A 72,089-nucleotide genomic window follows, 5' to 3' on the forward strand; every position below is an offset into this window, starting at 1 on the left:
ACTAAATCCTCGTTATTTTCATTTTCTATTTTTTTTCTCACCAATTTCACCGGAAAATTTTGTGCTACAAGCAATTTTTCCCTTTCCCAATTCAATTCTTTGTAAATTTCATCACCATTCATATAACTATCCTCCAATCCCATTTTTCTTGGAATCAACTTTTTGTCTACCTCAAAACTAAAATTTTCATCACTTGTTTTCAAAATATTATCCATTTCTACATCCACAAAAATATCATCAACATTCAAATCAATATTTTCCTCAGAATCATATATTACAACTTGTTTATTATTCATACACTCAGGCTCCTCCTGAATCATTTTTTTATTTATAATTATTTCATTTCTCTGAATTTCCTCAAAATCATTTCTCAAATTCTTAATTTCCTCAATTTTTAATATTCCAATTTCCGAAATTCCATTAATTTCATTATCACAAATTTCCTGATTATCATTTTCCATATTTTCCACTTTAACATTTTCTAAAATTTCAATTCCCACTATTTCATTTTCTACAAATTCATTTTCCCGATTTTTCATATTCACCTCCTTTACAGATGTTTCCAATACTTCAATATTTTTATCATCCTTTTTCCCTTGAAATATATTCAAAAATTTACTTTCTAATCCAAATTTCGATATCCAATTCCATCCCAAAATCGCACCCACCTCTTCTTTTATTATCCACAAATCCAAGAACTGCACTTCCCCATTCATTAGCACCGGCAAATTCACTTTTCCCAAAACCGAAATAACAGTTCCATTTAACTGCTTAATTATCATTTTATCATTTATTAATCGCTCATTCGGCCATAAATTCGAAAATTCCCTATACCCCATTACCGATATAGTTGCTCCCGTATCTAACAACATTATAATTTCCTTATTTCCCACATTAATTTTCACGCGCGGACATTCATCATAATTAATATCTTTTTTCATCGAAACTGGCATAACACAAATTTGTATATTCGCCCTGGGCCACTCATTCCCCTTATTTTTCATCACTAATTCATTACTATTTTTCTTTTCTTCAATTCCCAAATTATTTTCAATATTTAGTACATTCCCTAATAATGAAATTTTTCCCTTGTCTGCTGGGTTTTCCGATGTAATAACCCCACATATTGATTCCTGTCCACCATATAGTCATGTGACCGGACAATCTCTCGCATAATGTCCAATGTTACGACACTTGAAACATGTTACATCTTCGACTTTCCTTTTTTCATAGATATTTTTTTCCCCTTTTTTTATATATTCTACCGCCGGAAATGCTTTAGAATCTTCTTGTTGATTCTTAAAACACTTATCATGACCATGACCAAAATTTCCACAATTTCCACAAGCTTTTTGAATTTCATTCACCAATTTATACGTAGGAACATAACATTCCTCAGTTTTATGCCCTTTATTTCAACACCTTTTACAAATTATAGTTAACACATTTGGATTTCTCCTTTCATTACATCCTCTACTTATATGTCCAAACTTCCCACAATTATAACACTTTTTATTTTCCCTTTCATCATTCCCATACACTCCTTTTCCTTCACTTTTCTTTTCCAATTCTTCTATTTTAATTTTCATTTCTGTCATTTCTGTTCTCAACATCTCTTTTTCCCTTTCAATCAACTCCATTTTTTCCCTTTTCCTCCTTTCTTCCATTTCTTTTTTCTCTATCTCTTTCCTTTCATTTTCCCATTCTTCCCTCATTTCTCTTCTTATTTCTTCAATATTAATCTCCTTTTTTTTATGTTCCATTTTTCCAATTTCATTTTCCTTTTTTTTTTCATTTTCTCCAATTTTTCCATTTTCTCTTTTTTCAGACTCTCTAACGAAATCTGTTTTATTAATATCAATTTCACATACCTTTTTTTCAGAATCTCTGACGATATCTGTTTTTAATATTTCCTTTTTTTCATTTTCATTTTTCACCATATATATTTCATTAAATAAATTTTCAATATTCCTCTTAAATTCTTCAATTTTTTTATTTTTCTCCCTTTCCACTTGCTCTAACATTCTTACTCGATTTATATCTTTATTTCCATTTCTTTTCTTATACCAAAAATATATTATAACCCATAATATAAAAACCACTAATATTCCAAAATACATTTTTAACGGCTCAACATTTTTGACCTCAAAATAATTGTTGGTCTTAATATTTTTGCGATTTAGCATTTCCTTAAAATTATTTTTAATTTAAACTCTTAATTTTCAAATTTCAAATTCTTTAATTCTATAATAAACTTATCAATAACTTTATCAAAAAAATTTTAACTGACTTAAATGATAAAATATACAATATCGAAATTATTACGAAAATCCCTAATACACAATAATACATAAAATTTCAACAAAAATATAAACTTTTACCTTATTTTTACGAATTTCCTTTTTCCTTTTTATAAATCTTTGGCCTGTTTCGTAATAGTAGTCATTGTTGTTCCGAATTAATTTTTTTTTATACAGGTATCTTTTTAAATTAGAGGCACCACTTTTGTGATACTCTTTTATTTTCCAAAATTCAAACTTTTATTTTCTTTTTAAAACCAATAAAAAAAAACCATAATATATTTTATACATTAAAAAAATCAATAATATTTTATTAATAATAAATAAAAAAACATATGCCTAGAACATAAACATGTTAAATTTAAATTTCAGTGAAGATGTACCATAGGAAAGTGACAATTGTCATAATAGTCATTTTTAAACTTTTTTCAATTTTTTTAAGGCAAATGGGTAAAAATATATTTTGTAAACATGTTAAATTTAAATTTCAGTGAAGATGTACCATAGGAAAGTGACAATTGTCAAAATCGTCATTTTTGAACTTTTTTTAGACAAATGGGTAAAAATATATTTTGTTAACATGTTAAATTTAAATTTCAGTAAAGATGTACCATAGGAAAATGACAATTGTCATAATCGTCATTTTTGAACTTTTTTCAATTTTTTTAAGGCAAATGGGTAAAAATATATTTTGTAAACATGTTAAATTAAAATTTCAGTGAAGATGTTTACAGTATATATTTTTATATATCTGCTTCAATTAAATTGAAAAAAGTTCAAAAATGACGATTATGACAATTGTCACTTTCTTATGGTACATCTTCACTGAAATTTAAACCTAACATGTTTACAAAATATATTTTTACCCATTTGTCTAAAAAAATTCAAAAAAGTTCAAAAATGACGATTATGACAATTGTCACTTTCCCAAGGTACATCTTCAATGAAATTTTAATTTAACATGTTTACAAAATATATTTTTACCCATTTGTCTAAAAAAAATTCAAAAAGTTCAAAAATGACGATTATGACAATTGTCACTTTCCTAAGGTACATCTTCAATGAAATTTTAATTTAACATGTTTATAAAATATATTTTTACCCATTTGCCTTTAAAAAATTGGAAAAAGTTCAAAAATGACGATTATGACAATTGTCACTTTCCTATGGTACATCTTCACTGAAATTTAAATTTAACATGTTTACAAAATATATTTTTACCCATTTGCCTTAAAAAATTGAAAAAAGTTCAAAAATGACGATTATGACAATTGTCACTTTCCTAAGGTACATATTCAATGAAATTTTAATTTAACATGTTTACAACAAAATAAATTTTTACCCATTTGCCTTAAAAAAATTGAAAAAGTTCAAAAATGATGATTATGACAATTGTCACTTTCCTATGGTACATCTTCAATGAAATTTTAATTTAACATGTTTATCAAAATATATTTTTACCCATTTGTCTTAAAAAAATTGAAAAATGTTCAAAAATGACGATTAAGACAATTGTCACTTTCCTATGGTACATCTTCACTGAAATTTTAATTTAACATGTTTGCAAAATATATTTTTACACATTGGCTTTAAAAAAATAAACTTCAAGTCTGAGTCGAAAAAAACAACCAAGCTTCAAGTCTGAGTCGAAAAAACGACCCAAACTTTAAGTCTGAGTCGAAAAATACGACCCATATTTTGGGTCGAGGTCGTTTTTTCGGCTTGAACTAGGGTTGAGGTTGAAAAAAACGACCCAAAATTTGGGTTAGCTCTGTTCGAGCCGACTCGGCTAAGCCGATTAACAACACTACATATGACTTCAGTGGGAAATTGAGAAGCAAATAAATATTTAAATGAATTGTCATGCGATTTTTCAACTGGCTAATCAATGTCAAAAAGTAGGCCCCGAGTTTGTATTTTTCTTTATTTTTTAGGTCCGGCCCGGATTTGTTTAAATCAGACCATTTTAAGGCCGGCTTCGCGTTTAGGATCAATATGCTTTATGGGCGTTTTGATTTCTTGATTTTACCAAAAAAGTAAACTAAGGTGAATTAGTAGATAGGCAGCCCTTCGAGTTCCATCATCTTAAACTAAATTTTGAGCTTTATAAACAATAATTTCGTTTTAAAGAGAATTAGATTTATTAAAATATACATCATAATTCTCCAGCCAATTAAATTTTTTTTATATTATATTTCGATTTTTTTAAAAAGTGGGAAATTGATCCCCAAAAGGTATATAAAGGAGAAGTAAGGATATGGAGGGAAATAGTAAAAATAATACATTATAATTAAGTAATTTGTAACACTAAATTTCTATACGGTTAAAAAATAATTAAAACCCAACAAAATAAAATATAAAATAATATCATTATTGATTATATTATATACTTTATTTTATTATAGTATTTGAAACATAAAAAAATAAAAATTACAAACATTTAAATACCTTATAAAATACTATTTTTTTAAAAAAATTTGGGCGTGGTAATAAAAATTGCAAGAGGTGGAGGTAAATCGGTGAAAACTAAATAAAATAAAAAATGTTAATTATATGGAATCGAATATAAACCGAATATAAAGTAAGATCGCTATTTTTTTAAAAAAAATGTTGTGCGCAGTAGGTATTATGAATTCTACAATTACAAAAAAATGGTTATGTAATTTGAAAACATTTTTGCGGTAAAAGAGCATCGGGGAAGGGGAAAAATGGGTTTGAACAAAATCATTATATTAAGTGAAAATCATAAAATAAAACCTTCATTTTTTTAGAACCGTTTTAAAATCGTAATTTTTATAAAAAATGAACGGTTCTTTTTTTCTAATAAATTGGTTTTCATAGAAAAAAGAAGAAAAACTAACTGTTAATTTGGTGAAAAAATTTTGTCAAATAAAAGCTCGAGGGAGTGGGGTATGCTGATTAAGATTTAAGTTTGGATTCAAGTATTTAAATATTTGACAATATAAAATAGGATAAATATCTTATTTAAAGAATATAATTGTTATAAATTTTTGGGTGTTGGAAAATTAAATATCAGAAATAAATAAATAATATTTTCTTGATTAATATACACAATTAATTTCAAGATTAATCAAAAATTAATTTTATGTAAAATAAAAGTAATAGGAACACATATTACAAAATTCATTTTTTTAAACTTTTCCAATTTTAATTACATTATAAATAAAAAATTTGAAATTTTTAATAAATGATCAATTTTTAAAATCATATAATGGATCTATTTTCTCCACCGTTGTTATTAGCGCTATCTATTTGTGTAGTGATTACACTTTCGAGATTGGAAGTGGCTATGATAACGGGTCTGCGCCTGCGCCGCTCGTCTTCGGACGAAGATGCAGAGGAAGTCATAGCAGTGCCGTCGTCTTCTTCATCCTCTTCGTCATCATCAAATCTGCGTGACAAAGACGTCAAAAACAAAATATTTAAAATTTGTGAATAGTATTTTGGTGTTTAAATAGTATGATAATATAATTTTCTAAGTCTAATTTCAAAACCTTATTGTTTCCTTTAGCTTTACATTTTCTTTCCTCATTATTAGAAGGGGGAGGTATTAAGGATTTGATAAGTTATAAAACTAGCCAAAAAAAGGAAGAGGATAGAGAATGGAGTTATTTATAAACAATAGAAAGAAACAAATAAACGGAAAAAAGGAAGAAGAGGATAGAGAATGGAGTTATTTATAAACAATAGAAAGAATCAAATAAACGGTATTATGGATTTGATAAGTTATAAAACTAGCCAAACAAAAAGTAAGAAGAGGATAGAGACTGGAGTTATCTTAAACAATAGAAACAAATAAATTATTTTATATATCGTCAATGGAAAAGATCGGAATTAAGAAAGGTATTAAAAGAAGACATAAAAATTAGTTAAAAGAAAATAAAATTAGTGTTTTTAATCGAATAAGTCTAGCAGCCGAAAACTGAAGCCAATTTTTGGGTCGAAAAAATCGACCTAAAACTGACTCGAGTTGTGAACTCAGTTCCTAAACAATAGTTATGAACTCGAGTGGTGAAAGGACGAGTAGTTCACAATTACCTTAAATTATTATTAATTTCTATTTTCGTTTTTTTGAAATAGATACTAAGAATCCGAAAGACTTGTCTAGCTAATTTTTTTTTTGTATAAATGCCATTTGGTTCTTAATGTGAACTCGAGTCGTTTAAAAAATCGAATAACAATAATATTTAGATTTACACCTTTATTTAACCAATCATTTTGATTTGCCTAAATGTACACAGGGAAATATCGCAGAAGTCTCAAGATTTCATTAATAGATGCCCAAAACCTGCATCATCTAATTTCAATAACGATATTACGTCATACCCCCCCCCCCCAAATCCCAATGTCGTAGTCGGTTATTAATAAAAATTACTGATATGAGAGCTTATTTTAAAAAGTGAATATTTTGATTTGCAAATATAGTTATAGCTAAATAAAAATAGGAAAAATTAAATATTCAGGATATTAAATAACGATATTACGTCATACCCCCCCCCCCCAATCCCAATGTCGTAGTCGGTTCTTAATAAAAATTACTGATATGAGAGCTTATTTTAAAAAGTGAATATTTTGATTTGCAAATATAGTTATAGCTAAATAAAAATAGGAAAAATTAAATATTCAGGATATTATATTTATAACATCTCCTAAAATCAATTTTGAAATATACGAAAATTGAACGTAAAAAATTAAAGTATTTAAAAAACAAAAAAAATAAATTTCCCTTTTTTCATAATTTTATTAATTATTATTTTCTAGATATGTGGCGCCATTTATATAAAGAATAAATAAATTCAACAAGCAATTTGTTTATTTTTAATTTTTTGTCCAAATTATTATTTTGAAAAGCAATTTAATTTATTTCTTCAAATTTTTAGAATAAGATTAAAGGCTTTCTTTAACTAATGTCAAAAGGTTCGATTGGGTTAATTTTTAAACCTTCATTGCACAGGTGTAACTATGGAGACCAATCATTTTAAAAAAGTTATTACTTCAAATTCTTTCGATATTTTAGCCTAAATCTTTTAGTAGCTTAACATTTTTAGATAAAGTTATGTATGTGTGTAAAATTAATTTTAATTTTTTTCATTGGTTCAAGAGTTATGAGTTTATTGGAGCTTGGTGTCACATAGACCCCACCTGTTCACATGTAACATCTTTTCACCTGTTTTGACATTGATAAATTTATTATAAATAAAAACTTTTATCAATTTTATTTATATATTTTTTATATACCATTGAGGCATTTAAAAATAATTTGTCACTTTTTTGACTCCCTTGACAAAAGCTGTCATAATGATAAAATAACAGTTAAAATAACTAATATATAGTTTATTTAATATATTTTTAAAACATGAAAGCTACAAATTAATTAGATTTTAATACATAGTGTTTCTAAAATTGGGTCTGAGGGCAAACCATCTATTCTCTCGCGTGATTGTTTTTCACATGGGCAATGAAATTAAGATTATAACCAAAATAATATTATTTAAACTGGTGAATATATAATAAAAAATAATAATAATACATGTTGCAAAATATTGAAAATTATATTTTTTTAAATTGTTTTTAAAAATGTATTATTTTTATTTTGTCTGGAGGGTTCGTTATTTCAATTGTTTTTGGGGAATTTTTTTAAATTTTATTTATAAAAAAACGATTAAGGATATAATTCGTAAGTTTTATTCAAAAATGAAAATCAAAATTATTTAAAAATAATGGCGGGCCTAAAATATTTCGATAAAATTTATTAGTTTATAGTAGTGTTGTTAATTGGTTGGTTGTATAAAACCCAGACGCGGAGTTTACGTCTTAAAATCGATTAAACCAGCTCTGCACAAAACCCGAGCACAGACCTGAGGTTCGGATGAGTAATGTTATTACAAATACAAATTATTTACCAAAAGTAAAGAAGCAGCAAAAGGCAATAACGTTTTTTGGGTTAGATAACAAAGCCCTGCAAGCAACTCAGCTCCGGGTTAAAAAAATTTTAATCGGGTCGACCTAAGACTTAAAAATACCCCCAAAAAATAGTATGCTAGTTAGCCGAGCGATTATTTACTGCTTAACGACTAATGCAACGATTCGAAAAATCATCTTTTTTTCCAAGTAAAGGAAAAATTAGAATTTTTCTAGGATTAGGACAATTAGTATTAATACAAAAATTAAAATGCTTTTTATATTTTTAAATTACAATATTTTCGAACTCAGGACTAAAAGGAAGATGTTGGTCTCTAGATAGATCTTGCTTAAAAATCTTCTTTGAAGATATTTTGTACAATTATTACAAAAAGATTTCAAATTTTTAGCGATTTAGAACCTATCCCTTGACATTTATTATATTTATGTTTTTTATTTTATATGCATGGCGCTACATATATATAAAACAACAATTAACCCTTCACTACAAAGGTGGGGTAAATACGACCCCACAACTTTTATAATCTTTGTAATACAAAACCTAGAAGATATTCCGACTTGGTTTTTTCAGTAGTTTAATATTTTGTAACAAGGAATACAATTTCCAAATTTCATGATTATTGATTTTATAGTTTTTGAGATATATGCAATTTGTTGAGCTTAGGATAAAATATACCCCACCTATGTAATCACGTAATATTTTTTTAAAATCCAATCTATTTTTTGTTACTAATTATGTTTATGTATGTCAGGTTAATAAATATAATTGGGAAAAATATAATTATTTCTATTTTTTGATTGATATATATTATGACCTTAAATTTGAAAATTTTATATTATTTATTTTTTCGGTGGAGTAAAAAATCATAAATTTAACATATGATTTTTAATTTAAGTGAAAGTAATTCATTTTTATATATCTTATATAACAATTACATAGGTGAAATAGATTGTGAATCAAGTGATGATGATTATTTATTAGATATAGCAATCACAATTCAGAAACTGAGGAAGATGATACAAAGAGTGATAAAGAGGGAAAAGAAAATAATAATTATTTTTATAGTTTAATATTCTAGTATTATATAATTTATATTATAAAATTAGGTAAAGATGGCTTGACTAAATGGAGTAAGGCATGTTTTCACCAAAAAAGAACCAGATCTCATAACATTATTTCTAGCTTGCCAGGTGTAAAATCAAATGCAAAACAAGCAACTTCACCATTAGAATGCTATAAATTATTTATTACACCAAATATTACAAATCTAATAATAAAATGTACAAATCAAAAAATAGAAGATCATAATTCAAAAATCCCCTTTTCTTCTAATGTCAAAATTGATGGAATTGAATTAAATGCATTGATAGGTTTTTTATTGAAAATCTAATCATCAGAATTTAAGAGATCTATGGAGTAATGATGGATTTGGAATGAATGTATTCAGGTATACTATGAATATTAACCAATTCCAATTCTTATTGAAAATGCTAAGATTTGATGATATGTATACAAGGGAGATAAGGAAAGCACAAGATAAAGGTACACATATCAGAGATATCTTTAATAATTTTAATGAAAACTTTAATAAATGCTATATTGTTGGGCAATACGTTTCAATTGATGAAATGCTTCCAGCTTTTAGAGGGAAATTTACCTTCAAGCAATACATGCCAAATAAGCCATCAAAATATGGCTTAAAAATTTATGCTCTCATGGATTCAAGAACATTCTATACTTTGGAAATAGAATTATATGCTGGCAATCAGCCTGAAGGACCATATAAATTGAGCAATAAGCCTTTTGATGTGGTTGAAAGATTAATTCAGCCCAATTCTAAGAGTAATAGGAATGCCACCACAGATAACTGATTTACCAGTTATGAACTTGCTAAACATTTATTAAATTCCCATTCATTAACAATAGTAGAAACTTTAAGAAAAAATAAAAAGCAGATTCCAACATTTAATTTTAAAAAGAAAGATATTTATTCAAGCTTATTTGCCTTCCAAGATGATATTATTATGCTTTCTACACTTCACTATGATAACAATATTGATACATCAACTGGGGATTTGAAAAAACCCAGAAATTATTACATTTTACAATCTCACCAAGGTTGGTGTTGTTGATCAGCTATGTTCAAATTATTCAATATCCAGAATAACAAATACATAGCCTATGGCAATTTTTTATAATTTGTTGAATATATCTTGCATAAATTCTTTAATAATTTATAAATCCAATAATTTAAAGGAGATTAATAGATCTAAGTTTATAAAATTATTAGCAACGGAGCTAATAACTCCATTAATAAGTAATAGATACGAAAACCCACATGTTAATAAACTGCTAAGGGATAATATTGGGAATATGCTTAATATAGAGGAATTAAAACCTATAGTGTACATAGGACCCCAAATTTTAAATAGCTATATCTCAGAAAATAATAAAATTTAAGACCTAAAATTTTACACACTTATTGTAAAAATATTAGAGATAATAAATACAAAATTTCTAGATTTCTATTTATTTATAAATAAAGTTATGGTATATAACTAAAGCTGCTCAAAAAAAAACTTTTTTTGGAAGTTTCTTTAATCATAATATATGAACAAAAATAAATGAAAGGAAGCAAATTTGATTATATATTTTATTAATTCAATATTTTATAGTAATAATTAAATAAATTTTATAATAAAACATCAGATATTAAAAAAAATATTTGATATTTAAAGTTCATGCATTTTTTGTAAAAAACATTCACGACATGTTATATACATATGATCTTTGTATATAAATTTTGAACAATTTGAACAAATAAATGAGGAATTCTTGTCCCCAACCCCTGGACAAGATGAGCACCTTCCTTTTTGTTTGGTTGATATAGGTTTTAATTCCTCTATATTAAGCATATTCCCAATATTATCTCTTAGCAGTTTATTAACATGTGGGTTTTCGTATCTATTATTCATTAATGGAGTTATTAGCTCCATTGCTAATAATTTTATAAACTTTGATCTATTAATCTCCTTTAGATTATTGGATTTATAAATTATTAGAGAATTTATGCAAGATATATTCAACAAATTATAGAAAATTGCCATAGGCCATCTATTTGTTATTCTGGATATTGAATAATTTGAACATAACTGATCCACAACATCAACACCAGCCTTGGTGAGATTGTAAAATGTGATAATTTCTGGTTTTTACAAATCCCCAGTTGATGTATCAATATTGTTATCATAGTGAAGGGTAGAAAGCATAATAGCATGCTTATACTTTTTTTGGTACGTACAATACTAATGTCATATTATATTGGAAGGCAAATAAACTTGAATAAATATCTTTCAAAATTAAATGTTGGAATCTGCTTTATATTTTTTCTTAAAGTTCATACTATTGTTAATGAATGGGAATTTAAAAAATGTTTAGCAAGTTCATAACTGGTAAACCAGTTATCTGTGGTGACATCCTATTACTCTTAGAAATGGGCTGAATTAATCTTTCAACCACATCAAAAGGCTTATTGCTCAATTTATATGGTCCTTAAGGTTGATTGCCAGCATATAATTCTATTTTCAAAGTATAGAATGTTCTTGAATCCATGAGAGCATAAATTTTTAAGCCATATTTTGATGGCTTATTTGGCATGTATTGCTTGAAGGGACATTTCCCTCAATGGAATCATTTCTACAATTGTAACGTATTGCCCAACACTATAGCATTTATTAAAGTTTTCATTAAAATTATTAAAGATATCTCTGATATGTGCAGCTTTATCTTGTGCCTTATTTCCCTTGTATACATATCAAATCTTAGCATTTTCAATAAGAATTGGAATCGGTTAATATTCATAGTATACCTGAATACATTCACTCCAAATCCATCATTACTCCATAGATCTCTTAAATTCCGATGATTAGATTTATATATACCTGCAATCAATAATAAAACTATCAATGCATTTAATTCAATTACATCAATTTTGACATTAGAAGAAGAGAGAATTTTTGAATTATGATATTGTATTTTTTGATTTGTGTATTTTATTATCAGATTTGTAATATTTGGTGTAATAAATAATTTATAGCATTCTAATAGTGAAGTTGCTTTTTTTACATTTGATTTTACACCTGGCAAGCTAGAAATAATGTTAAGAGATCTGGTTCTTTTTTGGGGAAAACATGCCTTACTCCATTTAGTCAGGCCATCTTTACCTAAATTTATAATATAAATTATATAATACTAGAATATTAAACTATAAAAATAATTATTATTTTCTTTTCCCTCTTTATCACTCTCTGTATCATCTTACTCAGTTTCTGAATTGTGATTGCTATCTAATAAATAATCATCATCACTTGATTCACAATCTATTTCACATATGTAATTGTTATATAAAATATATATAAATGAATTACTTTCACTAGAATAATTCAAATTAAAAATCATATGTTAAATTTATGATTTTTTAATCCACCGAAAAAATAAATAATACAATATTTTTAAATTTAGAGTCATATATATCAATCAAACAAAAATAATTATATTTTTTCCAATTATATTTATTAACCTGACATACATAAACATAATTAGTAACAAAAAAAATTGGATTTTAAAAAAAAATTACGTGATTACATAGGTGGAGTATATTTTACCCCAAGCTCAACAAATTGCATATATCTCAAAAACTATCAAATCAATAATCATGAAATTTGGAAGTTGTATTCCTTGTTACAAAATATTAAACTACTGAAAAAACCAAGTCGAAATATCTTCTAGGTCATTAAAGATTATAAAAGTTGTGGGGTCGTATTTACCCTACCTTTGTAGTGAAGGGTTAAGAGATGCACTTCGATGGAGGTAATAGGATCAAGACCAACGAAGACGTGGATGAAAGAGATAACGGATGACATGAAAACAATTCTTACAATTAACGACGCCCAAAACTGCAAAAAGTGCAGAAAAGGGATCAGAGGGGATACTAGGTCACCCGGGTAATCCTGGAAAACCGCCAATAAACGATAAAGAAGAAGAGTGAAGCAAAAATTTTACAGGTTTTGTTGTAAAAGCTTGTATTTTAAGTATTTTTTTATAATTTGTACATTTGGGAAAAGCAAAATGATTGGTTAATTAAAGGATTTTAAATCTAAATTATTTAGATATTTTTATCTGATTTTAATGTTTAATTAAACTGCTAGTAGTGTTGTTAAAAGGCTCGATTTTTAAAAACGACTATCCCAATATTTTAGCCAAAAAAAAATATGCAAGCCTTGAGATTTCGTTTTAGATGGTCAAACCTTTCTTACCTTCTGTGAGTAAAATCTCGAGGCTTGCATAATATTTTTTGGATAAAATATTGAGTTAGCCGTGTTTAAAAATCGAGCTATTTAACAATACTGCTAGAGTTCACATTAAAAATCAAGATTTTTATCGAAAAACGGATTATACGGAAAATGGGGGTAAAACTAACAAATTAGCTAGGAGAGTCTTCCCACATTAATTTTATCTAAAAAAAACGAAAATAAAAATTTTAGTAATCTGTTAATTAAAGGTAATTATGAACTACTTATCCCCGAGTTCATGACTCGAGTTCTGAACTAAGTTAGTCGACTAACGACTACCAAGTCAGAGTCGAATGAACTCGATTATTTAATAACACTACTGAATATCAAAAAATAAAAAACATAAAAAGAAACACATATATTAGGAAAAAGATACCAATGATTAGAGAAAAAAATAAAATAATATTTTACCCATCATCATCAATGTAAAAATCCGCATGGTCCAGGCTGGACATATAGAGTGGGGGTGGCGGTAAAGGGCTGGAATTAGGATTCCCATCAGCTGACACGGAGATGATAGATGTGTGCGAAAAATGAGATGAAGAAAATTCACCATGGTGACGAATTTTTGGTTTAATTTTCATACACCATTCTTCTTGTGTCAAGGGAACAACTACGTTATCCTTTTCGGCTTCCGATTTTGTGGCGTTTACTTGGTGTCTTTATACGGCATATATATGTAAATTATATCAAATTAACATAGATTCTATTTTAATTTAATTCTTAATCTAATGTATCTTTATTAGTAGTCTTGAAGCAGATGTGCCTGAATCAGATGATGCTGCCTAACATTGATTTCATAATCGTCATAAGGACCGAACCAGACTCGAACAAAAGCTTTCTAGGTCTGGACCATAGGGCAAAGCTATATTTCTTATTTTCTCGAGAGCTTATAATCTTCCAGCCTTTCTTGAGAACTAAATAAATTGTTAAAATTTCCATAACTTATTTTTTTCGTAGACATAAAAATTGAGTTCGGGCTTGATCAAATCTTGATAAAAATGTGGCGAGATCGGTTGAACAATTAAAAAACTTTATAGACCTGAAAAATATGTTTCAGGGTGGGCAAGAAGGATGCCATTTATTAACTGTAAAATTAATAACTCACAATAAGGAATAGGTACAAAGTAGGATACCAATTAAAAATTTACAAATTGTAAAACTCAGATATTAAACTGGTTGATATATCCATATTCATTTTGAGATAATATTTTTCATATTACGATTAAATCAGAGTTGTTAAACGCTTTTTAAAAGTATCGCGCTACCGCTATCGCTATTTGTCAAAAAAAGTAGCTCGCTATTAGCTACTATTTTTTAAAAGTAGCTTTAGCTACTTTTTAAGCTACTTTTTATAAAAAAAATTTACAAACAAATTTTTTATTTTTTGCTTATAATGTTATTAGTATAGTAAATATATAAAAATCAACATTTATAAATATTAAAATATAGTTAGTTTTAATTATAAAAAAATTTATGTAATAAAAATAAATATTTATGATGTAATTTGATACATTTTAATAATAAAATCATTTCAATATTATCATCCCCAAGTCTAGAGCGACGATCAGAAAGTATAAGTTTTGTCTTACTAAATAATCTCTCGACACTAGAGGGTAAGGGCGTATTTAATCTTATATACATATTTTTAATATAAGATCGATTATCAATAATTTTATTTGCAAGTACATCGTATGTCTGGCATCCTATTATCATTTTGAGGGCTAATGCCACAGATCTTCTTTTTAAAGTCCTAGGGTCGCCAATGGCCTGTGATTGTGATTCCCAAATAAGCTCAAAAATATTTAATCAGATCAATTTATAAATATAAATAAGTTTTTACCTTCTGTTATGTGTCCAACTATCTCCCGTGGTACATATATATGATATCTCTGATAACTCTACTATTAGAGCATCTTTCATCATTTTAAATTTATCTGCTATTTTATTCATTAGTGTCTGGCGGCATAAAATCGTTGAGGGGATAGTTTTAATCATCATGGTAAATGATGGATTATCAACCAAGGACATTGGCTGAACTGTATAAATTATAAAATCAAGAATAACTTTATCAGCCAATTTCTGAGAAATTTTGTCATCATTATTAATTTTTGGTTTGAATTGAATTAGTATTTTTGGATGTAGTCGCCTATACCAAAATTATTTAGATGTTTCTCCATTTCCTTAAAACTCATGAACAGTCTTAAAAATAGATTATGAGAATGTAAAAATGACAATTTACCTTTAGGTTTTCTTGAGGTTATAAACAAATAAATTTGAAGCCAGTTTTGAATTATATGTTTATTTTAAAAAAAATTCAAATCTAGGGAATGGGAAATTTCAAATTTGTATTATAGCTATTTAGAGCATTTCTTCCCTGGTATCTTCCATTTCATTAATATCATTGTCTGAATCACTTTCAACGATTTGGATATCCATAGGCGATGCGATGACATTTTAAATATTAACACATGATTTAGGTTTATAATACAAATGAAAATATAAATTACAAATTGAAAATATATTTCAATTTCAAAATTAAATAATAAATCATAAAAATTATAATTAATTATGATATTATATTTAAATTTTCATGTTTATACTTACCTATTTTTTATAAGTAGCGACTACTTAGCTACTTTCAAAAAAAGTAGCGCGCTAAAAAATTAAATAATTACAAAAAAAGTAGCCGCTATTAGCTATAGCTACCAAAAAAGTAAGCGCGCTACTTTAACAACTCAGGATTAAATTTAGCAAAATATTTTTAATTAAGAATCACTAAAAATTACCCCCAAAAAGCTCCTCCAAAATTTAGTAGTTAATTTATATCAATCATAAACTCATGAAATAATATGATAAAATTAAAAATTTTGTAGTTGCGGCGACTAGTATTCTTATGATGGTCCAGCAACGATGTGCGAGCTAGATCATGAATTCGAATTATTTAAAGAACTTAGTGTATATTCTAATACGATGTATATGTAATGTATATAAATTTAATATGCTTTTCTTTTAAGTATTATCAAATATATTTATATCCTTGATCTCAACAGTTTTATTTTTTAAAAGAAACCCTCCTTTTTTTTACCTAATAATATTTTCGTATTCTTTATCGACACCTTTGGATTCCTTCCACCTTCTGTACATAACAGAAGCGTCAACGTTGGCCGGAGAGAATGTGTTAGGTTCGTTGAGGAGAGAAATTACGCTCAATAAAATCGTTCTAACGAATAATAATTAAGAGTATAAAAATATATGCTTGCTTAAATAAATTTCTTTATTTTTTTTACCTAACGTTTTGCGTAGGATTCCATCTCTCAGAAGGATCTTCCCCACTTTGCGGATCTGAAACGGGTGGATGTAAAATTGATATGCATAAGTCACCATTCTGTATATATCACGTAGATTAAAATTTATTTATAAATATTCTATAAATTTTGCAGTAAAGTGTTTAAAAGAAGCTATTTGGTTATCACTATATAAACAACATTAACTATATTTGAATAAAAAAAATATAATTACAATTAATTTTTTTAATGTAAAGGGTTGAAGAGAACCCCCGAAGATTAGGTCTAAATCCTAACTCAATTTCGAAAGTGGGGTTAAAGATCTATAATAAATAAAGGCTAAGACAGGACCTTCTAACACATAAGTGTAGGAATCAAAAGTGTCATTGAAATCTCGGGGGTACCTTCTTAGTCAACATACATAGTATATATTTTATAATTTAATTATTCTTATTTTATCATAAGGGGCTTCAGCGCCATTGGTTTAGAGTGTTGGAGACTAGGTAACTCTAATAATGCGATAAAGTATAAAAAACATTTATTTACATTGTATATGAAAGATAAAGCTCTTACATTGGTAGTTTTTGAGTGTCATAATAAAATAGTTGCAAAAAAAGGATGAAATATGATAATTTAGAAATATTAAAATTTATTTTAATATATAATCCACAAACTAGAGGTCTGCATTGGGCGGAGTTTCGGCCCACCCACCCACACCCGCCCATCTAAGTGGGCGGGCAAAAAAAATTTTTGAGAATGGGCAGGCGAACGGGCGAGTTAAAAAAAATTTGAAACTTAGGGCGGGCGGGCGGGTGGGTTGCGAAATTTAAACAATGGGCGGGTGGATTAAGGAAATTAAAAATTTTTGTTACAAACTAAAGAAAAATCATAATTAATTAAAAGATCAATAACAATATTTCTTTTTTTATTGTACCAATCGTTTTGTTAAGTGAAGAACACTTTACTAGTTTTTCGACATCTTTATCTAATTTTTCTCACCATATATAATGTCTCGTAATGGATTTCATTGTTATAATACCCGGATGTCCCGTATGCAATATATGCAAAACTCTTTTTTGAAGTGAGTACGGAATGATTAATCTGCCATTCCAAAGTAAAATACCGTCATTGATGTGTATTAAATTGTTGTTTTTTGTTATTTTTTGTAAAATGTTTATTTTTATTATTATTATATATTTCGAAATTAATTTGAAAAATAAAGGCTGATTTGGATTTTTTAATTACAAAATAAAAGGATAAGAAAAACTCGTTTACTATTAAAATACATTACAAAAATGGCGCAGTCTATAAAAAGTCTAACGGATTCAAACCTGTGTTACAAAGATTGGTACAACTTATTTCAAGAATTTAAAAACACACAACCAAGTTTAACATCATCACAAGAAAAATCTCTGTTATTAACAACAATAGGGTGTGATACGTACAAAATACTGGTAAATTTATGTGCGGGAAACAAAGAGGTATTATAAATACATAATATTTTAATCAAGCATTTTCATCCTAAACCTAAAATAATAGTAGAAATATAATTTTTATCAATATAATCAACAAAATGATGAAAAACTAATAGACTATATACAAAATCTAAGAAAATTAGCAACGACTTGTGATTTTGGGGAATATTTAAATACTGCATTAAGAGATAAATTTATATTCTGAATAAAAAATCCAAAAATTTTAGAAAGATTACTATCCAAAGACGATATAGACATAAATAAAGCTATTCAGATAGCTACTGCAGTAGAAACAGCAATAAAAAATACAAAATTAATACAAAATGATGAAACTAAAATCGATCATTTAGAAGAGGAACATAATGATAATATAAATAAAATTAAAAAAGTTAATAATGATAATGATAAACAAACAAAATCATATAATACTAATGATAATGATAAACAATTAAAATCATATAATAATTATAATGCGAGCTACAAAAAACCAAATCCATGCTACTCCTGCGGCGGAAACCACAGAAGGGAAAATTGTTTTTTCAAGAATGCCACTTGTTATAAATGCAACAAAATTGGGCACATTGCTCGAGTCTGTAGAAAAGAAATAGTGAATTTTATTAATAATAAAACAAACGAATATAATCCAGAATTTAGGGTGGATGTCAAAATAAACAACAGCGATATAAGAATGGAATTGGATACTGGAGCTGGAGTCAGTATAATTAACGAAATAGATTGGAAAAATACACTTAATCATCCTGAATTAACAAATTGCATGTTAAAACTTAAGTTATACAGGAACCAATATACCACTATTAGGTCAAACTGTAGCAAAAGTACAATATAAAGGGCGAACATTAGAACTACCTCTCATAATTACAAAAGGATATACCAAAAATCTAATTGGAAGAAATTAAATAATTAAATTTCCCAAAATGACTGAATTACCTGAAAGGACAAATAAATAATATTAATATACAAAATGAATTTCCTCAATTATTTACCAAAGAATTAGGCTGCTTGAAAGATTATAAGGTACAAATATATATGAAAAACGAGAAACCAATTTTCTGTAAATCACGTCCCGTACCATACACATTAAAAGATAAAGTTGAAGAAGATTTAGATAAATTGCAAAAAATAGGAGTACTAGAGAAAATTAATCATTCACTTTATGCATCACCCATAGTAATTGTTCAAAAGAAAGATAAAACATTAAGAATTTGCGGGGATTTTAAAAGAACTATAAATCAAAATATTAATATTGATTCATATCCAATACCAAGAATCCAAGATTTATTAGCCAATTTGGGAAAAGGAGAGGAATTTTCAATATTGGATCTCTCAGATGCCTATTTTCAGGAAGAGTCTCAAAAATATCTTGTAATCAATACGCATAGATGATTATTTAAATATACAAGACTACCTTTTAATATATCGTCTTCTCCAGCAATATTTCAACGAGCCATCGAGAATTTATTAAAAGGTTTTGAAGGAGTAGCTTGTTATTTAGATGATATTATAATAACCGGGAAAAATAGAGAGAAACACGAAACAAATTTAAAAAAAGTACTAAAATGTCTAGATGAAAATGGAATCAAGCTAAAAATAGAAAAATGTAATTTTTTCAAACAAAATGTCGAATACTTAGGACACAATATTTCAAAAAACGGAATTACAACTACCGAAAAAAATACTGAGGCAGTAAAAAATGTACCAGAACCAACAAATTTGAAACAATTACAGTCATTTCTAGAGTCAGCAACATACTATTCAAAATTTATTTCGAATTTTGCAGCCAAAGCCAAACCATTATACAAATTATTAGAAAAAGTAGTTGTTTGGAAATGGACTAATGAATGCAAAGATGCGTATAAAAAAATAAAGCAAGAAATAAGTAGTACTCCAATATTACAATATTATGATCCAAAATTACCCATTATATTAGCAACAGATGCATCATCTATAGGAATTGGGGCAGTAATATCACATATAGAAGGGGGTAAGGAGAGACCAATTGCATTCGCCTCAAGAACACTAAATGCAGCTGAAAAAAATTATAGCCAAATTGAAAGAGAAGCACTTGCCATCATATTCGGGGTTACCAAATTCAAAGAATTTATATATGGAAAAAAATTCACATTACAAACAGATCACAAGCCATTAATGGTTTTATTTCATCCAAGAAAAGATATACCCACAACATCAACTGCCCGATTACAAAGGTGGGCTTTATTATTAGCCGGTTATCAATATGAAATAGAGTCAAAAGTAGTAGACAAAAGCAAATGCTGACATGCTATCTAGATTACCCCTAAAGGGTACTCCAATATCAAAAGAAGAAGCGCTAGATCAAATACAGGTGGGAGAAACACCTTTAAATGCAAGCGAAATTGAAAGAGAAACAATGAGAGATGATATACTTTCTAAAGTAGTGTTGTTAAAAAGTCGAGTTCACCCGACACTGACTCAGAGTCTGAGTCGTTAGTCTAATTAGTAGACTCACTGAAGTCGTGAACTCAAGTCGACTCGAATCGTGAACTCCAGTCAACTCGAGTCATGAACTCAAGTCGACTAGAGGACGAATATTTCGAATAGGTATTGTATAATATTATTTTTGTTACAATTAATTTGTGGTTTTCATGCAAAAAATTTAAGCAAAATGTGAATTGATAAGAATTTAAAATCTTCTTTTTTAATTAATTATTTTGTGAATTATTAATCTTTTAGTTGAAATCTTTTATGTGTTTATTTTTATCATTTTTTGTAAAATTATCTATTTTTTTTAGTATATTAAAAGAACTAGTTTAAATAATTTATAAATTTTTATATTAAATTTTTATGTTATTTTACATGATCGTCTTATAATATTTTAATGTGACAATTGTCATGATATTTTTTAACATTTTTGAAATTTTTGGTACAAAAGGGTAAAAATATAATTATATTAAATGTTAAATTATAAATTCAATGATGATGTTTCTTTGTAAAAATGACAAATATGATAATCTGTATTTTAAAACATATTAGTTTATTTTTGACGCTAATGGGTAAAAATATAGATTGTAAATATGTTAAATTAAAATTTCAGTGAAGATTTCCCCTAAATAAGTGACAATTGTCATAATCGATATTTCCAAAGTTTTCAAATTTTTCGACGCAAATAAGTAAAAATATTGGCTGTAAATACGTTTAATTAAAAATTCAGTGAAGATGTACCATTGTGCCAATTGTCATAATCGTTATTTTTAAAGTTTTTTGAATTTTTTTAAAGCAAATTGGTAAAAATATATATTGTAAACATGTTAAATTAAAATTTCAGTGAAGATGTACCATAGAAAGTGACAATTGTCATAATCGTTATTTTTGAACTTTTTGGAATTTTTTTAAAGTAAATCGGTAAAAATATATATTGTAAAAATGTTAAATTAAAATTTCAGTGAAGATGTACCATAGAGAAGTGAAATTGTCAAATTATTTTTGTTAAATAAATCGTAAATATACTAAAATGAAATTGAAATCGTTTTTTTGAATTTTTTTTAAAGTAAATCGGTAAAAATATATATTGTAAAAATGTTAAATTAAAATTTCAGTGAAGATGTACCGTAGAAAAGTGACAATTGTCATAATCGTTATTTTTGAACTTTTTGGAATTTTTTTAAAGTAAATCGGTAAAAATATATATTGTAAAAATGTTAAATTAAAATTTCAGTGAAGATGTACCATAGAGAAGTGAAAATTGTTATAATCGTTATTTGGAACTTTTTTGAATTTTTTTTAAGTAAATCGGTAAAAATATATATTGTAAAAATGTTAAATTAAAATTTCAGTGAAGATGTACCGTAGAAAAGTGACAATTGTCATAATCGTTATTTTTGAATTTTTTTAAAGTAAATCGGTAAAAATATATATTCTAAACATGTTAAATTAAAATTTCAGTGAAGATATACCATAGAAAAGTGACAATTGTCATAATCGTTTTTTTGAACTTTTTTTAAAGTAAATCGGTAAAAATATATATTGTAATATGTTAAATTAAAATTTCAGTGAAGATGTACCATAGAAAAGTGACAATTGTCATAATCGTTATTTTTGAATTTTTTTAAAGTAAATCGGTAAAAATATATATTGTAAAAATGTTAAATTAAAATTTCAGTGAAGATATACCATAGAAAAGTGACAATTGTCATAATCGTTATTTTTGAATTTTTTTAAAGTAAATCGGTAAAAATATATATTCTAAACATGTTAAATTAAAATTTCAGTGAATATATACCATAGAAAAGTGACAATTGTCATAATCGTTTTTTTGAACTTTTTTTAAAGTAAATCGGTAAAAATATATATTGTAATATGTTAAATTAAAATTTCAGTGAAGATGTACCATAGAAAAGTGACAATTGTCATAATCGTTATTTTTGAATTTTTTTAAAGTAAATCGGTAAAAATATATATTGTAAAAATGTTAAATTAAAATTTCAGTGAAGATATACCATAGAAAAGTGACAATCATAATCGTTATTTTTGAACTTTTTTGAATTTTTTTAAAATAAATAGGTAAAAATATATATTGTAAATATGTTAAATTAAAATTTCAGTGAAGATATACCATAGAAAGTCCTAATTGTCATAATCGTTATTTTTGAACTTTTTTGGAATTTTTTTAAAGTAAATCGGTAAAATATATATTGTAAAAATGTTAAATTAAAATTTCAGTGAAGATATACCATAGAAAAGTGACAATTGTCATAATCGTTATTTTTGAACTTTTTTGAATTTTTTAAAAGAAAACTGGTAAATATATATATTGTAAACATGTTAAATTAAAATTTTAGTGAAGATACCACAGAAAAGTGACAGTTGTCATAATCGTTATTTTTGAACTTTTTTGTTAAAACGAGGTGACTTTTAGCCTACGCCCGTTTATCTTATTAGGCGAGGAGGAGAGCACACTTTTTAATTACATAACCATTTAAATTTGAAAGTAAGGAGATTGATTTGTAAATCTACACGTATAAATAAATTTCTTGATTTGAAAACTATTTAAATAAAAAAAAAAGATTAAGTTTTGTTAATTGGTTAGTTGTGTAACCCCCAGACCCGTGATTTGGGTCTAAAAATTGACTAAACCAGCTCTGATCACGAGCCTCTGGAAAAGACACGGGGTTCACACACTTAATCGCCACGCCTAAAAAATGCGAACATGTATTTTCATTAAAAAATATTACAAAACGATACTGAATTTGTTATTATTTATATAAAGTATATAAGAATAAATTTGGTGGGGGGGGGGGGGGGTAATTAAACCTTTTTTCGCAAAATCGATTTTCATAATTCTTCCTCAAAAAAAATTTTTCTCGCAATTGATCAGACGTACCATGTTTTCTTTAAAAGTCAAAACAAATCTTTTCCTCTTTTAATAATTTTTTTCAAAAAGGCAAAAACATAGCCATTCATGGCACATTTCCCCTATAATGTCAATATTATTTTTAATTTCATATAATAAAATATCGAATCCCGGAAAAAAACCCCCGAAAAAACCTCGGAATAAAAACCTCCTGTTAGGGCCTAATAATATCGGTATATTTTTATTTGGATTTAATAAAGTATAGGCAAATTAGTATTTTAGAAAAAATTATTATAGAAATATAATTTAATAATAAATTTTTTTAGGCCCCAATTCATTACTTAAAGATTACTCATATACCCTCCATAAAAAATGCTGATGTTCAAATTGGTATACTGAGATAAAAAAATACCAAAGTAAAATAACCCATGTATTACTAATTTTCGTAAAAATTATTTGCTATAGTAATAAATACAATATCCATCCTTAATTACTATATTAAGTAGACTAAATTTGACAAAATTTGCAATAAGATCTGTTTATTTTATTGAAAAATCATTATGTATATTCAAATTTAATAATTTAGAATAATAATTATAGCGGCCGACATCAAATAAAGGCGAAAATCGCCCTCATAAAATCTAATCTGGAAGGCCTTGCACCCTAACACGGTATTCCTCGCAAAGTTTCTTTAACCGAATCTGGGTATTATAACTCTACGATTTTGTTTTGGTGTCCAACTACCTACACGCCATCGTTCAAGTTTGGTTTCATCGGCAGCAACCTCGCATTTCATTTTATTAATCAATACCCAAATTGATGGGCGTTTATTCCCAATCAGATATGAAAAATGATGATCCCAACCTTCGCATTGATTATTTGTGGGTTCTTCATCAGATGGGGTGCTCTCATTCACGTTCCAAGTTTCTGGAGGAAATCGAGGCCCAATTCGACGTGTCTGGGATTGAGAATTGCTTCTTGTGACCTCCCTCTCCATTGATGTAATTTTTATCATTGGTCGGAGTAACTGATCTCAGGAATGCCATTGCATTGCCCATATCACATAAAGGAACAAATGCTGAGCCGTCCCTCGTGCCACAAAAGAAGCTTAGGGCTTTATCGGTTCTGTATTGGCTTTCCAGACCTAGCTTTTGTAGTTTTCTATGATTATAATATGATCCCCTAATTGAAAAAACAAATACAAATATTTAACATGATAATATTATTTCGAATATTTTTTCGTAAGATTTTGTGTTTTTGGGGGGGGGGGGGGGGGGGATGGGTGCTGATATTAAATTGCAGAAAATTTTTTGAGGACATAAAATTTCCACCCATATTAATATAATATGCCATGAGCACTCACTTATAAATTTATTTATCAAAATTAATTATTGATAGGTTATACTAAAAAAAATTAAATGAAAATTGAGAAGAAAAAAATTGAGAAAAGATCCGAAAAATAATGATTAAAATAGAAAATAAATGACCAATCCCTCCCCCTGTCTCTCTCTCCCATTGTTATTTAAAATTTGTAACAATAGCAAGATTTTTTGGTTCTTTAAATTATTTCAATTTAAAATGGGGTATGACTAAATACTGAATTGCTAAAATGAATTGCTAAAAAGCAATTAATCATAATCAATCAAAATTTTATTATGTATATTTTATTTAATGAAAATTTTTAAAACTTTTTTTAAAATATACTTAAATTATTTTTTTATTAAATGAAGGATACTAATTAAATATCATATAATATATAATTTTATTTTGAGTTAATATTATTATAAAAAAAATATTTTCATAGCTTATTAAAACATAAATAAATTTTTTTCAATTTTAAAAATTAACAAATATATATCCGTAAGTGGGCGTTATATGCGTAAATATGTAAGTATCATTTTAGGAAACCGGAATGATGATTGGATATCGCTTTTTTTATATTTGGGTATATATACATATGAAAAACCTAAAAATTTAAAAAAAAATTTAGGTTTCTTTGATGTTTAATCTATGAGTAGGTTTAGAATAGTAAAATAATGGAAATTTTCTAAGGTAAATATTGCTGGCGTTATTTATCAAAATCTCTTAATTTTTGTTTTATATGTGTATATTTACGTGCTAAGCATTATCCTAAAAAATTTTTTGAAAATATTTTGATTTGACCGATTGCCGAGCTTAAAACCGACCATTTACTAAATATTCGATTGACCAAATTTACTAGTAATACAATTTGAAAAATGTTGATTTTCGTTTTATATATCTATAAATACGTGTAAAACATAATCCCAAAAAATATTTTTAAAATATCGCTATTTGGCGGATAACCGACTCGTAGCCCACCCAATGACTAAATAATGAATTGCTGGCGTTTTAAATCAAAATATCTTAATTTTTGTTTTATATGTGTATATTTACGTGCTAAGCATTATCCTAAAAAATTTTTTGAAAATAATTTGATTTGACCGATTGCCGAGCTTAAAACCGACCATTTACTAAATATTCGATTGACCAAATTTACTAGTAATACAATTTGAAAAATGTTGATTTTCGTTTTATGTATCTATAAATACGTATAAAACATAATCCCAAAAAATATTTTTAAAATATCGCTATTTGGCGGATAACCGACTCGTAGCCCACCCAATGACTAAATAATGAATTGCTGGCGTTATTAAATCAAAATATCTTAATTTTTGTTTTATATGTGTATATTTACGTGCTAAGCATTATCCTAAAAAAATTTTTGGAAAATAATTTGATTTGACCGATTGCCGAGCTTAAAACCGACCATTTACTAAATATTCGATTGACCAAATTTACTAGTAATACAATTTGAAAAATGTTGATTTTCGTTTTATATATCTATAAATACGTGTAAAACATAATCCCAAAAAATATTTTTAAAATATCGCTATTTGGCGGATAACCGACTCGTAGCCCACCCAATGACTAAATAATGAATTGCTGGCGTTTTAAATCAAAATATCTTAATTTTTGTTTTATACGTGTATATTTACGTGCTAAGCATTATCCTAAAAAATTTTTTGAAAATAATTTGATTTGACCGATTGCCGAGCTTAAAACCGACCATTTACTAAATATTCGATTGACCAAATTTACTAGTAATACAATTTGAAAAATGTTGATTTTCGTTTTATATATCTATAAATACGTGTAAAACATAATCCCAAAAAATATTTTTAAAATATCGCTATTTGGCGGATAACCGACTCGTAGCCCACCCAATGACTAAATAATGAATTGCTGGCGTTTTAAATCAAAATATCTTAATTTTTGTTTTATACGTGTATATTTACGTGCTAAGCATTATCCTAAAAAATTTTTTGAAAATAATTTGATTTGACCGATTGCCGAGCTTAAAACCGACCATTTACTAAATATTCGATTGACCAAATTTACTATAAATTCTTAGTTATAACATTTATATAATTTTTGTATTAACACTTAAAATTTATGCAATACTATATGCTAAAGTATTTTTATTTTTATATAATAAATAAAATCTATAATACTCTCTAAAAATGTGTTATGTGCAAATATTTCAGATAATTTTAATTGTCTAAGAGATAAGCAATTGAGATACAAAAAAGGGGCGTTTAAACCCCCTCCCCATGATTATATTCTTTCTATTATTTTTTTATTTTCCTTTATTATTTATATTCGAAATTATTATATTTTCCTGAATATTTTAAAAATATTTGGCATTATTTTAAAAATAAAAAAATTTGAGTTAGAAGTATATAAAAAATAATAAACAAATAAATAAATAAATACTTTTAAATAATAGCCGTTAAAATTTAAAATTGTTTTATAATTATAAATCATATTTTTGCAATTAAAATGTCTGATCTGTTCTCAAAGTTTTTATTTTGGTAAAATATATATTTAATAATATATTTTAAAATTTTATTATAGGTTAAAGGAAACGGTTATCCGCCAAATAGCGATATTTTAAAAATATTTTTTGGTATTATGTTTTACACGTATTTATAGATATATAAAACGAAAATCAACATTTTTCAAATTATATTACTAATAAATTTGGTCAATCGAATATTTAGTAAGTGGTCGGTTTTGAGCTCGGCAATCGGTCAAATCAAATTATTTTCAAAAAATTTTTTAGGATAATGCTTAGCACGTAAATATACACGTATAAAACAAAAATTAAGATATTTTGATTTAAAACGCCAGCAATTCATTATTTAGTCATTGGGTGGGCTACGAGTCGGTTATCCGCCAAATAGCGATATTTTAAAAATATTTTTTGGGATTATGTTTTACACGTATTTATAGATATATAAAACGAAAATCAACATTTTTCAAATTGTATTACTAGTAAATTTGGTCAATCGAATATTTAGTAAATGGTCGGTTTTAAGCTCGGCAATCAAATTATTTTCAAAAAATTTTTTAGGATAATGCTTAGCACGTAAATATACACGTATAAAACAAAAATTAAGATATTTTGATTTAAAACGCCAGCAATTCATTATTTAGTCATTGGGTGGGCTACGAGTCGGTTATCCGCCAAATAGCGATATTTTAAAAATATTTTTTGGGATTATGTTTTACACGTATTTATAGATATATAAAACGAAAATCAACATTTTTCAAATTGCATTACTAGTAAATTTGGTCAATCGAATATTTAGTAAATGGTCGGTTTTAAGCTCGGCAATCGGTCAAATCAAATTATTTTCAAAAAATTTTTTAGGATAATGCTTAGCACGTAAATATACACGTATAAAACAAAAATTAAGATATTTTGATTTAAAACGCCAGCAATTCATTATTTAGTCATTGGGTGGGCTACGAGTCGGTTATCCGCCAAATAGCGATATTTTAAAAATATTTTTTGGGATTATGTTTTACACGTATTTATAGATATATAAAACGAAAATCAACATTTTTCAAATTGTATTACTAGTAAATTTGGTCAATCGAATATTTAGTAAATGGTCGGTTTTAAGCTCGGCAATCGGTCAAATCAAATTATTTTCAAAAAATTTTTTAGGATAATGCTTAGCACGTAAATATACACATACAAAACAAAAATTATGAGATTTTGATAAATAACGCCAGCAATATTTACCTTAGAAAATTTCCATTATTTTACTATTCTAAACCTACTCATAGATTAAACATCAAAGAAACCTAAAATTTTTTTTTAATTTTTAGGTTTTTCATATGTATATATACCCAAATATAAAAAAAGCGATATCCAATCATCATTCCGGTTTCCTAAAATGATACTTACATATTTACGCATATAACGCCCACTTACGGATATATATTTGTTAATTTTTAAAATTGAAAAAAATTTATTTATGTTTTAATAAGCTATGAAAATATTTTTTTTATAATAATATTAACTCAAAATAAAATTATATATTATATGATATTTAATTAGTATCCTTCATTTAATAAAAAAATAATTTAAGTATATTTTAAAAAAAGTTTTAAAAATTTTCATTAAATAAAATATACAATAATAAAATTTTGATTGATTATGATTAATTGCTTTTTAGCAATTCATTTTAGCAATTCAGTATTTAGTCATACCGTTTAAAATGTATTATTTATATATTTATTCTTAAATTTCAATGATTATAGCGCCTCGATGGCACCAATAAGTTTTTTTTTAATTTTTTTTTAAAAAAAAATTCTTATTTTAATAAATGGTTCAGTCTCAACGCTATACCCTTACTAAAAATTTCATAATTTAGTAAGCATAAATAATTTTCGATTTAAATTATGATCAAAATATTTATGATAATATAAAATTTTTTTTTTATTATTTACTCATATTATTTGTTATTATCATGCATCCAAATTTTTTGTGTTCAAAAGCGTTCCCATTTTTTTTAAAATACCATTTTAAAAAATATAAAATAACAATATTTATTTATTGTTTTTTTTTATATGTATTACATGATTTTTAAATAAAAGAATTAAGATAATATATAATTTTTACGTTGATAAATCTCATTTTAAACCTTTACGCAAATAAACAAGAATATCTTTTAGTTCAATCTCCACTATAAGTTCTTATACACAGTGGCGTAGCCAGGATTTTATCATGGGGGGGGGGGGGGGGGGGTTAAAAATTCGCCCCCCAAATTTATTTTAAAATTATAAACACTAGAAGGTTAAAATTTTATCCTAATATAGATTTTATTAGTTTACATCTATAGACAAAAAATCTTTGAATGATTAATTATTAAAAATTTTATTAGAAGGTTAAAATTTTATCCTAATATAGATTTTATTAGTTTACATCTATAGACAAAAAATCTTTTGAAATGATTAATTATTAAAAATTTTATTTAAGAAATAAAATTTTGATGAAATTTTCTAAAGATTTTTACATGACAGAATTTTAATTTTTATTAAAATATATATTCATTTATATATAAATTAAATTTTATAGCAAAGTTTAAACACTCTTCTATAATTTGGGAAAGTTTTATGAATATTTATTATGTCTATATAGTATTTCAATCATGATTAGTAAATTTAGAGCTAGCGGGGCTTGCTAAACCATATATGTCAATCTATTTCAATAATTTTTTTTAGCAATTATTACATTATTCGATATGGTGCGAAAATATAAATCCAAAAAAATTAATATAGGAGAATCATTTAATATTGATAATTATTTAGAAGTATATAAAAATTTAATGAATTAATATTATAATTGTAATTAGGCTATTAGGGTATATGAAAATTGTAAATCAACAAGGAAGACTAGCCAACTTACAGATAAATTTATCTATATTATCTGTCTTATTTTTAAGATATAATCACAATAATTTTATGTAATTTTTAAACAATATAATCAATTTTTAGCAATATTTAATAATAGAAATTATGTAAATATTTTTATTAAATGTAATTTATAAATGATCTTATATTTTAGATTGATTACAATTTAGATGAAATATAGTATTATTGTATTAATTTTATGTAATTCTTAAACAATAAAATCAATTTTTAGCAATATTTAATAATAGAAATTATGTAAATATTTTTATTAAATGTAATTTATAAATGATCTTATATTTTAGATTGATTACAATTTAGATGAAGTATAGTATTATTGTATTAATTTTATGTAATTCTTAAACATTAAAATCAAATTTTAGCAATATTTAATAATAGAGAATATGCTAATAAAATCTAAATGGTAATGGTAAAGAGATTATCATTTTTAAATTTTATGTTCTTAAATGTTAAACTTATAATTAAATAATTATATATTTTACTTGACATTTTTATTTTAGGTATTCCTAGATCAAACTTTATGAGATATTATAAGAGATATCAAGAAAGTGGCATACTTACTAGTGTAGGACAAAATAATAATATGAGGATATTCACAGAAGAAGAAGAGGGAGATATAACTAAATATCTGATTCAATCTAGCCAAATTTTTTATGGCCTTTCAATTAAAAAGGTATAGTTTATTCTTCATTATTTTATATTGTTTTTTAGATAAAAATATTAGCCTACCAAATGGCAGTAAATATGAAGAAAAAATTTCCTAAATCTTGGAAGGGCAATTCAATGGCTGGCCATGACTGGTATTTAGGATTTATGTTAAGAAATCCTACTCTCTCCTTAAGATCCCCTGAAGCTACAAGTATGGCTAGGGCAACTGGATTTAATGAAGAAAATGTTCTATACTTTTTTGATTTATATAAAAGTTTATTAAATGATTTGTTAAGTAAAAGTTTACATTTAATATTTAGGAATATTAGATGAACATAAATTAGAATGTATGGCAATTTACAACATGGATGAAACTGGACTTACCACAGTTCAAACCCCATCCAAGATTATTGCACAAAAGGGTCAAAAACAGTTAGGATCTATTACTTCCGCAGAAAGGGGTACCTTAATAACATTAGCGCTTGCTGTAAATGCAATTGGTTATACAATTCCTCCAATGTTTCTTTTTCCCAGAAAAAAATATTATGACTATTTTGTTAGAGATGGTCCATCTGGCTCTATAGGGGTATCAAATGGTTCTGGATGGATGCAAGAGGAGGATTTTATTATTTTTTTGAAGCATTTTTCTAAACACACTCGGTGTACTCCAAAGTCCAAAGTTTTATTAATCCTTGACAATCATATATCACACCACTCCTATTCAGCTGTCAAATTTTGTATAGATACGGGAATAATTCTATTATCTTTGCCACCCCATTGCACCCATAAATTACAGCCTCTTGATCGATCTGTTTTTGGGCCTCTCAAAAAATATTACAATAATGCACTTGATTCCTGGATGCGTAGCCATCCAGGAAAATTATTTACAATTTATGATATTCCATCAGTTATTAAGGATGTCTTGCCTTTAGCATCATCACCTCTCAATATATCTAATGGTTTTAAAGCATGTGGAATATATCCACTGAATACAGATATATTCAATAAAGAAGATTGTGGCCTCAGTTTATGGAGATTCTATATGTGAACTTCCAAAAAGCCCATTATTAGAATCAAGCTCAGTATCTTTGGTATTAAAAGATATTTTAAATACTAATAGATACTTAGATATATGTAATGATACTCCATCTACGTCTTATGTTCATTTAGATAAAACCTGGACTATCGTGCAATTTATCAATATCCTTGCCTCATCCCAAAGAGGAAAGAGTCAAGAGAGTTAAAAGGAGAGCAGAGATATTTAAATCATCTCCTTATAAAAAGAAATTAATTGAGAAAGAAAAGAAAATAATGGAAAAAGAAAATATTAACAAGAGAAAAATAGTGAAAAAAATTATTCACAAAGATATTTGTGTTTGTTGTAAGCTGGAATATATCAAACATCATAAGAGTGGTACCAGTGCAGAATGTGCTACGAATGTGCCACAAATGGGCACATGGTACATGTGCTAATTTTGATAAATTTTTTATATGTCCAAAATGTGTATTAATTAACCAAAATTAAGTTTCAATTTTTATATATAATTAGCTTCAATTTATATGTATTATGATATTTTTAACAATAAAAGAATAAAATTATAGTATATGTATCATTATTAGTGTTGTTGAAAGCGTTCGTGAACGAAGTTCGTTTTTTTGAAAAAAGGTGATGAACGGCGTTCCTTTTTTTTGACGAACTTTGAACGTGAACGCGTTCCTTTTACGTTCGTTCAATTTTACGTTCGTTCAATTTTATGTTCGTTCAATTTTATAAACACTTTTTATTTTTATTTATTTGAAAAATTAATATTAATCCGCATTTTTTAACAAAAAAGTTTTATATTTTTATTTATTTGAAAAATTAATATTTAATCCAATTTTTTAACAAAAAAGTCTTATATTTTTTAATCAGCTGTTTTTACTTTTTCCTCTTTCATATTGCAATTAACGTGCTACTGCTAGAGAAGATAAGATTAAAGTTTATTAATTTGAATATTTTATATTTTAATTTAATAGATTAGCATTTGCATGGATATAAATACTTCATCATCAGATTCTGAAAATCAAAATTCAATATTAATGAATTACCATGGCCCAAATATCAAAAATATTTCACTGTTTTAAAATCAATTCCGAGATATCCTTTTTTTTGACGAGGAAGAAGAGGGCAGATTGGAGGATGATAACATAGCTCAATAAATTCCTCCCTTTAAAAGAATTGTTTATCAAGTATAACACCGCAATCCCTTCATCTGCCCCTGTTGAGCGAGTTTTTAGTATAGCTAACGCTGTATTAACTGCCAAGCGTTCATGCCTATCAGATGAAAATTTTGAAAAGCAATTATTATTAAAAATTAATAAGAAAATTTTTTTATAAATTTATTTTTTTATCGCTCTATTATATTGTATTTATAATTATATTATCAAAATAAAACTATTATTTTTTATCATGGCTAATATATTGTGTTGAAAAATATAAGCCATTTATTTATATTAAATTAAATTTAAAAAAAAAATTTGAACGCATGAACGCGTTCATGAACTTGAACGCGTTCCTTTTTTTGAATTTGAATGTGAACGCGTTCGATTTTTGTCAATGAACGTTGAACGCGTTCGATTTTTTTAAAAATGTTTACAGCACTAATCATTATTAATAAATAAAAATACATTTCAATTAATTATGGCCTAAAAAAACCATTGGTTTAGGAAGCCCCTTGAAGTGGTTTGCCTCACCCCGCTATTGGGGCTTGTTGGGCAAATTTACGACTTTTACAAAAAATATAATTTCAAAAAAATGATTATATTCTAGAATTTTTTTATAAGGCACCTTTATAGAGTATAGTTTTAGGTATCCAATCATATATTGCTTTTTATATTATCTAAAAAAAACCAGGAGCTATAAACAATTTTGTAAAAATCGATTCACCTAACCCCAGTCTCCCCTACTAATTGGCAAGGTAGCTAAAATAATTAATGTTTTGATATTAGGCAGGGAATCTAAAATGCAATTACAGATGGAAAGGGCCTGCAGAGCATTTTTTGGTCTCAAAGAACACCCTATTCTGTCAAGATTTTTATACCAAAATTCGACATCACAAAGTAACTTATCATATGAACCTACTAAATCATCAGCATTAATATCCTCTCGTGTTTCAAGTGTAATCAACAGTTTAGACTCAACCGGCAAAAAAAATAAAAGCTTTTTAAAATATAATTATGACTAATAAATCTTTTTTTTAATTGAAATAAAAATGTATCAATAAGGGGAATAAAAATGTTTATTTTATAAAAATCCTCAATCGTAGATGCATCAATATTTGATCGATTGGATTGTCTAGAGACTACTCTAGGTTTAAAAATTTCAATTCCAAACATATTAGCAATCTCCTTTACTTTTTCATATATTTCATGAAATTTTTCATCCACATTCTCTCTGATATTTGTTAATATTTCAACAATATCCTTTGCTCTATTCATAATCTCCCTTAAATCCAAATCAATTTTTTATAGCATTTTGCTAAAATCATAATCATATGTATAATTAAAGAAAAAATAAACACATTGAATTGAAATTAAAAACTGTGGCTTAGAAATAGTCTGCAAAAGATTTTCGGCATCTGCTGAATCTTTTTCCTTGCTTGATATATAAAATTCTAGTGTAGACAACATCATATATTTCAATAAAGAGTTTCACCGACTCTTGTCTTTCGGTGAATCTGGTCGGACAAAATCTTTTTAGTTTTTTTTTTGATTTTTTGAGTCAATATCATATGTTTGAATAAATAACTCCCTTTTTTCGGTGGTGTGAAATAGCTACAAACCAAAAATAAATATAAAAATAATCAAATGTGTATATCTATTATTATTTATAATAAATTTAAAACATAAAAATCAAGCGTTTATTAACAATTTATTAAATTAAAATTAAAAAATTTTAAAAAATAAAATTTAATTTTTTTTTCATTTTTCATTTTTCATGGGCCCCCCCCCCTTATGCCTACGCCACTGCTCATGCAACTAACATTAAAAACGATCCTAATTTTTCTTCGTCTATATTATTTCTCAGCCTATTTTTTATAATTTACTAAATGTTCTCTCGCAATTAACTTGAGAATGATAAAGAAATGTACTCATATGTGAAAAATAAATTAGTGTATGCACTTGTGTGCATATTGTATCTTTTAAGAATTTCATACAGACATATTAATCAATTGTTACATTTATTATCACAGTTCACATTCTGAGTTATTATCTTATTCTACTTTTTCATTAGACTCCTCACCTGCTCATACGATATCATCGTCCGTTTCATTTAATTCTACTATTAAATCTTTGAATTCACAGGCAAATGAACACAATTCGTTACGTTATTTAACATTCAATATATTTGTTGTGTCACTTTTCCCAATGCCTTTTCAGAAATACCTTTACTATTATTTTTATCAAAATGCCTAGGATAATATTGCACATTCAAAATAAACTCTCTTTTTGCACGGTTCTGATGTTAATAATTTGATCAATTATAGGACGAAATACTTCGACCCTATAATTTCAAATCAAATCCAACAAGTTTTTTTTATCTCATTAATTTTTCCGACGATAACATCCACAACAGTTATCGATAATCTGGTATTTAAAAAAAAGTTATGAAGAATATATTTTTTAATGTTTACCTAATAAATTCTAAATAACAAATAAAAGTTTATTAGCCTGCCCATTGTTAAAATTTTTCAAAGGTCCGTTAGCACTTTTTAAATTATTTAGCTAGCCAGCCCAATTTGATAGAAGGGCATGGGCTAAAAACCAGATCATTTGGGCAAAAAAATTCAAAAATATTTTAAATAACGATTAACTGAAATTTAAATTTAACATGTTTACAATATATATATTTACAAGTTTGCTTTAAAAATTTTCAAAAAGGTTCACAAATAATGATTATGACAATTGACACTTTTTTATGGTCATCTTCACTGAAATTTTAATATAATATATATTTTTACTTATTTTCTTTGAAAAAATTTAAAAAAGTTCCAAATAACGATTATAACAATTTTCACTTTTCTATGGTACATCTTCACTTAAATTTTAATTTAACATTTTTACAATATATATTTTTACCGATTTACTTTAAAAAAATTCAAAAATAACGATTATGACAAAAATTTTAATTTAACATGTTTACAATATATATTTTTACCCATTTGCTTCAAAAAAATTAAAAAAGTTAAAAAATAACGTTTATGACAATTGTCACTAGAGATCTGCAAAGTTAGGCACGGCCCAACTCGAGCTTAATTCTATTTAAAATAATCAGGTTCGGGCCGGGCATAATATTTTTAAAAAATTCGGGCCGGGTCGGGTCGGATTTTGGATATTTTTTTAAATATATCTAAATATATCAATTTTATATTGAATTTTTTATGTAAAATAAAAATATTTGATTTTATTTATTGAAACTAAACTACATATAACATATGTCTTTTATTTTGAGTAATTATAAAGATTAATTTCTATATTTAAATAAATTAGGGCCGGGCTGGGTCGGTAAATTTTTTAAAAAAAAATTCGGGTTCGGGCAGGGCCGGCAAAACATTTTAAAAAAATTTGGGGTTCGGGCCGGGCCGGCAAAACTTTTCTAAAAAAAATTTCAGGTTGGGCTTGATTAGGCCCGATGCAGATCACTTATTGTCACTCTTCTATGGTACATCTTCACTGAATTTATTTTAACATCTTTACAATATATATTTTTATCTATTTACTTTAAAAAAATTCAAAAAAGTTAAAAAATAACGATTATGACAATTGTCACATATCTATTACGTCAAAAAATTTCAAAAAACTTTAGAAATAACGATTATGACAATTGTCACTTATCTATGATACATCTTCATCGAATTTTTAATTAAACGTATTTACAATCTATATTTTTACCTATGTGCGTCAAAAAAATTTCAAAAAACTGTAGAAATAACGATTTTGACAATTGTTACTTATCTATCACTGAAATTTTAATTTCACATATTTACAATCTATATTTTTACCTATTTGCGTCAAAAAACATCAAAAAACTTTAGTAATAACGATTATGACAATTGTCACTTATCTAGGGTACATCTTCACTAAAATTTTAATTTAACATATTTACACTATATATTTTTACCTATTTCCGTCAAAAAAATTCAAAAAACTTTAAAAATAACGATTCAATTGTCACATATCTATGGTACAACTTCACTGAATTTTTACTTAAGCGTATTTACAATCTATATTTTTACCTATATGCGTCAAAAAATTTCAAAAAACTTTAGAAATAACGATTATGACAATTGTCACTTATCTAGGGTACATCTTCACTGAAATTTTAATTTAACATATTTACAATTTATGTTTTTACCCATTAGCGTCAAAAATAAACTAATATGTTTAAAAATACAGATTATGATAATTGTCATTTTTAGAAAGGAATTTATAATTTAATATCTTTATAATATAAATTATATTTTTATCCTTTTCTGTCAAAGATTTCATAAATGTTAAAAAATAACATGACAATTATCACAAAGACGATCATGTAAAATACTTATAAAAATTTAATATAAATATTTAAAAATAAAAACTAGTTCTTATATACTAAAAAAATAGATAATTTTACAAAAATGATAAAAATAAACCTATATAAATAAAAGATTTCAACTAAAAATTTGTTTATTTAAATAAAATTTACAAAAGAATTAATAAAAAAAGTTTATTAACAAAAAAGAAATAATCATTTAAAATTCAAATCAAATCAAATTTTGCTTAAAATTTGGGCGTGAAAATCATTAATTAATTGTAACAAAATGATATTACTTAACTTACATTTGCAGCTTATCATTTTTTTTATTAAAAGATACCAAATAAATATTCATTTTCATAATATATTATAAAATAAAAAAAATTATTTTACTAAAAATAAATAAATAATAATTAGTGCTTGTAATATCTAGTCACGACTTACTCAAGTTGGAAGTCTAAATTAAAAAAAATAATTGTATTGTTAATTAATAATAAAAACTAATTAGAAATCACGACTTGAGTTCATAACTCAAGTCAGTTTGGGTCGATTTTTTTGACCCAAAACTTAGACTCAGTCGTTTAACAACACTATTCTAAAGTATACAGATATACAATAGATGGATGGCCAATAAACTATGATGCATGTTTAAAGGAGTACAAAGGAGAGAGGAAATTACAACTGAGAGAGGTTGTTTATTATGGAGAACGAAAATGATAATACCACAACAATACCGAAACAACGTGTTGGACATGATACATCAAGGACATATCGGAATGGTAAAAATGGAGATGAGAGCATGACAATACGCGTGGTGGCCTGATATAAACCAAGATATAGAAACCTGGGTCGAAAAATGTAGAGAATGCCAGGAACAACACGATATGCCTCAAAAGACAGCAATTCAAAATTGGCCAAAACCAAAAGCATGGCTCCGAGTACATATTGATTATGCTGGACCATTTCAAAATCATTATTGGTTGGTAGTGATAGATGCTAGCAGTCGCTGGCCAGAAATAGTTCCCATGACTAGCACTACAACCGAAAGCACGATAAAAATATTAAGAAATATTTTTGCAAGATTCGTATTTCCCAAAATAATCGTTTCTGATAACGGACCCCAATTCAGCAGCAAAGATTTCAATGATTTTTGTGAAAAAAACGGAATTCAATTAGTGCATGGAAGTGCTTACCATCCTCAGACAAACGGCATGGCCGATCGATTAGTTCGAACTTTTAAACAGAGTATGAATAAAAGAAACGAGAGGGATTTAGAAACCAGCCTAGCTATTTTTCTATACAATTACAGAAATACACCAGGAACAGAAACTGAACAAAGTCCCGCTGAAATACTACTAAAATTTAAACCTAGAGGATTGTTAGATCAAATATTCGAACGGGGAAACAAAAAAAAAGAAGTTTGAATACCACAATCAAAAATTTCAGATAAATGAAAAAGTTTGGTCGCGCCTTTACAATAATAAAGAAAAAAAATGGGAAGAAGCCATTATTAAAGGCATATTCGTATCACAACCTTATGAAGTAAGTATAGCGGGTAATACGATAATACGTCATATGGACCAATTAAGGAAAAGAACCGAAAATGTATTAATAGAAGAATACGAATTAGAAGAGAGTACTGAAGTAGAAGAGAAAACCGAAGAGATAGTAAACAAAGAGGATGTAATAAAGAATAACGATGAAATGAATTCAAAGGAGAGGGAGGAAGAAACAAGTCAAGGTCGATATCCCAAAAGGATACGATCGAAACCAGATCGACTGGGGATAAATGATGTGTATTAAATTGTGTTTTTTGTTATTTTTTGTAAAATGTTTATTTTTATTTTTATTATATATTTCGAGATTAATTTGAATAATAAAGGCTGATTTGGATTTTTTACATTACAAAATAAAAGAATAAGAAAAAACTCGTTTACTATTAAAATACATTACAGTCATCATTATCTATTTCATCTATTCTTGTTCTAAAATATTGTAATTCTGGTGCTTGATTTTGTATATTTGTACCATTTCTTTTCTTGATAGAGTTAATGTGTCATAAGTAAGATATTTCACTGTTTTATTTTCACTTGTTATTCTATCATCATTTTTCTCTATTGGGTTTCGCGATAAAGCATCTGCAATTATATTATTAGCGCTATTCTTGTACATTATATTATAATCATATGCAGATAATTTATAAGCCCAACGTAATAATCTTTGGTATGTTAATGTTAATGAGCTTAAATCTCTGTTATTAAAGGTTTGTGATGTGTTCAAATTTTAAATTTTCGTCCATACAAATAGTTATGAGATATTTCTACGCCGTTATTATTTCTTTTGCTTCTTTGTCTCTTGTAGAATAATTCTTTTTAGCGTCTTGTAAAGTTCCTGAGGTGTAAGCTATTTGAAATTCGTTATCATTATCATATTTTTGCATAAATACAGCTCCAAATCCTTGGTTAGATACATCTGTTTCTAATATTAAATTGAGGTCTGGTTTATAAAACTGTATAGTATTTTGTTCTGTTACTATTCCGAATAGCATGAAACGATTACGAAAATAGCACGGTGTTTTATTTTGGAATGGCAGATTAATCTTCGTACTCACTTCAAAAAAGAGTTTTACATATATTGCATACGGGACATCCGGATCTCACTTGAGGAAAAGGATATACTACAGACGGATATCCTACTTTGGTGGAAATGACAAGAGATTTGCCAAAGCTATCAAGATTAGCAAGAAAAATATTGGCAATTCCTGAAACTAGTGCTTTTTCTGAACGAGGATTTAGCATTGCTGGAAGGTTTTTAGAACAAAGAAGAACGTGTTTGAATCCAGAAAATGTGGATTTATTATTATTTTTGCATTATAATTACATATAATATCAATTTTATATTTATATTTATTTCATAAATATTCTATTTGATCAAATAAATTGTTCATAATTTAAATTGAATATTTTTTTATGCTTAAATTAATTTCCTAAATTATAAACTTTTTGTAGAGGTGTAATGCTGAAATATTTTTATTAGATGCTTAAAAAATTGAAAGAATGGCCATTATTAAATTTTATAAGTGGACTTGGGTTAAAATTTTTTATAAATAATGGGCGGGCGGAAGGAAGGAATTTTAGACAAATGGGCGGGGCAGGCGGGTATATCGGGTTAAAAAAATTTTAAAACATTGGTGCAGACCTCTATCACAAACTACGAATGTGTCGCCAACCTTTTCACACTCTTTTTTTAAAAAAAACAAAATCTAAAATTATTATTGCTGTAAAGTACAAGGTTAAACTTTTTAGAGAAAAGGCAATGTCATTTGTTACTAATTTTGGAAAGTGAGTAAAGTAACGACGTTTTTTTCTGAGTAATGTTAGCAAGAATGACCTTTATTTTTAGAACAGGCATAAAAGGAGTACATAATACTGATAACGTAAAAAATGGTGATTGGATATTGGCAATGGGTTAAACCTTGGAAAAGTAAAAAAAGTTTTGCTATTTGGTTGGTATGCTAAACGCAGATGGTGGAGATTCTGTTGTTGCAAGAATCAGACAAGCATAAAAGAGAGAGAGATGTCGCCTATTCTAACAAATAAAAACATCTCTTTGAAGTTAAAGGGAAAAGTTTACGTAAGCTGTGTGAGGAGTTTAGTTTATGGCGGCGAAACATGGGAAATGAAAGCGGCCTATGAAGCCAAATTGGATAGAACAGAGATGAGGATGATTAGATGGATGTGGGGGGTATCTAAAGGGATGCACCTTGATGAAGTAGGAGGATCAAGATCTAGAGGAAGGTTCAAGATGACGTAGATAAAGGTGATAGCGGTGGGTATGAGAGAATCTTACAATTATTGATGCTCAGGACCATCAAAAATGGAAAAGAAAAATTTGAGGGGAAACTGGGTAAACCTAGAAATTGTTATTAAAAGGAGAAGAAGTTATTATTACATACTTTATTTACATCATATTCTATCAGGCAAATTAAAATATATTTATTTAATATCTATTTAATTAAATAGCCTCAAATTTACAATATTTAAAATCGTTTACCAAATTTTAAATTGGTATAAGACTTATCAAAAAGTATTTCCCAATTTAAGTGTTTTAGCTCTTAAATTCCTGGATATCCCTGCATCCTCGGCTAGCAGTGAAAGAGCGCCTTCAGTTGCTTGTAGGACCTTTGAAGATAGGAGGACTTGTAAAAAGCCTGACAAAATTAACTCCTCATTCATTATTTATACTCACAATTATTCATCATTTATATATGACAATCATTCACCATTTATATATCACAATTATTCAATCTATTTTAAATGAATAAAAGTATGTTTCTAATTTAAATAAAATGCAAATTAATATAAATATTGATTATATTATGGCAATCAAATAAACTTTTATTTAAGCTAATACACAAAGTTTTAATTGTTTTTTGGATATTATAACATTCACACTCAAATAAAAAAAATTTAGTTGGATTTGGGTCAGGTTGAAAAAAAATTTTTGAATTTGGGCTTGGACAAAATTTTTTTTATAATTTAAGTTGGGTTGGGCTTGGAGATGAAAAGATCACTGCAGATCTCCACCCTGTATCTCGGGAACCAGGTGTGTAAGTGGGCTAAAATAAACAGCTTTCTCATTTTTTTTAATTATCTAAACAATTCCAGAAATTTTAAACACTTTTAAAAGGGGTTGGCTAAAAATGTGTCTGATAGATTTGAAATGGAATGGCCCAAATAACAGATGTATATTTGAAATGTACAAATTACAGCCTGGCCCCAACGAGTTTCAGTCCGAGTTGGGTCTATTTTTTAAAAATCATTTTGGTTTGGGCTTGGTTGGAATAAAATTTTTAATAAATTGATATATTTAAAATTCTTGCAAGAAACAAAGTGCTAATATTTTTTATTTGTATATTTTTTTAAGACCAAAAAAATATTAATTTTTCTATATTTAAATAAATTCTGGCCAGGCCTGGTGGACAAATAATTTTTATTTCAAGTTAGCCTTTTCGGGACAAATAAAAATTTTTGTTCAAGATTGGGCTGGGCAGGACAATTTTTTTAAAAAAATTTCAGGCCAAGCTTGAAAAATTAAGCCTGATGCAGATCTCTAATGTACATAGAAAAATATGATATGATGTATGTTGATTGTTTCAATAATGTGAAAGATAAATTCTAAATAAAAAGATGCTTTTAAAATGCATATAAGACACAGATATAAATATCTTATTAAAAATATTTAATGAAATAAATTACAAGATATAAGAGGAAGTTATATCTTAAATATAGATATACATGGTACCTGTATAACTATAAATATTTACCTCACTAACTAAATTATTACAGGTATAATTATCCTAAAGGATGATTCTATAGGGATTCAAAGTTCCCAGATATTTTATAAAAATCAAGGATTTATAAATAATTTAGTAATATTATCAAAATTTATAGATCAATAAACTTTTTTTGTGAGGATTTAGTTTAAACAGGTAGTTATTACAGTTATATAAAAACCTTGAAAGAAAATATAAGAAAATGATAGTATATAAATATCAGAAAAGTGTTTAAAATTATGTATTTAATCAAATAGGAACATCAAGAAATTCACATAAAAATAAAATAAATATTTTTTTTTGTAACCTCATAAACATTAGGGTGCCAAACTTTGGTAACAAATCTGATGGTAGGAGGAGCATATGGATAATCTTTAGGAAATCTCATATGTGCCTTAAAGTTTTTTTCAATAAGATTACAATATTTGAAATTTTAATATTAGAAAAAGTTTTTTAAATTTAAAACATTAGAATTATTCGATAAATATTACTTATTATATATATTATATTAAACATATTGCTCATTATTAACTCTTATAGTAATAAAAGTCATAATTGGAAATAATATCATAAAAGTGTTACAGTTTTTAACTTAATAGAGTGACAATTTGATTTGTAATGCCAATTAACAAGTTTAAACTAACAATAATTTTTTTATTTTAATCATAATATTTAAAAAAATTATATATAATATACCTTGAAGTAACCTCCTTGATATGGAGTATCAGGTGGACCAAAAATGGCAACTTCCCAATTAAAAAGGTCGTCATCTTTCATTAATTTTACTCTAAAACCCTCTACAGGATCCTCGATAACTGATTTGTACTCAAGAGCCAAGGCTCGAGTAGCACTGCTACTATTCATTTAATCTGAAAATATTAATATAAATGGTGTGTGTATATATATATATATACAAATATAAACATTCTAACCTTATTTACTTATTTTTTGGAATAATGAATAAAAATATGAATGAACAAGAATGACCTAATTAACATGAAAAGTAACGGCTTGATAACGTGATTATGCCATTAGACCTTAAAATAATTGCCAAATGTTATAATGTAGTGACTAGGCTCTTAAAAAAACTATAAACGGCCTGATTAAAATTTAGCTAAAATAATATTATGTATGCCTTGCAAACCTTCCAGCTATCAACGAGCATAATCTCCAGGCTTACATAATTTTAGCTAAAATCCTAATCGGGATGTTTTTAAAATCGACCCAAGTCAGGCTCTTAGCATCACTAGTAGTGACCATCATTAGCTTCAATAGGGAGACGCAGTGGCGTATCCAGGATATTCCTATAGGGGAAGGAATTTGAGCTATTCCATTAAATTATCTCAATTTTTTTTATTATTTTAAGATAGGTATATATTAATAAAAATTTTTAAATGTAATATTGAAAAAAAGTTTAGTTTCATTTTTTTATAAAATGCTTTAAAAACTAACTTACAATATAAGTGGAATAATTTTTTTTGAAAATAGTAATTGTAGTGTTTAAAAAATATTGACTAGAAAATAATTTAAAAAAGAAGTTTTCATAGCTTCTAATCAAATACAATATTATACAAAAAATTTATTAAATACTATAATTATAATGTAATTTTTAATTTTCGTCGGAAATTTTTCCAATTCATCAGTTTTGTTTGTGGTTGGAACCTAATCTCTGCGGATAGTTAACAGAGCTAATCCATTTAGCGGAGGTTTGGAAGTAAAAAAAGAAGTTTACAACCTTCTCATTTTGGAAAATGTTCTTATATTCGTACTTGTTGTAACAGGCAAACATGCATGAATAAAAAACAATTTCAAAATATTTGGAAATTGAGTCAAGGTTTTCTTACATCGATTGAAAGCATTAATAGCTGCTCAGGTAAAATAACCAAACGTATTAAATATTTATACAACAATTATTGATTAAATTGATTTCAATATCAATTTACCAATGGTAGCATCAGAAAATAGAAGAAGGGTCTTTAGGTAATTTTGAAGTTGTTAAAGACTTGTTTTTTTCCTAAAAACCTACTTTTATTTGTGATAAAAAAATATCTTAGAATGGGATAAAAATGAATATATTATAATTTTCTTCAGTTGAGTCAACATTTATATTACATCTCAGTAATTGGATACTAGACTAGGTTTAATTAAGGCTATATCTTAAGATTTAGCTTTCGATTCAACGTCTTGATAAATATTATAATAATATTCATCTACATTCATTCTTATTGTATATAGCTGAGTTATATATTTCAAATACTTTTTTGGATAAGATACTTAGTTAACCGTTTTTAAAAATAAAAGCAAATCGAGCAATTTTGCGCTATATATGGTGATAAAAAAAGACAATTATTCGAAGTACAAACCTCAAAATGGCGAGATAGCTACCTACACCCTTTCAAAAATAATATGATAGCAAATATTTTCCTAAACTTGGTATGCCATATTGTTTTTTTTTCACTTTATAATTAGGGTTCCATATCTTTATTTTTTATATAGTTAGCGTCTACATGACAGGATTTTCACTGGATGCAAACCCCCTTCAAAAACCTTTGCCTACCCCCCTAAAAAAAATCCCCGCCTTCGGCGACGGTGTCTCCCTATTATTATTTTTACCTTTTAAATATATTGATACTCTTTTCAGAGAATTTATAAAGGACAACTTAAATTAATCTTTCTCTACTACCAACTATCGATATTTTGTGAATGTAAAGAATTTATTTTTTAGATAATAAATTCATTAAAACCTCCATTATTTACAATGAATTAATTATTATGGCATTATGAGCTTGCTGAAATGATAGCAGAAAGTTTTATTTGGAAAACAATGTGTGTGATTGTTTGCAATATATAGATTTGGTATGAATTGCTTTATAATAATTTTATTATAAAAGTATTAATTTTTACCTTAGTAAATTTTGTCCTTTTTCATCTCAAAATTTAATATATAACCAAAAAATTAATCTTACCACCATTAAAGCAGCCTACCCCTTACCCCCATTAAATAGCCTACCCCCCTTCAAATAAATAGGATGCAAACTGTTCCTACCCCTCCCGCTCATGTGGACGCTGTATATAGTATGTTATTCTATTTCTGGATCAGACACTCCCCAGGATTGTGGAACAGCAAGGTACATTTTAGGGGATGTGCCATTTCAGATGCCATATTTTTATATTTTTTATAGTTATTCAAATTTAATTAATTTTATATATATACATATTTTAGTCAAGGTTTATTTATATCCAACATAATTTACATATTAATAAATCACTTGGAATCTAGGATATTGTTGTAGTTGAGAATTTAGAGAATACAAATAAATAGCATAAATAAATTAACTACTAATACTTTATTAAATAATATTAATGGTAATTAAATAAATCATAACAAAAATAAAGAAGCAAAATAAAAATTATAATTTAAAACAATTTCTTTTTTCTTGATATTACATCTTTTTATCGCTATATTTGTGTCATGATTTTATTTATTTTTGGTGTTTATTTTTTTGTCGTGAAATTATTTTTTATTTTTGTTAGCGCGGATTGATATTATAACATACGCGGAATCATTTTGTTTTAAGAGAAAGAAGACTTATGGTGAGTTGAGGATATTTTTTTTTAGTTAAAAAAAATATTATTTGTAATTTTTTTTTAAAATTTTTTCTGAAATTGTAATTTTCAATTTTTTGATTTTTTATAATTTTGTTAAAAATATAATTTTTGTTTAAGAAAAAAATAAAGACTAATTAAAGTTTCGGTGTCACTTTGTTTTAAGAAAAATAAAAGTAAAATAAATTTATTCTGGAAAGGGACAGTTCAATTAGTTAGGAAGGTCATTAAGTAACGGCACAACGTAATAGTTGGTGCCGTGACCAAAAAAATAAAAGGTGAGTTTTATTTTTTATATTTATATATAATTTTTTTTTAGGTATAAAAAATAAAAAGGAAAAACTTAACATTTGTTAAGGGCACAGTGGATTAACTGTGTTATTGAATTTATATTTTAAAGGCACAGGGGTTCTGTGGGATTTTTTTTTGAGAAAAATCGGTGAGTACCGTGGTTGTTAAGGTCACAGAGTTCTGTGGATTTTTTTGAGGGGGAAAAATTCGGTAGAAGTACCGGGATTATTAATAGGGATAGGAAAAATTGTAATTTGGGTTACAATGGAGTATAAAAGGGTTTAAAGAGTCTGATGTATTGTTGTGTTATTTCGGTATTAATTTTATTAATTGTATCATATTGTTTAACTCTTCAGGTAGTTAAGATTTTTTTAGTTAAGTTAATTATTAACTTTTTGTATGTAATATTTTGAGATATATTTTATTTTGTTAAAATAGTTAATATAGATTAATTAATTTAGAAATATTTTTAAGTTAATTTAGATAGATTTTGTTTCATTAATTTGATTAAAAAAATTTTTTCCTTAAATAAAATGAAGGGTTTTAAATTAACTAAATATGTAGAAGTACAGTATAATATATTAGGAGCGATAGTGGTATTGCTGATTTGGTTAGGTAGTTTATATTTCGGCAGGAGAGAACGCCAGAATAGAAGTATTAGGATACGGGAGCAGACGTTATTGATTGAAAGACATATCGGGGAAGAAGATAGATATGGTAGGGTTACGTGGTTGCCCGTGCAGGAAACGTTGCAGGGATGGGCAAGTAATGAAGATTTAAAATGGAGCGGTAAGGAAAAAGGAATTGAAGATGGAAGAATAGGAATACATAGAGGTCTAGGAGAATTTATGAGGTCGTTTAGGACGGAAGGTCCGAGAAATAGAAATATGGTATGTTATAAATGTGGGTTAAAGGGGCATATAGCCATGAACTGTAGGGACATTAAATGTTTTGAGTGTGGCCAAGGTGGTCACATTTCGACGTATTGTCCGGGTAAAAGAGAGAGATTAAGATGCTCTGGATGTGGAAGATTTGGACATGCGGAGAATGATTGCAGAGTGGGAAGAGTGGAAACCAGAGGAGGATTTCCCTAAAGAGGAGAGAGTTCGAATGCTATTAATGTGAGTAGTATGGCCGAGGTTTCAACAAAAGGTGAAATGGGGGTCGATTGCAAAATTATATGTTTCAAGTGCCGTGTAGAAGGGCATTGGGCAAGAGATTGCGACAGGGGATAACTATATGATGGTGAGGAAAAGAGAATTCAGGAAGGAGGGGAGAGCGGAGGGGCGAGAAAGGGTTATGAAAATGTTGAGGGAAGAGGGTAGAGAGGAAAAAGTATAACTTCCGAGTCCGAAAGTGTTGTTTAATATAAACGGGAAAATGATATCCATGTTGTTTGATGAGCAGCTATTTCGGTAATGGGATATGAAGATTTTAGAAGACTATGGCCGAATAGTACAATAATTCGGGAGAGGATTCAAGTGAGGCAGTTTGATGGATCCGAAATGGAGATGGTAAAAGTGAAAATAGGCGATGTCGGAAGTGACGGATGCCAAGTATTGGATTTATTAATAGAAGTGTAGAGTCAATAATGGGATGGGACTGGATTACGAGTGTTGGGCCGGAGTATAAATTTTGGGAAGTATTTGCGCAGTGGGGAGTATTTCTGGCCGTCAAAGAAGGCATCAGGGAGGATATTATAAAGATGGTCGAGGAGGATGAAGAAATTTACTGGAGAGATGGTGAATGGATGGAAAACCAAGACAATATAGAAGTGGATGAGGGGACATCCATGTTTTGGGGAGAAAGTGAAATGATGACAATGGGGGATCGTATAGAGGCGATGAGAGAAGGTCAAATGTTGATGAATAGGGAAATGGGAGGATGTTCAACAGTAACAAAGGAAATAATTGGACCGCGGATGCGAGGTATAGAAAATGGAGAATTACAAGGGAAGGAGTGGCAAGAACAAGGAAGAGAAGTAAATAGACCAGAGGAGTCTGTGGGGAAATTGGAATTTGTGAAAAAAAAGTAGGGCGGTTAGTCCAGGAATATGATGAAATTTTTAGTGAAGAGTTGAGTTGTTTGAGGGACTATGAAGTGGATATTCGGATGAAGAAGGGATGATTACCAAAATATTGTGCTGTGTGTAGAGTACCTTTTGAATGGAGGCAGGAAGTAGAAAAGAAGTTGGATCGGTGGGTAAAGGAGGGCATAGTGAGTCCGGTGGAATACAGCGAATGGGCGACGCCTTTGGTACCCGTAAAGAAGGCCAATGGGAAGTTGAGGTTGTGTGCGGATTTCCGGGTAACGTTGAATCCATGTGTGGTGGAGGTGAAGTATGCGTTACCCAGGATAGAGGAGATATTAGCCAGTTTAAAGGGGTGCAGATATTTTTCGAAAGTGGATTTTTCGAACGCGTATTTGCAATTACGGGTGAAAAAGGAGAGGCAGAGGTTATTGACTATAACAACGCTAAGGGCCTATTTGCTTTTAGAAGGTTGCCGTTTGGATTGAGTGTATCGGCGCCTATATTTCAACGGACGATGGCGGCAGTTTTTCAGGCATTAGAGAGAGTTTTTTTTTATTATATGGATGATGTACTAATAACGGGGGTTACGCCAGAGCAGCACAATAGAAGATTGGAAGAAATATTTCAGAGGATCCGGGAAAAGGGATTACGGGCGAGTAGAGAGAAAAGTGTCTTAGGAGTAATGGAGGTTGTATATTTGGGGCATCAGATTAATGGAGTAGTTGTTAAACCACTAGATAAAAATATGATTGGAATTGGAAGTATGGTAAGGCCGAAATGCAAGGCGGAGGTACAATCTTTTGTGGGAATGGTAAATTATTGCCATCAATTTGTCAAGGATTTTGCAGAAATAGCAACGCCGTTGTATAAATTGCTAAAGACAGGAGTAAGATTTGAGTGGGGAGATGAGCAGGATGCTGCGTTTGAAGGTTTGAAGAAGAGAATTGGAAAGGAGCCCATTTTGGTTTGTTTCAACAATGAGTTTGAGGTGATTCTAGCGGTGGATGCGTCCAGCAAAGGAGTAGGAGGGGCGTTGTTACATGAAATATATGGAATAGAGAGGCCGGTATTATTTTTCTACAGAATATTTCTTTAGGCGGAGACGAGATATTCTGTAATAGAACAGGAGGCCTTGGCCGTGATTTTTGGACTGACAAAGTGCCGGGAATATTTGATTGGGAGGTTTATTGTATATACGGATCACTAACCGTTGATATATTTATTCAAGAAGGATAACAGAGTTGATGATGTCTCCGCGGTTGCAGAGGTGGCTGTTGTTGGTAGGAAGTTTCGATGTGACGTTAAAATATCGAAAAGGACGAGAAAGCTACTTGCCGGACATTATGTCAAGATGTGGGGGCGGAGAAGAGGTTGAAGACAAAAGGGGGACAATGGTGGAGAAAGATGAAATGGCCATGATGAGGGCGATGTCAAGAATTTTAAAAGGTGGCCCGGTAAATTGGGAAGAAATTCGGACGGCGACAATAAAGAACAGAGATTTATGTATGATAAAGGAATGTATAATAGGTCGAAAATCCTGGAAAGAGGGCGATAGAGTTTATAAAAATGTTGGCAAGGAATTGACAGTGATGGACGATTGTGTAGTGCTGGGGAATAGAGCGGTGGTACCGTATAAACTGAGAGAGGCAGCAATGGGAATGTTACATGCGGGATATCAGGGAGTGGAAAGGATGAATCAATGGGGGCGAGATGGTGGCCAGGGATGAGGGGGAGATTGAGAGTTGGCAAGGAAGTGTGTAGTATCCAATACTAGGGCTAATATGCCAACAAAGGATTAAGGAAGTACGTGGCCGAAAGCATCAGGACCCTGGGAAAAAATCCATGTGAATTTTTTTGAATTTGAGAGGAAGGAATATTTTCTCGTAGTAGATGCGTACTCTAAATGGGTGGAGTTTGAGATGGTGGGAGGATTGACCACGAAAATTGTAATTAGGAAGTTGAAAAATCTATGGGCGAAGTTCGGGGTAGCGAAAGTGATAGTTTCGGATGGCGGACCGGCGTTTGGCAGTGCGGAGTTTGAAAGGTTTTGCAGAAAAAATGAGATAAAGCATATTCTAGCTCCTCCTTATCATCCGAGCTCCAATGGACAGGCAGAGCGGATGGTTGGAATAGTGAAGAATTGGTTAAGAAAGGCAAAGTACGGGAAAGGAGGGGTATGGGTATCTGTGGCGTACTATAATAATAGTAGGAAGGGAGAGGAGATGTCGCCGTCAGAGAAATTTTTAGGACACAGAACGAGGATTAGGTTGGATGCTTTAAAGCCGTGGTCAGATAGGCCAGAAATGGAACAAAAGGAGGAGAATAAAGTGAAGTTCACGGTGGGACAAACAGTGTGGGCCCGAGTATATGGAGAAAGGAAAAAGTGGCAGTCCGGAGTAGTGATGGAAAACGTGGGGAAGAAGTTGAGTAAGGTCAAGTTTCAGGATTGAAAAGTGGGCATGCGGCATCAAGACCAATTACGTAGAGGGGTTGACCCGGAGCAGCAATAGAGCTCAGGCCCGATGGATATAAAAAAGAATTTTTTTTTAATGGGGTCAAGGTCACGGATGAGGGTCAAGGGGATGTCTTACGGAGGATGGTAAAGGGGATGTTAAAAAATAAAATAATAAATAAAATATATATAAGTAATTGGTATTAAAAAGAGAAAAAATTTTCTTTGGTATAAATGCTAAATTATATAGGTAAATTCAAATGGTATGGGGAAGAAATTGGTAACATTTTTTTTTCCTATATACTAAATAAATTATGTATTATAATCAAATTGTAAGGAAAAATTGGTAACATTTTCCTCATAATTATTTAATTGTATATGAATATATTCCTCCTTAAACTATATTGTAATCGTTTAGAAAAAATATGATATTTCAGGTACCTCTTATCCTGAGAGTCTTAGACTACTTAGCGAATTCGATTCTTAATTTTCCGAATTCGTGTACTCTTATAGTCAAAGTTATATATTTTATTTTATTAAATGAATATTATTGTATTTTATTTCAGACTTCATGTTTGTAGGAACATTGTTAAATTAAGAACTAAATAAAACAAAAATATATTTTCTTAAAATAAATAAAGTATATATCCAAACATGTTTATTGAAATAATTTGGGGTTTAAATGTAGAATGGAAGGTGAGTAAACCGTTAGGGATTTATAGTTTTTTTTCTTGACCATATATTTTTTTTTAAAAAAATTAGTAATGGAAAAAAATTTTTTTAAAGTAGTATAAGGTAAGTCTAAGTGGTATGTAGGTCATTTTGTAGTTTGGTCAATTTTGGTAAGTGTGTAAAAATAAATAAATAATATAATAATAAGAGATATAAAATAATTTAATGTTTAATGGGTATATATAAAGGTAATAAGAAATATAAAATGATAGTTGGTTTACCTTTTTTTTTTGATTGTTGTAAATAAGGATAAGAGTATAAAAATGGGATCAGATTGTATTTTATATTTTTTTTTTAAAAAAAGGAAAATATAAATTGGATCAGATTTTAAAAAGGGGGAAGATATATATTTTTATTAAAATTGTTTTCGTTAAAGAAAATTTGTTTTTAAATGTGATTTATGTTTAACGAAAGGGAGCAAGAGTAAGGTTAAGGGAATGTTAGTAATATTAAGAAAGTTTGCATAAAACAAAATGAGAAATTGATTTATTTGTAAAGGATGGGGTTGGTGAAGAAAATAGAAAAAGTTTGTTATGAAGTAAAATTCATTAAGTTTGTGTTGAATTAAAAATCAGTTTAGTTTTTGAATTAAGATTATAAATAGTATTCGCTAACATATTGGAGTTATTCTTGAGGGATTCAAATAAAATGCCCATAGATAACCGGTAAGTATTGATTATTTTAGATTTTATATTTTTGTAGGAAAGGGTTAAGAAGTTTGTTATTTTTTTTTTCTCCCATAGTTTTCGGAATTGAGGAAATGAAATGTGGGGGTTTTTTTGGGGAAAAAATATATATTTGTAGATAAAGCTCATATTGTAGGAAATAATAATTCCGAAAAAAAAATATATATTAGTGGTGGGTAAGGTTAAGTACGGTATAGGGTAGTAGGGGTAATAAAGTTTATATATGAACCTATTATTATCGTGTCAGTTACATAGACTTAGGGTCGCATATGCTTCGAACGACTATAATTAGCAACGACATGGAGCCATTGGTGAGTGAGTGGAGAATGATGTCCAAAGATCAAGATCCAGGAACTTCTCGGGTTCAGAGTGCAGAACCCCGACTAATGACGCAGACGAGGTGGGAGGTGAACAAAGGGTCCTGTTTTCGATGCGGAGTGGAGGGGCATATGCGGCGGGACTGCCCTCAAGAAAATTTGCCAAGGAGACGAGAAATGTATGGAGAATTGGGAAGGTCCCAGCCCCGAACAATGGCGCCTCAAGGAGGACCGGATATATTGAGTGTAACCCCGCCGCCCCGGCTTATGATGCCTACAAGGCCGATGCAGCCGGCACGGCCGGTGCCACCAAGGAGACCGGGAGCCTTTGAATTGCCCTCCACGTCATCGCAGAGGCAGCCGGTGGTGTGGGACGCGCCCAGAAGGCAGGCAGTAGAATTTCTGGAGGTTGGGATGAGCACGAAGGAGTTAGATGAGTTGTTTGAAGACTACAGACCCTTACCCCCCCTCTAATAGGGAACTTTGGAGTATGGAGGGGTGGAGGTGTCATGATATTATTTATTTTTGGTGTTTATTTTTTTTGTCGTGAAATTATTTTTTATTTTTGTTAGCGCGGATTGATATTACAACATACACGGAATCATTATGTTTTAAGAGAAAGAAGACTCATGGTGAGTCGAGGATATTTTTTTTTAGTTAAAAAATTTTTTTTAATTTTTGGAATAATTTTTTAATTTTTTATGAAATTGTAATTTTTAATTTTTTGATTTTTTATAATTTTGTTAAAAATATAATTTTTGTTTAAGAAAAAAATAAATAGACTAATTAAAGTTTCGGTGTCAATTTGTTTTAAGAAAAATAAAAGTAAAATAAATTTATTCTGGAAAGGGACAGTTCAATTCGTTAGGAAGGTCATTAAGTAACGGCACAACGTAATAATTTGTACTACTAACATTTATTCAAATTTTAATATTTAACTTTATATATAAAAAAACTACTTTCCGTAACTATTCAAATTTATATAAAATACAAATAAAAATAATAATATTCTAATTATTATAATAGATATTTATATTGCGATTGCCATTATATTTCTATATTTAACAAATTTTAATTTTAATAAATATAATTTAAAATTTATTCAATATTATGTTAATAAAGCGAATATTATTGCATAATGATGGTGTCTAGATGGTACTGCATATTTCAGTTACTTAAGGTTAAACTTGTAAACTTAATTTTGAGAAAGGTTAAAATTTTTAGCAAAGTAGTAGGGGGGAAAATACAGGTTTGGGCAGATTTTCAAGGAGGTTAGATGTAATTTTAATTTTTGGGGATCATTAGTGATATAGGGTATGTAAAAGCGGTTAAAGATGCGAAAACTCCGTCAAGCAAAATCCTGACTACACCTTTGAAACTATAAAAGTGTCAAGAATATAAATATATTAATATTGAAAAACTATATTTATATATGCACATTTAAATATTTGAGTTAAGATTATAAATTTTTAAACATTCATTCTTAGTGGTACACAACTAATTTTCTAGCTGGCAAAACGTCAATAGATTATCTTAATACATAAATCAATTAAAACATGGGGAGCAAACAAAGAATTAGGTTAATGAATGAAAAATATCAGAAAACTGTTGCGCAAGGAGGTACATTGAGCAAGAACGTAATATATATTGTATGTGAATTTTTTCTAAATTCTCTGTTACATTAGATAAAGCAACAAGGTCCACCAGTCGGTAAAGGACTTTTGGCGTTTTTCATATTTGTAGTTTGTGGCTCTGGTATCTAATTTTTATTATGTTTTGATGTATTGTATTTCCTCATAAAATTTAGCCATATTTCAGATAATACAAAGCATAAGAGGTGGATTTTAAATGGAAAATAATATTGGAATATATATTGCAATATGTTTTATTATTTATGCTCATTATTTATTTAACATATTTACATTATATCATTCATTCCTTTTATTTTATCCAAATGTTTTAATATATAAGATGGAAATTAATTTTTATGGGAAACAATAATTAAATAAATTTTTAAATATCTTTAATTATGTTATCTTTTTCAGTTTGAGATAATATTTGATAACTAAAAGATTGTTTGAAAAATTTAACAATATATTCATCATTTAAGTATTAAAACTTATTTGTAATGAACTAGATGTATTGAGTAAATTAAATAATCTTAAAAAATATACCAATGTTTAGAAATAGTCAAGTACTAGAAGAATCACCAAGATTGCATTTGCAGAATAAATTTTAGTATGCGATTAACAAATAATCAAGAAAAAATTAAATAATAAATCATTAGTAAATTTAACCCCTACATGTATTGAAATATTTAAGAGCCCTGGACTACAAAAATATATATAAAGCAATGATGTTAAGGTTTCATTTAATCAATTTCTTAAAATAAAAATAATATTACCTAAGTGTGCAGTGCAAAATTGAACATTTCAATACATAATTTGCAAATGCTACATTTTAAATGCATTCATTTAAATTGGTTATCTTTTTTTTGTTTTAAATTTCGACTTTTCCTATTTAAAATATATATAAATTAATTTCAATTTAATACGTTTTTTTATTTGCCTTTTGAAATACTGCATTGAAATGTTCAATTTGTGTGCACTCTAAGCCTTAAAATTTTGACAATAGATGTCTAAACCTTTCTGCCATCTCTGGGCAAAATAGCTAAGTTTAGGTAATATATCAAATTTGCACAGCAGAACCCTTTAACAACATTACTACTATTACAAAGGCTTGGATCCTAAATCAGTTTATTTAAATAAGAATTTTTATAGGATTCTGATAGTTAAAATAAACTATCAAATATTAAGTCTTGATTAGAGGTCTATAAATGGCAAAATTTTTAGGCCAGCCCAGTGGGAATTTATTAATTTTTACCTGGTCCCTGTTTCAAGTTTTGGCTAAGGTTGCTCAGCCTGGATTAATAATTATTTTGAGGGGACTGGTTAAATTAAAAACTATATATCTTATGAATTATCAGAATTTTACAAAAATATATTAAAAAATCAGCCTGGATTGTTAATTTTTTGCTTGGCCCAAATAAAGAGCCAGACTTTGCAGACCTTTACCTGATATAAAATATATAGAATAATTTTATAATTACTGTCTCAGTATAGGATCATTATTGTAAAATATGTAGCCTGGAGCACCACTTTATCTCAAAAAGGAGCTAGCTATCACTCCCAATTTGTGGTGCTCCAGTATTTAAAAATTGAGAGTGGTTAGCTCTTTTTGAGATAAAGTGGAGGAGTTCCCCTCCTTTGCTTCTTTAATTATACTGCATTCATTAAAAATAATCTTAATATTAAATGTTGATCCAAGTTGTTATTTATTAGGGATGTACCGATATTTTTATCGGATCGGGCCGATATTTCACCCATTTTAAATATCGATTATCGGCCAATATTATAAAATTTGATCCGATATAAAATGGCTTTTTAACAAAATATATAAAATAAAAAAAGTTATATCTAAAATCATTTATTTTTATAAATAAAATCAAAATCCATATGTATATTTTTTAAATAATAATAAATTAATAAACATTCTGCCATATTGTTATTTTTTTGCTCATTCTGTTTATAAAATTGTGTGATAATCTTTTCAAAATCAGTTTTTAATGAAGGTGGTTATATTGACGGTTACCATCGCCGCAGGCTGATCTCTTATAAATTAATTTTGGTATTTCTAAAAAAAATCTTGATATATTAATGTTAAATATTTATATCAAATTTCATATAAATTTGTTTATAACTCATTATGTATATAGATTAATGTATTACTTTTATATAAAAGTGATTTAACAATAAAAATATTTTATATACTTTTAGAATTGCATTTGAATTGAATATAAACTATAACTGATCATTATAATACATTTAAATGATTTAAGTTATGGTATAGTTAAATTATAGATGTTATACTAATACTAATAAAAAGTATATTAAAAATTAAAATCATTGTTATCTTTACAGAATACAAAATTAGATATGATATCGGATTGGTAATCGGCTGATATCAATTTAATATTGGAAATATCGGATTGGCCTCCAAAAGGGGGTATCAGTACACCTCTATTATTTATATTTTTTTATTCTCTTTTCCAAATCATAAAACATAAAAGACGATATAGTATTGTTACCAGCAGAGTTGGGCAGGTCCTCCAGAAAAAGAATCTAGATACAGATTCTTTATAAAAAAGTGAATCTTAGATAAAGATACTAGTATCTTTTTCAAAATATCAAGAAGATACAAGATAAAGATACTTGTATCTTTTACTAAACTAGAGTATCTTAAATACAAGATACTTTTTATTATCATTACCAATTAAATTAGAATAGTTTATAAAATACAGTTTTTTTTATTTATTTGTGAAGAACATAACATACTCATAATAAGAATCAATATTTACAATAATTAATTAAATATTTATTGATGAATTAATTATAATAACCAGAGATTTTAATATTATCTTTTGCCCATTAATAGCATAAACAGGAAAGTGAGAGTAGTATATTTAATGTGAGTTGAAAATTTGAAAAATAAAAAAAATTAAATCAAATTATTATTTTTTTAAATAATTTATCATTGATCCTTTACCTTTTTGGCATATTTAGCATTGTGTTAAAACAAAATAACCTATCAACAGGAGCTGATGAAGGTATGGCAGTATTATATTTAAAAACAATTTCCTTAATTAAAGGATAAAAATTTAGCATTTCTAGTGTTTTTTGGTGGTCTTTAATATAATTTAAAACCTCGAGATCAATGTTGTTTGTATTGTTGAACTCAACAACATTTGCTTCACCAAAAGAAAAATAATCATAATTTTCTTCATTAGATACTAAATCTACAGATTTAATAGCATGAGCTTGATTGTACTCTATAGATGCAAGATTTAAGGCTTCATTTAATAATATATTTTGAAAATATTTTTTTTTATTATTAGATTCAATCCATAGGTTCTTAAAATATGGATGTGATAATGGGGCCAAAAAGGTCTCATTATATTCATCATCATAAGAAAAAAAATTTCCAAATCTTTTGCCCATGGCATTTTGGACAGCTTTTAATAGAGGTAGACAATATTGTAAACTTGAATGTTCAAGTTTACCTAATTCCCTTTTAACTACAAATAGTATGGGCACTAATTCCCCATAAAATGTACTACTCTGCCCTTGTAGTTTGTCTAATGCAATTGCTATAGGGCCTAAAACTTTACAATATTCCTCCATATAAACAATATCCACTTCTTTTAAATTAGGACTATCAATTGTTTCAAATAATAATTTTAAATCGGATTTATATTTTAATAATGAAGTCATACTATCATATAAACTGTTCCATCTCGTTATGCATGGAACCTTTAGCTGAATACCACCTGATCTTTTCAGAAGATTTGGGCCTTCCACATGCATTCCAAAATTTTGTGCATTTCCCCATTAGTCCATAATGAATCTTTTCAAGATTCTTCGAGCTTGATATTGATGAAATAATATCTTTAGTTGCAATTAAGGACAAAGTGTGGCAGTCACATCTGATGTGCCTGGGTATTATTATTTTGTTTATATCATCTAAAGATAAAGATTTTAAAAAAATTCTAAAAAAAATCTGTACCATCATTGATTTCATTAAACTCTAATAGATCATCCTCATCCTCAAAATCGTTGTCAATAGCATTTAATTTCACACCATATTCACTAAATGACTTACAAAATTGGATGCATTATCTGTGACAGTAGCAATTAGTTTATTAGAAATCCCATACTCTCTATAGACTTCTTCCGATAACTCGGCAATTTTATCAAATGAATGTGTGCCACTGCCAGGCATTCTTCTACATGCCAAGGCTCTTGATTGTTTTTCAAGAGTTTCTCTTGTTATCTTTGAAAATAATTTATAAAAAAAATTAAAATACGATATAAATACCCAGTGAGCTGTTATTCCCATAAAACTACAGGTTTTTGTAGACCACAAATCTGCCGTGGTACAAATATATGATTGGGCCTTTAAAATATTTTTTAAAGTATCTACATGATTTTCAAAAATTTCCTCTATTCTTCTCTGCAAAGACCTCCTTGAAAATATTTTAAATCATCCAATATTACTAAGAATATCTAGAATATCATATCAATATTAATCTATATAAAATAATCTAACCTTTCATCATTGTAACAAATTCAGGCTGTTCAACTAGGCTCAAAGGATGTAAACCTTTGACAATAAATTCACATATCAATTTTATTTTGGGTAATTGTTGGTTTTATTTTATTTGTAATTGTATTAAATGATTCTGATATATTAGGTTGAATCATTTTTTTTATGGTATTAGAATTTGGAGGTTTTTTTCTGTGCTGTTTTAAATATAGCTTATATTCAGAGAATATGGCTAAATGACATCTCTAATAAAAAAAATATACTAGTTTTATTTTATTCATTTATCTTTAATAAGTTTTTATCACTTGTTTATGATATTTATGTATTTTTTAAATTAGTTTCATTTTCTAATCTGATTTATTAATTCTGTCTGTGCTTGTAATATCATATTTACTTATTTTATCATCTTATAAATATCAGTCAAATCCCTTTTCAAATTTTTTAATATATTTCATGCAAAATCATTATAAAAAAAATATGAAAATAATGTACAACATTATATTATTTAATTATTAAATACATAACATTCTATTATGCATTCTAAATTGTTTAAATTTAGTAAATAAATACTGTAATGTAATTTCTTTTATTTAGAGCCTTTTAAAATTATCTAATGTTATATTATATCAATTGTAGCTTAAATATTTCTTCTGATAAGAGAACTTGTTAAAATAATTAAAAATAAAAAATATATATCCAAAATGATTTTAATTTGATAATCAACCATCTTCTATAAAAATTTTTAAAATAACCATTATCTAAGAGGGACTTAAGTATGTTAATTAATAAAATAAAAATGTATAAATATAATATAATACCTTAAGATGTTTAATTATAGATGAGTTTGTTGATCCTTTAATAACTTTTTTATTTGTACAAGTTTGACATTCCGCTTGTACCTTGTCCTTTTTCACATATATTATCTTATAAAATTTTCCATCTAGGATTTTATGATTCAGATTTGATTCAGGAGAACCTATCTCCATAATTTCATCTTCACTACTTTCTTCACTATGAATATTAATCATTCAGCAAATCAGCGTCTACATGACAGGATTTTCACTGGATGCAAACCCCCTTCAAAAAGCTTTCACTACCCCCCTAAAAATTATTCACCGCCTTCAGTGGCGGTGTCTCCCTATTATTATTTTTACCTTTAAAATTTATTGATACTCTTTTTAGAGAATTTATAAAGGATAACTTAAATTAATCTATCTCTACTACCAACTATCGATATTTTGTGAATATAAAGAATTTATTTTTTAGATAATAAATTCAATTAAAACCTCCATTATTTACAATGAATTAATTATTATGGCATTATGAGCTTGCTGAAATGATAGCAGAAAGTTTTATTTGAAAATTTAATAGATAACCATCCAAAAATTTTATCTTACCACAATTAAAGCAGCCTGTCCCTTACCCCCATTAAAGCAGCCTACTCCCCTCAAAAAATAAGATGCAAACTGTTCCTACCCCTCCCGCTCATGTAGACGCTGCTGCAAATTAAAAAATATTATATATAAAATATATCCTTTACTTAGTTAGTTTTGGTGTTGTTATTTTTAATCTATCAAACTTTGTAACCTGTAAAATTTCCAACTAATTTTGGTAATCAATATATTTAAATATAGCAGGAAAAAAATAAAGAAAATAATAGATTCCACGAAGAATATAAAGTTACATTGTGTAATATGTAAATGTTTTATTTAAACATGAATATTAAAAAGAATCTGTATCTGTATCTTTGTCAAGAAAATAGAAAAGATACAAGATTCTTTTCAAAATAAAGGATCTTAGATACAGATACTAGTATCTTATTAAAAAGGTCAAAAAGATACTGAGTACAAGATACAAAAGTATCTTGTATCTTAGATACAAGTATTCGCGGTACTGCCCAACTCTGGTTACCAGCTAGAATATACTGAATTGAATGAAATAAAATTTCTGTTTCCATCCTACAGTAAATATTTTTCTCTTCTAAAAGAGGCGAATCTTAATGAAACAACTTGTTTTAAGGCCAAGGCTACAGACTTCCATTGCAATGATTTTGAGTCAATCCAATTAGCTGTTACAGCTAAATTGAAGGTAAGCTCACTATTGATTTTTTAGAATGTTTGGGGATAAAGGTTTTGGAGGATTTTCAAGGTGTGAATATCAATGATGTATTGAATAACAGTAGAAGTTTATGACTTTCTACCACAGTATTCAAGATATGCCTACCACATTATTAATTTAGTGGCCACAGATGCAGAGAAAGCTCTAAAATTATGTCATAAAGCTCATTTCAAAAGTATCAGTCTTTATGGAATAAACAAAATATGTACACAAATGTCAATAATATAATTAAAAAATTGGGAAGATGTTTGATATCACCAAATACCACTAGATGGAATTCATATTATTCCATATTTGTTAGATAAAATATTTAGCAAAAAATTTCAAGAATCATTTATGTCATAACAGGAATATGCGCTTTAACTCTCATGAAGAAATTTATTAAAGTATTAAAAAAGGATCAAAATAGAGAACAAAAAATAAATTGATTAATTTTGCAAGGAAACAAATTTCATATACCAATATACCTACTTTCACACCATAAATGCATTACATTGATTTAGAAGATTTTTTTTGTAGTCAATCAAATAGACTATCAGGAAGGAAATATATTAGACAAATATTTTTTAATAAATAATACTATAATAAATATATACGATAATTATAACGATTTAAAAAATATTTATATAAAATATTATACTCCTCTTCCTTCTTGCTCCTGTTATGTGCTTCTTTAGTATTGCTTAAATTTTGGGGGAGATGTATGGTTGTTTATCATATTCTTTTATAAAATTTGCTACTGTTTAAAGCAAATAATAAGATTATATATTTTTTTGATACACCATTTTCTTTGAATAAAATATATAAATTGAAAAAAATATAATTATACTTTATTTATATTATTAAAAAAATTAGAATCTTAGGAGTAGGTGGTGCTCTTCTTTTTAATTTGGAGCATAAGCTATCTCCTTTTAAAAACTAAATAGCATGAACCAGCTCTTTTTAAAAAGGTATGTTAACAAGTTTGAAAATATTATACTTATATCCTAGACAGTTATTGATATTTTTTTAAAGGGACTTTTATCACTAAAATATAAAAAATCTAAGGGGAAAAATCACTTTTATTTTATTTAATATCCTTATTTATCTTAGATTTAATTTATTACAAAAATAACCAATATCATATATATTACATGGGAAATAATTTTCAAAAATCACATTAAATATTGTGGTTTAAGAATTCAGTAAATTTCCTCCAAAAAACTGAAATATTTCTTTAGCACTATCATTATTAACACAATACAAAAAATACAGGGAAGGTCAACTAGACCAGTTTAGACCACTTTCTAAAAAATGATTATCTGCATGCAGAGGAATTCTAGAGATAAAAATAAATGGATTTTATTTAGTTTCTATATCAATATGCATGTGGCTAACTACCATTAAAATCTTCAGTGTTAGTGGTCTAAACTGCTCTTGGTTGATCTTCACTAATAAAACTTTAAATATTTTAAATAAATTTCCATAACTAAAATGTTTATTCATTTAATAAAAACCGGAAATCCCAAATTCCTGTAGGATGAATTTTCTGGAAGTGAATTTAATTTAACTAAATTAAAAAAAACAATTATTAAGAATTAACTAAAAAAAATTTAATTAGCAAAAATATAATTCATACTTTATCGTTGTTTTTTATTCTAAAATTGGTGTTATTAGATTATTAAAAAAAGACGAGATAAGACTAGGTCTAGAAGGAATTATTATTTAATCGTAATAACTGCGGCTCCCAAGAGAGACGGTTAGGAGAATCATGGTATCTATATTTTAGACATATACTATCAGGAATTTTGGTAAACTGGACCTGAAAATGGAAGCGTCTACGGAAGGATATATAAATTGGCTTAACAAGGGGATTCGGACAGGGTCAATATTGAATTGGCCAATACCAAAAATGACACATTTGTTGAAAAAGTTTGATAAAAGGCCTTGTCAGGGCTGTTCTAATTTCACCTAAATAAACAAGGAATGACACAATGTTGAGATAAATGCTTGTCAGGTACAGTTAATTTATTGCCAAAAGACGAGATTTCAAATTAAGTTTATATGAAAGTTGAATATATGAAGTTTCACAACTAATCATAGTAATACAGAAAATATATATATTTAAAAAATGTTAACAATGAGGCGACGTGTTTATAAATATTAGTAATATTGTAATAGTAAACAACAGAATCAATTCGTAATTTGCGAATGCAAATTAGGGGTTTGCAATGAGTGGGTTTTAGCCAACAACCCCTCGTATTCGTCGTTACAAAAAATTTTTTAAACCGCCCGCCTATCCATAGTTTTTTTTAAAATTCATCCGCTTGCCCATTTATTTAAAAAAAATTTTAATCCGCCCGCCAAATGTTGAAAAGTTTAATTTTAAATCGGATGGTTTAATTTTAAATCGGATGATTTATTTATTAATTATTCGTACTACGAATGCGGAATTATTTGATTCGTACGAATACAATTCGTATTTTACAGGTCTAGCTGAGACACAGGCTTGTATTTGAAAATTTATTAAAATCAATAGGGTTCCTCTAAAATAATATATATATGTATAAAAATTATAGGGAATTTCACTTTATAATATTCTGAATTTTTACGATACATTTAAAACGTACGTTAACGATACATTTAAAACGTACGTTAACGATACATTTTAACATACCAATAATGCTTCTAAAATGCCTCGATACAGATGAAATAAATACACTGTGAAAAATGGATTAGATATTGACGTAATAAAAACCTAATGCAACATTTAAAGTTTAATAAGTTGAATAGTCATTTTTAATCAATATTTTATAAAGATGATATATATTTTAGAATTTTGAAAAAAATGAGTTCGATTTTTTGATTTGAGAAAGAGGAAATTTCTATTGAGATTGAATGGTGATCTAAATCAATATTTTAACGATGATATATAGTGAGTTTTGATTCATAGAAAAAAAATGAGAGTCTTAGATGTTCAATATTTTATAAAGATAATATTTATTTTATTGAATTTTGATTCATAGAAAATAAATGAGACATATCATTTGATTTGGGCAATAAATTTTACTGAGATTGAATGGTGATCTTTAATATGAGACATATTATTTGATTTGGGCAATAAATTTCTACTGAAATTGAATGGTGATCTTTAATAAATAATTTATTAAAATAATATATACTTCCGTCTAAAATTTTTGAAAAATAAAAATTGTAATCTCTTAGATAATATACCATTGATGTCTAAAATGAATATAAAGACTTAAGATACAAAAATTCAAAGGTTGAATGTAGATAGAGAACTGCAAAGTAATTTTTTCGCAACCCGAGCCCGACCCGAGCCCGAATTTAAAATTTTTTTTGTCCGAGCCCGACCCGAGCCCGAGCACACATTTTTTAATTCAACCCGACCCGAGCCCGACCCGAATAAAATTTTGCAATTTAAGTTTTAATATTATAATAACCAAAAAAAAATTTATGTGTATTTATTCAGTTCAGCCACCTTAAATAAAAGTTTATTTGACGGCCATAATCTATTCAAGATATATATTAAGTTGCATTTTATTAAATTTGTAAAAAATATTATAAAACGATTAATATACAAGCGAATTTAAAAATTATAACGATTATATAATAAGCATCATTTATGCGAGGCGATTAACTAATCTAAAATGTAATGATATATTCCGGAGTTTATAAATCCAGTCATCAAAATATAAGAGATTTATGGAATAAGGATGGATTTGGTGTTGATATATTTAGATATACTATGAATATAAATAGATTCCAATTTCTATTGAAAGTGTTTAGATTTGATGATATGAATACAAGAAATACAAGGAAAGCACTTGATAAAGCCATACATATTAGAGAAATTTTTGATATTTTTAATGATAATTGCAATAATACTATTCTGTTAGACAATATGTTATTATTGATGAAATGCTTCCTGCATTCAAAGGAAAATGTCCATTTAGGCAATATATGCCAAATAAACCATCAAAATATGGTCTGAAAATATATGCTCTAGTTGATTCTTACTGGCAAAATCAGCCAGAAGGGCCATATAAATTGTCAAACAAGCCATTTGATGTAGTTGAAAGACTAATTCAACTAATTTCAAAAAGTAATAGTAATATTACAATGGACAATTGGTTTACTATCTATGAACTAGCTAATTATTTAATATCTTCACATTCCCTAACAATAGTAGGGACTATTAAAAAAAATAAAAAGCAGTTACCTGCATTATTTTTTAATAAAAAAAGAGATATATATTCAAGTTTATTTGGATCAAAGAAAATACTACTATAGTTTCATATATACCAAAAAGGTATAAGAATGTAGTGTTGCTTTCAACACTACATTATGATAATAAAATTGATGTAACAACTGGTGAATTGTTAAAACCAGAAATTATCTCAAAATTTTACATATTTGATGATTAATATTTTTTTTGATATATGATATTTTTTTATAAAATTTATGTAATTATCATTATTCAACATTGATTTAATAAAATTTGAATTTTTTGAATTTTATTTAGTGATAATAAAATAATTAAAGGAAGTACTGAAAAAGAAAATTTTATTTCAGTAATTTTAGGAAAATTTGTCTAACTTTTTTTTGGAAGTAAATATTAATCTAAGATTTTGTATTTATTATCTCCAATATTTTTTAAATATATACTCAAAATTTTAGATCTCAATTTTTAATATGTTTTGAGATATATCTAATCAAAATTTGGGGTAAAATAGACCCCACCTTTGTAGTTAAGGGAGTTTTTTCTACCTTTGTAGTGAAGGGTTAAAACAAATGTTAAAAAAGACAATGTATAGGCTAGATAAATAATAAATAAAACTTACATAAAATATGTCTTATCTTGTAATTTACGAGAAACACAATTTAGTAATAAAATAGTTTGGTATCCGGTTGTTAGGTTTATAAAATAATAATTAATAATGACATGACATGTTAATATGATTGACATTTTAATCCTAAAATGTGATAAATCTTAAATAATATGATTTTATAATTAATATTATAAATTATACTAACTATTTAAGATATTAATATTATTATATATATTTTCGGGTCGGGTCGGGTCGGGTCGGGCTACGGACAGCCCGTGCAGTTCTCTAAATGTAGATGTTATCATTTGAAGTGATAAATATTTTATTATTTTTGGTAATTAAACTAATCCTTAAAAGAGGTCCAATCAAGGTTGTCAAGTCGGTCAATTGACAGAAGGAGTATTTGACCTGGTCAAATACTCTTATTGGTGAATAACTATATTTATTTATTGAACTATTATGTATTTAAAGCATATTTATCAATCTAATTTTTACAAATTATTTTAAAATATATTTGTATCATCAAGGCATCGATTTAATTATAATTTTATATAAAAATATAAAATTTTCTTATTAAAATATTAGAATTTCAATTTGAAATATAAAAAAAAAGAATTTTTCTCATTATAATTTGATTGGATTTAAATATATAAATAAATATAAAAATTTTACTTAAGCATGGTTTGAGAAAATTACTAATTGCCAATTTATATTATATTATTTACAATTATCCAAACAAGATGGGTATCATAAATAAAATGTAATGAGCAAATATAAATATGCAAGAAAGCACTGAAAGCAGCTGTTGAAGAAGTTGGATATTTGTCCGTGAGAAATTATCAATAATAAATTAAATGATATTTTGGACAAAAAATTTAAAATTTTAAACTATTCATAAACATTTAGCTATCTTATTTGTTGTAATATGTAAATTACTTTGAAATAAAATAGAGGAAAAAGAAGTAATATTCAAATCGATTATTAAACAGAAAAACGTAATGAATTATTAGATTTTTGAATAAAATAAAGACGATGAATGAATATGAAAAGAAAGTATATATAATCGGGAATATTTTACTTAAAAAAAGAAGGATTATGATTTTACGAACTTAATTTTTAATTTTAATTTTTTTATATTATTTTAAATTATTATTTTAATTATGATTATGAAATTAGTATTTATATTAATTAATAAAGTATTAGTAGTTTATTTATACTATTTATTTTATGATCTAAATTCTCTCAACCACTACATTTGTTGGCCGAAACATTATGTTCTATGGACATATTCAGTCTACTTAAAATACTAAAATTTGACAATGGTTCTAATCTCCCAATCCTAAATTCTACCAACTATGACAATGGTGTTGGAGATAGGAGGCGACAGGGCAATTACAACAATTCAGTCTAATTAACTGAAAAGAAATTCTAAATAAAGGGGGAAGGAGATGTATGAAATTACTATCGACATTAATACAAAGAATGAGAGCAATAAATCAATGGTATCAATATTAATGGTCGTAATTCAGAAAAGAATATAATTAGTCATTTAGCTATAAAGAATTCGTCACAAGAGATCTTTATAGGTACAAGTAATCGTTTTATATAATAATAGGTTGTGGATTAACCAAAAATCTTCATAAAGAGAAACAGCTTTTCGTCATTAGAAATTTTATGTCGCAATTGAGCTCACGTAGAGATCGAATTTTTATTTGAGATCAAAAGATAAAAGAAATATTTATCGTATAAGAGATCTTAAGACGAAGTTGATAAAGTGACAAGCGACTAGATAGAACAAGTGGTCAAGACCAGGATGCAATTGTTAATCGTTGACCAATTATCGCCAATTGCTTATCAAAACTTTAGTATAGGATACAAAATCGATGATCTTAAAAACAAGAATTCGGGAAAACAATCGTTAATCGTAGATCAAGCATCGCACATCGTTGACCGATATAAAGCAATGATCATTAGTTACAAGAGAACGTTAGAAACGAGCAAAAGACCAAATTAATTTATCAGGAGAATTTGAGACGTAGTATCGATAATCGTTGACTAGCAATCGTGTATCGTTTAGTTAATCAAGTTGTCAGTGCTAAGAGCTCATCAATAACAGACTAAGACAAGAAACAGAATCTATCGGTGATGTAAGTGAGCAAAGGAAATAAAACAGCAATTTGATACATGCTCGAATATTGGTATTTCGCAGGATGTGGGGCCTAATCTAAGTGTAAGGGTGTTGTAATATGTAAATTACTTTGAAATAAAATAGAGGAAAAAGAAGTAATATTCAAATCGATTATTAAACAGAAAAACGTAACGAATTATTAGATTTTTGAATAAAGACGATGTAAATGAATAGGAAAAGAAAGTATATATAATCGGGAATATTTTACTTAAAAAAAAGAAGGATTATGATTTTTCGAACATAATTTTTAATTTTAATTTCTTATTTTAATTATTTAATATTTATATTAATTAATAAAGTATTAGTAGTTAAATTATTTATACTATTTATTTTATGCTCTAAATTCTCTCAACCACTACATTTGTTGGCCAAAACATTATGTTCTATGGACATATTCAGTCTGAAATACTAAAATTTTACATTATTGACCTTGGCTTACGTAAAAAACAAGATGCTTAATTTAGAAAACACATAATGCAATCATGTCCATGATTTTATAATTTACCAACCTAAAGAAAAAAAATTAAAAATAAGTTTGAAAAAGAAAACAATCCAAATACATGTGCTCTCACTGCACTGCTGATTATTTATTGGATTCCCAATATAAAGGGAGCATCTTACTTTAGTTTGATGAAGCATATGACATAATACAAAAATTAGTCGTTTCATAAAGAGATGATCATCAAAATATTTTAAGTAAAATCATAAATTTCAGTAGTAAAAGCGGAGTATTTAATAGCCAAAATATGTGGAAACAGTAACTTTCATAAAAAACAATCAGATTTCGGGCTCAAGTTGTTGGAATGGGCTTTGTTCATATTGAATATTAAGAGAAGTGTCTAAGAAATTCGATTGAAGATCTCGACAACCTGAAAATTGGCAGGAGTATATCATAACCTAAGATTGATTAAAAAATGTTAAAGAAAATGATAAGATTGAATATAAATTAGAACAAGGCTCTGCCATAAAGAGCGAAACATTCATTATAGAATTTAGAAAATAATTTAATATACATATACATTTTTTACTATTATATATAAAACAGCATTAATATTGTCTTAAAAACCATTTATTTGAATTTGACCATATTTGACCGATCAAATAACGGCCAATTGACCGAATCTTATTTGGCCGGTCAAATGCACAACCCTGGGTCAAATAATTTAGCTAAAATTAGATTAAGCTTATATGAAATATCATATATTTCTCACATGCTTTCAATATAAATTTTCTCTCTTCATTAAACAGTGAATGTCTATATTCTTCTAGATATAAACTAGATAACGTTGAATCGTTCCATTATGTAGGACTTGGTTATTTTATCTTTCATTTTAATCATTTGGCCTGTCAAGGATGGTAAATTAGATTTTTCTTGATTTTTTCAATCGATATCACATAAAAAACACATTATACATAACGAGCAGAAAGCCCGTCAAGAATAACGGGGAATAAGATATTCTCCTTAATTTGATGAGGGATGAATCAGAATTTTTTTTAGTGTTGTTAATTAGTCGAGTTCTTTCGACTATGACTAATAGTCATAGTCATGGAAATCGACTAAAAACTTTAGCCACTAAATTAGTCTATTAGTCGACTAAAACGACTAATATAGTCGACTAAAACGACTAATATAGTCGATTAAAACGACTTATATAGTCGACTAAAACGACTAATTTAGTCGACTAAAACGACTAATTTAGTCGACTAAAACGACTAATTTAATCGACTTAAATTACTAATATAAGTCGACTAAAATGACTAATATAGTCGACTAAAACAATTAATATAGTCGACCAAAACAACTAATTTAGTCAGCATAGTCGACCCATTTAGTCTACATGCTTAATCGATTAATATAGTCGACTAAATCAATTTTTTGAGCCTAACTGAACTTGACAATAGTCGGGGTTAGTATAGCAGTGTTGTTAAAATAGCATGCTACTATAGCGCGCTAATTTTTTCAGTAGCGGTAGCTTTAGCTGGCTACTTTTTTTAGAAAATAGCGATAGCGGTAGCTCGCTACTTTTAATTTTACATAATAAATACATCTAAAAATTATTAAAATATATTTTTTATTAAATCTAAAATTTTAATCCTTTTATTTAATTTAATTTAATTTTGAAATTTAAATTTATATTTTAAAATATGCATTATAAATCTAGTTATTAAAAATGAGTGAGATTGTTGAAGATAGCGAAATTTCTTTGGAAAATGAGAAAAAATCTTTTCCCAAAATTTAAAAAACGCAAGGTCTATAAGTCGAAAGGCTGTATGCATGATACGAAAAGCTAAAAAATAATATTGAAAATAAAAAATAACAAAGAAAGTGATTAATGAGAATTTTGATTGATTTATTGCTCTCTTCAGGAGAAAATATTACAATTTTTTTAAAAAAAAACATTACATTATAATATATTAAAAAATTTGAAATTTTAAGATCTTTCAATTTTTTAATTCTTTGTAATAATTTGTGGTTTAAATTTAATTTAATTATATTAATTTTGAAAATAAGTTTTTGATTAAATTATATTTCGTTATGAATACAATTTTTTAAAAAATTGAATTTTTGAATTTTTAAGTTTTTTTTTCAAAACTAAATTGATAGTATTACGAAGTAATTAACAAATATAAATTTAATGGTAAATTTTGAAAATTATTTTTTTTGTCGCGAAAACACACAAAGGGAAAAGGCTAACAATTTAAACGTAATTTTAAGTATTTTTATATAATTAAACTCAGAATTAAATTCTCTATCCAAAAATGCTTTTTTTTTACGATTTCGGTGCAAAAAATATTTCTTTTGTCGCGAAAACATTCAGAGAAAAAGAACCGAAAACGTAAAAAAATACATCTAATCATATTTAGATAGGGAATTTAATTCTGAGTTCAATGATATAAATATATTTGAATTACGTTAAAAATGTTAGCCTTTTCCATCTGAATGTTTTCGCTACAAAAAAAATATTATTCGAACCGAAAACGTAAAAAATACATCTAAGCATTTTTGGATAGAGATTTTAATTCTGAGTACAATGATATAAAAATATTTAAAATTACGTTTAAAATGTTAGCCTTTTCCTTTTGAATGTTTTCGCTACAAAGAAAATATTTTTCGAACCGAAAACGTAAAAAAATACATCTAAGCATATATAGATAGGAAATTTAATTCTGAGTTCAATGATATAAATATATTTGAAATGACGTTTAAAATGTTAGCCTTTTCCCTATGTATGTTTTCGAGACAAAAAAAAATATATTTCGAACCGAAAACGTAAAAAAATATTTCTAAGCATTTTTAGATAGGAAATTTAATTCTGAGTTCAATGATATAAAAATATTTAAAATACGTTAAAAATGTTGGCCTTTTCCCTTTGAATGTTCGACAAAAAAATATTAAAATAAAATTGATCATTTAATTTATATTTGTTAATTACTTCGTAGTCCAGTACTTACAATATCTATATACTTACTATCAATTTAGTTTTTAAAAAAAAACTTAAAAATTCAAAAATTCCATTTTTTAAAAATTGTATTCATATAAAATCATAACGAAATATAATTTAATCAAAAACTTAATTTAAAAATTTATATAATTAAAATAAGACCGCAAATTATTACAAAATTAATAT

General features: G+C 27.3%; 4 protein-coding genes across 4 annotated transcripts; 2 read left to right on the top strand and 2 right to left on the bottom strand.

Annotated features, from left to right (window-relative positions):
- Nucleotides 1–1,148: 1,148 nt before the first annotated feature.
- LOC135926897 (histone-lysine N-methyltransferase, H3 lysine-79 specific-like) lies at nucleotides 1,149–2,024 on the bottom strand. The gene is made up of 2 exons (XM_065462831.1): nucleotides 1,469–2,024; nucleotides 1,149–1,408 (listed from the first exon to the last, which is right to left on the bottom strand). Exons 1-2 carry the CDS (start codon nucleotides 2,022–2,024, stop codon nucleotides 1,149–1,151), a joined length of 816 nt encoding a protein of 271 aa, XP_065318903.1.
- Nucleotides 2,025–4,748: 2,724 nt separating this feature from the next.
- LOC135927490 (ubiquitin-conjugating enzyme E2 R2-like) lies at nucleotides 4,749–44,128 on the bottom strand. Its single transcript, XM_065463496.1, has 7 exons — nucleotides 43,977–44,128; nucleotides 43,741–43,913; nucleotides 43,352–43,438; nucleotides 16,886–16,983; nucleotides 16,684–16,818; nucleotides 14,007–14,255; nucleotides 4,749–5,712 (listed from the first exon to the last, which is right to left on the bottom strand). The coding sequence occupies exons 2-7, from the start codon at nucleotides 43,906–43,908 to the stop codon at nucleotides 5,526–5,528; spliced, it is 924 nt and encodes a 307-aa protein (XP_065319568.1). The 5' UTR covers nucleotides 43,909–43,913; nucleotides 43,977–44,128; the 3' UTR covers nucleotides 4,749–5,525.
- Nucleotides 44,129–47,474: 3,346 nt separating this feature from the next.
- On the top strand, nucleotides 47,475–48,035 carry LOC135926898 (CCHC-type zinc finger nucleic acid binding protein-like). The gene has a single exon (XM_065462832.1). It carries the CDS (start codon nucleotides 47,475–47,477, stop codon nucleotides 48,033–48,035), a length of 561 nt encoding a protein of 186 aa, XP_065318904.1.
- Nucleotides 48,036–54,628: 6,593 nt separating this feature from the next.
- LOC135926553 (stress-associated endoplasmic reticulum protein 2-like) lies at nucleotides 54,629–55,187 on the top strand. Its single transcript, XM_065462472.1, is given in 2 exon segments — nucleotides 54,629–54,915; nucleotides 54,968–55,187. Coding segments are annotated over 2 exon segments (240 nt in total). The 5' UTR covers nucleotides 54,629–54,716; the 3' UTR covers nucleotides 55,009–55,187.
- The last annotated feature ends 16,902 nt before the right edge of the window (nucleotides 55,188–72,089 follow it).

This window comes from Gordionus sp. m RMFG-2023, chromosome 3 (genome assembly GCF_954871325.1).
Source record: "Gordionus sp. m RMFG-2023 chromosome 3, tfGorSpeb1-WG-v2, whole genome shotgun sequence".
Lineage (NCBI taxonomy): Eukaryota > Metazoa > Nematomorpha > Gordioida > Chordodea > Parachordodidae > Gordionus > Gordionus sp. m RMFG-2023.

What these genes read in the sequence shown, in the direction of transcription:
- LOC135927490 (XM_065463496.1), bottom strand. Translation starts at nt 43,908, where the DNA reads ATGAATAGTAGCAGTGCTACTCGAGCCTTGGCTCTTGAGTACAAATCA. An exon ending in AATCCTACGCAAAACGTTAG is followed by an intron (nt 16,819 to 16,885) that starts GTAAAAAAAATA and finishes ATTATTCGTTAG; the next exon opens with AACGATTTTATTGAGCGTAA. An exon ending in TTTTACATTGATGATGATGG is followed by an intron (nt 5,713 to 14,006) that starts GTAAAATATTAT and finishes TTTGTCACGCAG; the next exon opens with ATTTGATGATGACGAAGAGG.
- LOC135926897 (XM_065462831.1), bottom strand. Translation starts at nt 2,024, where the DNA reads ATGTTAGAGCAAGTGGAAAGGGAGAAAAATAAAAAAATTGAAGAATTT. An exon ending in TGGACATATAAGTAGAGGAT is followed by an intron (nt 1,409 to 1,468) that starts GTAATGAAAGGA and finishes GTTGAAATAAAG; the next exon opens with GGCATAAAACTGAGGAATGT.
- LOC135926898 (XM_065462832.1), top strand. Translation starts at nt 47,475, where the DNA reads ATGAAGGGTTTTAAATTAACTAAATATGTAGAAGTACAGTATAATATA.